The sequence below is a fragment of the Colias eurytheme genome, chromosome 26 (genome assembly GCF_061535395.1).
Source record: "Colias eurytheme isolate Ceu_HAF_F1 chromosome 26, ilColEury1 Martin Lab GWU primary, whole genome shotgun sequence".
Lineage (NCBI taxonomy): Eukaryota > Metazoa > Arthropoda > Insecta > Lepidoptera > Pieridae > Colias > Colias eurytheme.
The window spans coordinates 6491683-6563771 of NC_143005.1; the positions used below are offsets into that span (position 1 = coordinate 6491683).

General features: G+C 32.3%; 3 protein-coding genes across 3 annotated transcripts; 2 read left to right on the top strand and 1 right to left on the bottom strand.

The window, feature by feature from the left end:
* Positions 1-2748: 2748 nt before the first annotated feature.
* On the bottom strand, positions 2749-50748 carry LOC149897238 (carbonic anhydrase-related protein 10-like). The gene is made up of 11 exons (XM_090116759.1): positions 50583-50748; positions 17101-17193; positions 16404-16451; positions 12596-12732; positions 9887-10078; positions 8659-8754; positions 7791-7857; positions 6820-6974; positions 6159-6296; positions 4718-4763; positions 2749-3512 (listed from the first exon to the last, which is right to left on the bottom strand). Exons 2-11 carry the CDS (start codon positions 17147-17149, stop codon positions 3439-3441), a joined length of 1002 nt encoding a protein of 333 aa, XP_089972885.1. The 5' UTR covers positions 17150-17193; positions 50583-50748; the 3' UTR covers positions 2749-3438.
* LOC149897239 (uncharacterized) lies at positions 31785-34706 on the top strand. The gene is made up of 6 exons (XM_090116604.1): positions 31785-31982; positions 32489-32551; positions 33043-33253; positions 33599-33738; positions 34126-34254; positions 34534-34706. Exons 1-6 carry the CDS (start codon positions 31904-31906, stop codon positions 34674-34676), a joined length of 765 nt encoding a protein of 254 aa, XP_089972730.1. The 5' UTR covers positions 31785-31903; the 3' UTR covers positions 34677-34706.
* On the top strand, positions 38264-46895 carry LOC149897240 (uncharacterized). Its single transcript, XM_090116715.1, has 7 exons — positions 38264-38359; positions 38685-38720; positions 39043-39153; positions 39994-40213; positions 43596-43735; positions 45590-45718; positions 46547-46895. The coding sequence occupies exons 1-7, from the start codon at positions 38287-38289 to the stop codon at positions 46687-46689; spliced, it is 852 nt and encodes a 283-aa protein (XP_089972841.1). The 5' UTR covers positions 38264-38286; the 3' UTR covers positions 46690-46895.
* Positions 50749-72089: the final 21341 nt, after the last annotated feature.

Below are 72089 nucleotides of genomic sequence, written 5' to 3' on the forward strand. Positions count from 1 at the left end.
TCGTTACAGTAAATAACTGAGTTACCTCTATTGATAGCGTAATGCAGCGCACACCACTTATAGCTCAAACTTGTTACAATCTGTTTATATTGTTTCTGTTCGTAATAATAAAACATCAGTTGTTGACCTTACAAAATAAAGAGATTAAATAAATGTTTGACCTCAGGAAAAAATAGGAAATACCTACAACAAACTGTCTCTTAAGCACAATATCAGAAATTGGTGACGATGTTTTTGAGTTTATCGCAAACTCATTTATGTGAAATCATTTATGTGGTTTGTGAACTAACTCGAGTACTTGGGTCATAATACTCATTCCAAAGCGGTGTAATTTTTCGTATGTGTTTTTTTTTCTGCCACTTCAAATCGTGATCAGCTACGTCATTGTTTAACAATGCACCTTGAATCCAAACTCATCAATTTTATTATTTGAATCAAACTCATGGTACAAATTTAGAGATATGTATAATAGTTTACCTCTACGACCATCTATTTACGTATACATCAGTATTCTTCCAATAAAATACAAACTACTGAACATAATAAAAAGAAGTTCAACCTTATTGCACAAGATACTATTTTTACTTTACAAAATAGTTTGTCGGCAAAAATAAGGTTGGCCTTTTTAAACTGTCCACAACGGTTTAAAGCCGGAAGCTTGCCGGCGGCCATGTTGTCTGCATGGAACTTCCGCGTCTGAAACTGCATGCGAGTTAGCATGTTTTTAAATATGTTTAGGAATTTTGAGGCGATAAGCCTTCAAAGACTCGAGTTTGAAGACTGTGGACCAAGCTTTTATAATATTACCTAGTATAGACCCAGTAGTATCTGTGATGTTACTTTGAAAATATGTCTATTTTTATGTGCGCATTACTCGTATAGTTTATAAAATAAAACATTTTACTGAATGAAAAATAGCAGTGATGGACAATTAGAATACATTTGGGGCAAACAACGACGTGATTATATGTATTAATTTAGTAGACAATAAATGACTTCAGATACTTTTATGTACGAGAAAGTTAGTAGTCTTCATAATAAAATATTTGTGTAATATTAATATTTAATAACATATCTGTACAGGGCATTTTTTGAAAATCATGCATATATTTTTCAAAAATCTATCATCCCATATAGATAGTCGTATAAAAATACTGTTTGAATCATTCTTTAATTTAATTAGACAATGTAGTAGATCTTTCTTGGAATTACCCTGTTCTCAAATAATAATACGAACAACCAGTTAGAAGTGGCCGTAATAAATCCAAGTGTATCGTACCCGGATCCCGGGAACATGGCCGGACATATCCGGGTTCGCTGCATGTTTGTAATTATACAGCTATCGGCTAACTTGTTTGTTGAGCTTTGAAAGTTCGAGCGTTGTGCGTTTTAATATTGTATTGAACTAAATAGATTAGAGATTATAATTAATACTGTCCTATATTGAAATGTAAATCGACTAATGTTTTTGTCTTAAATTTTAAATATTTATTAGTCTTAGAGCGGAATTATAATTACGAAAAATATGCAAAAAAGCTCCTATTGTTATGAAGGAGCAAAGAAAATGGTGTTATAAGAAGTTCTTTCTCACAATTTCTAGATTTTTTTTCGTTCTACTTATATTTGTAGTCTTGCTCGACAGAGAAAGAAATTCGTAACCACTAAAATATATTCCATTTCTTAATCATTTCAAATATTGTAAATCCTTTGAACCCCTTGTAGTATACTTGTATATACTTACGAGTAACATCGCTACGTTTGCGGGTCCTTGATGCAGTCTGTGGTTCTCTTATTTGCTAAAGGATTGTTTGAACGAAACTCAAAGAGATTGGTCAGTAAGATGAAAGTTGTATATTAATCCTTACTACAATTATTTATTTATTTATATTATAAATGCTAAAGTAACTCTGTACTCTTCACTCGTCAAACACTGAACCGATTTGAATGAAATTTGGTACATAGATAGATTGGGACCTGATAAAGGGTTTAGTTTTATCCTGGAAATACGGCTTGCGGGAACGAAACGGATTTTTGACTACACGGGCGAAACCGTATAATGTATGATTTAATTTTCATTGCAATAATGAATTGGTAGATGACTTAAAACATGGATTAGCTGTTACATAACTAACCAAGTGATATAAAAAATAAAAATCAATGTTTTATTACAATGGAAACAATTTATAATTCACTACATTATATAACTACAGAAAGTATGTATTTCAATTATTTTAGTAGGTAGAAAGAGAACTCTACTATTAGACTACAGGCCCATGTTGAAAAAATTATGGGTCATTTGAACCACCAGGTGACCTATCTAGAACGATATAAGAGCATAAAATGATAAGATTCAGCACTATGCAGTGCAGATGAGAATTCAAAAGTACAGGTAGAGATTTTTTCCCCTTGTCTCTATGATTTTTGTACCTACGGCGTTGCGGAATAATGGATTAAAAGCAGTACAGAAATAGTATGACACATATGCCGTACCTATACTTTCGAATTCTCATCTGCACTCAGGTGGACAGCTTACAAGTGACGGCATAGTGCTGAACCTTATTATTTTATGCTCTTATATCGTTCTAGATAGGTCACCTGGTGGTTCAAATGACCCATAATTTTTTCGACATGGGCCTGTAGTCTAATAGTAGAGTTCTCTTTCTACCTACTAAAATAATTGAAAAACACATAGGTACTTCGTAGAAATATAGTTCAAAAATGAAAGGGTTTTGAAATGAAAATACCATATTCGTCGTAAATATTTATTTTACATAGAGACAACACAGCATCTATAGTCTACCACAATACTAAAAAGTACAGTCAGCACCAAAATGCATTGCAAGAAAAAGCTTCAATATTAATTTAAGTATTTTGCTGCTAACTGTACATCGTTTGTTCAGTTATAAACCAATATTTGGATAAATATAAGTTTTTACAATAATTATTAAACTTGCTTTATAAATAACTTATTATATTTATATTTATACGTTCTATTCATAAGCCTTTGTATACATTTTTTTTACATAATTACGTGTTAGAAAGAGATGCGTTTAAAACAAACTATTAATTGAAAATGAATTTAATAATGCTTATTAAAGCTTCTCCATTTTATTTGTGGACGAATTAAGATGTACGTATGTATATTATGTACAGTAACTATTTACATCTAAATAACACATGGCTAATATCTAGAAAGTTCCAAACAAAGCTATACATTTAATGTATTGCTGCATATTGTCTACTCAATTGACTTCATGAAACAAATAATAATATAATGTTCTATACAGAATAATTGTCTTTCTACGTATTTTTCAAGTCAAAGAAATGCGAAATAAAAACAAATTTATTGTTTGAGTCACTATGGATTTAACAGGTTCATAAAAATATGAAATAAGTACCTACTTATAATAATAATAATATAATTATAGTTAGTTAGTTTTAATTTGGAGATAACATGGCTAAATCTTCTGTGCTTCGGTAACGCATGCTGTGTTCTCGAGGCCATTGAGTAGCTGTGGGAATACATTTTTTATTATTTTAAAAAGTTGCTATTTTCTAGAATAAATAAAAACGGTATAAATTATAAATACTTTATTTTAAAATACTTAAGACAAAATCAAGCCTTTAAAACGGTTATAAAAAACAATTGAAACAAAATGTTGACGAGTTTCATCGTAGTATCCAAAACCTATTATACATAGGTACCTACTATAAATTAAAAAAAATATGAAATAATTCTTCTTTCTCTATATTTTAATGCTCTACATAATTATCTAAATTTACAACTATACCTTTTAAATATTTCTCCCTGAAAACTTATTCTAAAAAACAGTACTGTAATAAAATATTCAGCTAGCACTGACTGCTCTAAAATTAATTCGACATGCATTGTTCTACACAACACATAGGCACACGTTAATTAAAATTCTTTCAAATCTCACGAGCAAAGGTAACAAAAGCCAACGAAAAGAACTTGCAAAAGCAAAACATTATTTTAATCATACAAATTAGCCACGTGCTAATATACCTATTTTTTGTGACATGTTTTCTTTGAAAACATCTTTCGTTTGCATGCAACGCTTTTTTTCGTTCGTGCCTTGCGGGAATATCGTGCTGTAAGGAGTATAGACAATGGTATAGGGTAATTAATTAGGTGTTTGTGTTAAATAAAACCACACTTCAATTACTGTAAGTATGTAATTTCATGTATGTTCTGAATGACTCTGATGCCTATATCAATGCGCAATCCAAACTTCTAACCATTCTTTTTAAAGCATTCGAATCTTGGACAATTGAATACACTACTTTTCAACCAATATCTAGGTGGTTTAATATGTGAAGGAATTTCCTTCCTTGAATACATGCGACCGACAATCAGATAGAAATTTCTTGAAATTTATTTATGTCTAAATTAAGTTCTTTTATTTACAAAATAAATTTCTTATTGTTAAGTGCGTGTGGTTTTATTTAATAAAATTATACAGATGCATCAAGAATATATAGTAATAAGTTGAGTGTAAAACATGCCATTCACAATATATTGAAATATAATAACCAACCAAGTTAATTGTAACAACATTCACATTAAGATAAATAGATCTTTACAATATGAAAATTTAAAGCTTAAAATTGATCAAGACCATCATGCGAGTGTCAAACATTCCCAGTGTTAGTATAAATAGTTATTTAAATGTTATTTAGTATTTAACAGTCTTACCTGTATAATGCATGTTGCGGTACATATCTGGACAGTTGCTTGATGCCTGCAGGGAGAGTATATGTATTTAGATTTTGTAGTAATTTGTCTTTACATAAGAACGTTTGATGACTAAAGGAGTTTGAATTGGTATGAGCTACCGAAGTCGGTTGAAATTGTAATTTTCTTTTTACTCGTATTATTACTTAAACATTTTTTGCCTTTACATAAAAAAATTTGCAGTTTTTACTATGCAACGTTAGGTGAAAACAAATATTATATTGTTCGAAACAAAAAATGGAAAGCTTGCAATTTAAATCACATCTTTATGAATTTACTATTATTATAAAGCTCCAAGATTTTAAATTTATTAAGTACTACTAAATTTGATGTTTGTTTTTTCCATTTTCATATATGCAAAATCATTTCATACATTCGCACCGTAACACTAAATCCAAAATGGCGCCTTCAAAATTCCCTTTCACAATATCATGTCCATTTAGGGCCGCTTTAAGTGACGTGTCTCAGTCCGTAGTTAATTAATTAAGATTTGATCCCGACTGTAATTATATTTTCCGCCGTGGCTTGTCACGGGATCTTGAGAATTTATTGTTCAGCTATGTCTGTTATTTATCAATTGTATTACGTTTATTACCGGCAATTACTTAGTGGAGGTCAATGTGGTATGGGGAGAATTTCTCTGTAGACTTCTTGAGTTAAATATATTTTTATAATTATAGTGGTTGGGTGTTTATGAGGGGGCTTTCATATGGCGGTTTTAAATGGAATAGAAGTGCATTCATATTCAATCTATATAATATATAAAACTCAAAGGTGACTGATATAGTGATCTATCAACGCACAGCCCAAACCACTGGACGTATCGGGCTGAAATTTGGCATGCAGGTTAGGACGTAGGCATCCGCTAAGAAAGGATTTCCCGAAATTCTTGCGGGAACGGGAAAAAACGGGGATGCACGTACAAAGTCGTGGGCGGAAGCTAGTTTTATAATAACATTGTTGCTTTTGAAAATGTATCCATCTATTTATCTTTCCTCTATTTATATTAAAGATAGCATCGAAATGTGAATTTTTAAAAAGCCGTTCAACATAAGAAAGGTAACGTTTTATACTCTCAAGCCGTTTCAAGTTAACATCGTAAGTGATTTTATATCGTAGTATGATATATAATATCAGAGCTATATATAACATAGAGAAGAAGCTACAAACTTTATGAAATTCTAGCTTCTTCCAATTTTTAAAGTGAAACTTTTATTACATCGTCTCAAACTTTTTGGTCTGTGTAGCGCATGTCGCGTGACGGTCGAACCGTCCGTACAAATACGATAATTTTGTGCCTAAGTTTCACTTTTACCGTGGTTTCATAAAACCACACAACATTTTTTGTAATTTAAATTTCGGGTTTTTCTACCATTTACCTATTTTTTCTTTCCATACATACCGGCATCCCCTGCTTATTGAAGTTGATGTTAGTTCTAACAGTGCGATGGTGCAGCGGTTGTACCGGCCGCGCATTGTTCCCGAGCGGGGCTTTTGGGGTCAACTGGGATCCTTGCATGAGACGACGGATTGCGTACATCTGTGTTTTTGTTGAGAAAAAGATAATTATGTGTGTGTTAACACAAAATAAGACTTTATTTATTTATTTATGACATTTCATTGTACCATTAATAACAGATAAATAACTTTGCTGCATGGTAAGTTTAGTTTACCAGATGAGGGTAGTTTTAATAAGATTATAAAATGATTAATGAATAAGAGATAACACTATTTTATTAATAACCATAAACTTTACCAAGATCTTTGATATCTATCGTTAACTTATTTTAATTTCTTGTTTAAATTCTGTAGTGCTACGCGGCTACGGCACCACACTTCTTAAGTTTGTAAGTATCAATCATTCCTAAATTATCCACTTACCTACCTATACAACTTGTTGAATCAAAATTTTTACGACATACAACACTTATTCAGTTACAAAACCCCTTAAACTAAACCTATTAAAATATAAGCACAGTTTTCACAGTTATAAACTTTTTAAGTGTGCTTTTTATATACCTTTTAAAAAATGATGGGAATTTTTTAGGGATTTTTAAACTTACCTCTTGTTTAGAAATATAAATAGGTTTATTGAATATAATCCACACGGCGGTTTCCCAACAGCCAGGGTGTGTGGTGGAGCCTTCATACGTGAGGTATTGCTGCGTGCTGGGCAGCAGAGAGCTTAGGGGGAGGTGCTTGATTGGGTATGAACTGCCTAGAGATAATATTTATATTTAAAAAATTTAACAATATTTTACATATTATATTAGGTTATAATATTTGCCTGGCAGAAATCACTGCGTAGTGATAAGGCCGCCCTTTGTGCTTTTGTTTATTGTAAATTGCTATTTTATGTACCTGGTTTATTGCACAATAAAGTGTTAAATATTTACGTATAGGGAATCTTACATCTGTGTAGATAAAGATTGGCACGACTTTTTTGTTTCTTCTTCCACTCAAGTGAAACTTTTTTATTCAAAAATTTTACAGGTAGTCTAAAGACTTTTTTTTAACCTTAATAATTTTTTCACCAATTAATTTTCGTTCCTCAAAATATCTTGTTTTAATATACCTACAAATAAATTATCTAATTCACATTTTATATGAGTAAATGATAGAGCCAGGCAGAGTTCTACTAGACAGAGACTACGACTACCTTAAAAACATTCAGTATTTAAGGTAGTTGTATTGGTTCGTAAAGCTTTTTTAAATTCCATTTCCATTTACATTTTAATAATTAGTTGTTTGATAATGATGATTAAGTTAGGGCCGATTTTTCAATGCTTGGATAAAACTTACCTACCTATTCGTCGAATAATGTATAAAACTACCACTTTAAAAACGTATTCTAATTGCCCGTATTTGACAGTTTACGTGACATTTTAATACTATCGTGAAATACTTTATTGGAAGGATAAGTTTTATCCAAGCATTGAAAAATCGGCCCTAGTGAAATAAACTTCGTAATGTGAAAGAAAATTTAAACAACAATAATCTTTACTAATATCTTTTAGCAACAAGCAAACCGTACCTCGAAACATAACTTTGTTGAAAGCACTTGTTATGAGTCTCAGCTCCTTGTTGGTCGGTTCTCCAATCTGTAAAGTAACAATTTAACGATAATTAATTAAACGCCGGTTATTTTAGTGAAAGATATATATCTAGTTAAATGCAAACGATGGCTTGGTTATTCTGAGATCGTGTTTACATAACGTATTATATCGTATTTACATAACTTATTTTATTTCGACTGACCGGTTGGCTTGGTTGGTAGTGACCCTGCCTTCCGAGCTACTGGTCGTGGGATCGATTCCCACCCGGGGCAAATATTTGTGTGATGAACATAGATGTTTGCTCTGTATCTGGGTGTTAATTATCTATGTATTTATTTAAAATTACATATGTATTTTTATCAGCCATCTGGTTTACATAACACAAGCGAATGGAAATGCCGTGTGTGAAAATTGTCCCCAAATATTTATTTATTTTATTTATTTATTTATTACTATTAGTTAATAAATAAAATCACAAGGAATATAAAATTATTTCTTCATCTGCTCTTCTTTAATGGCTCTTGAATAAGAGAATTTATTTAATGTGTAGTGGATAAGTAAAACATTCACGTAAACCGTCTTGCATAGTTAATATTTCTGTTTGAGATTAGCAGTTGATATGAACTTGTATAAAAAGCTTTCCTTGTCTTTTTACCCTGAATAAAACTGTAGTGTGAAGTCACAAATTATTATTACATCCACTGTCAACTTAAACACAAGTACTTTTTAAGTATACTTACTGATCTTACTTAAAATGTGTATAATATAAATCATGCATATTTGGAAATCATAAACAATTTCTATAAAACCTAAAATTACTCATTTCAATTAGCATTTTTACTTTACCTGAACCATTAAAGAGATTCCCACGACGCCTTGCGATTTATGCTGAGCTTCCGACATATTGTGATACAGTTCTTTGTTAAAGCCGTATAATTGGATCTGTGAATAAAACAACGAAACAAGCCTGATGAAGTCAAGATTACGAAAATAAATGGATACGGTTTTTCTATTTCCTCTACGTGCTTGGAAAATGAAAGACTTGTACACTGGGAAATTTTATTAGGCTAAATGAGTAACTATTTTTAAGAGCAGAATATAGTAAGATGCGTTAAAATTACATAATAATATAATATTACTCAATTTATTTTTAATACAAAAACGTTAATCTGAAAGGATACCTTAATGAAAATGAAAAACCAACAATAACGTGATTTTCTCAAACATTTTTTCCTTACTGATTGTTTTTATCAAAACTGACTTCAAGAAGTTTAGTCCTATTTGTTACATAATTAAAAAAAACTCAATAACAACTTCAAACATCGTAATAACGTTCATACAATGAATTGTATACAGGCATTGTATCTTAAATTATCTCTAAGCGTTTGTTGAAAGTTTATAAAGGCACCGTGAAAGGGAAGTTTGCACCCCCGGGGGTAATAACCAGCTGATAATGATAACTTTGAGGTGTTAATTTGTGACCGAGATGATTTTAACTTGCCTTATCTAATTGGATGTTACTTGGTTTTTAGTCTTGAAAGAGTATGCGTAAAGGAATTTATTATTTTTGAATAGTATTAATTACTAGCTGTTCCCCGCGGTTTCACCCGCATTGCTCCGTTCCTGTTGGTCTTAGCGTGATGATATTATAGCCTTCCTCGATAAATGGGCTATCTAACAATGAAAAATTTTTTCAAATCGGACCAGTAGTTCCCGAGATTAACGCGTTCAAACAAACAAACAAACTATTCAGCTTTATAATATCAAGTATAGATAATTATTAATATGGTATATTTTAATTTCTTCAATTTTGTGAATTTAGCATACAGCATACTACTCTTTTTTAAAATAGGTAGTATCGTTAAAATAATGGATCATATATTATAATAGACAAGAAACTTTATTTGAGCTTTAATTAAATAAATCGTATGTAATATTAACTATGTAGTTAAAACATTTTGAATGTGCTTGTAAATGCAAATATGAAAGAGCTACGCCGTGAACTATAGCACAAAAAGTCTACATGAATGTAATATAATATAAATTGCATAGTTGCCTTTGAAGCTATTCTTACCTCTCCAGGAAAAGTGTGATGATCGATTTGATGTTCAGACCCTCTGTTATCCTCCAGTCCATAGTGGAAATATATCTCTTCGAACTGGTATCTGTAGGAGAGGGGGCCTCCACTGATGTTCACTTGGTGTTTGGAGTCCTTTTCGACCCGGAAAACTAGGGACTGCCCCGTGTTTTGGAGCACCCCGCTTACCTGGTAAAATAATTATAATTAATTTGATATTATAGTATATTTAAAAATTCATAATAAATCAAAATCTTTAATTGAAGCTCGCAATTTTATTATTTGTTATAAAGGTGTATTTTTTTATCCAATTTTGCTCATACTTCGTCGTGACGATAATATATCCTCTCGCGATAATTACAAAATTCATTTTTAAATGTGAAGCATTAGTTCCTGATATAAGCTCGTTAAAACAAACAAAAAATTATATGAAAGGATTCATATTCATAAGGTATAAAATAATTTATCGTAGGTATCAATAAAACGTTTAGATTTTTAATAGCACATGAACGAAAAAAAACACATACACAACTTGTAAAACAATCTGCAAACCGCCGCAACCAACATTAGCATTTGCGTTCAGAAACAAAAATGTCTACCTTATCTATGCGGAAAGCACAATTCATTGTCAGAAATCGCGTGTTAGCAAGTAATAAGTCATCTTAAGTCAAAGGGAGCTTTAATCAAGGTGCGACCAATTGATTGATACAAGAATCTAAACCACTCATTAGTTGTGATTCATTATGTATAACATGGCCGTTGTTTTGTTTTGCTGATTAGTTTTCCGGGATATTTTTGGTTCGTGTATCATGTATCACATAGATATTGAATGACACCCAATAGTATCTATACTTTAATATTATAACTATACTACTTTTTCGTAGTATAGTTGTGAATTTTGAGCATCGGGTTATCTTATCTGGTAACGAATAGGTATATGAGTAACCTCTAATTTTCATTCAACGCCTCCAATACTTTAGAAAAGAAAACTAACAAATAAACAACCATGTAATGAACACGTAAGCTCATGGAATTATTCATAATATAGTCTGAATTACAGTGGAAATTCTATGCAAATATATGCGGGGGGCGATAGCCTATCGCGCGAGCTATCATGACGCGTTTTTAGTTCTAAACCTGGACTTTGGACTTAGGTCTAAAGTACAGGTATCCTTCACACAACCTTGGACTAAAGTATATATTTTTTAAATCATGCTAACAGTCTAACCATAGGACTAAACAAATATAAAGTATAGGCATCCTTAACACTTCAACCTTGGACTAATATTAGTTTTTCACAATGCAAAGCTTTCTTGGAGGTATATTTGGATAACATCTATAAAGCATAATGGTAGGTATCGTATTATTTACGTAGTTCATGAATATAGGAAAGGGCCATAATTTTTAATACAGTCTCAGAATACTTAATAGTAGTTATCGCTACATACAGTAACAAATGAAGGTTCGGTTAAGGTTTCAGTATAGAGCTAAATTTGTTAAATCTAACTACGATAATTTTATAAAAAATAAACCATCATTTACGTGTATTTCAACGTCTTATTTCAATTCATTTACTTATTACAATATAATTCCCATTAACAAATCCCATATTAATAAATTGATAATATACATAAAGATGATAATTTTAGTACAACTAGAATCGGCCTCTTTAGCTCCCAATTAGCAAACAATACAAAGTTAGCCACATATCTTAATGCACAAAATAATAATCTGTAAACTACTAAATAAACCATTAATATGCAATAGAAGCAGTCATAAAAAAGGAAATTATATTACATTTCCGAAATAATAACTAACTCTCTTTCTAAACTTTAATTATTCAAGAAAATTATTTCACTTAGAAAGTTCCCGTACAAGTACAACGTTAAAACAATAACTATAAAATGTTGGCTTGAGCATTCGTTATTTTCATAAACATGCACTATATTGTGAGATAAGTATTTGAAGCAAGCCATGTAAAAAGCATTGCATAAACCGACAAGCCCGATACCACGAAACTAATGCGATACAACGTGGATACAACGATTTGCATTCGAATGTTCCATTGCGGAGTTTGTAGGAACTTTATAGTGGAATAGTTAGGAATAGTTAGACCATCCAGCAATGTACTGTGATACATTAAAAGTTGACTTGTTAAGCTTTTCGGTTGGGCGGATTACCGCCCATTGCTATGTTAATTCAAACGTTTTGCGATTATCGGGTTTTATACGCCTTTGAGGTTTTTGGATACATAATGAATAATTGTTTGTTGCATACGACAGTAATTTATTAGATGAGCAAATTTTGCAAGAGCAAGAACTGACGTGAGATGTGAAGTATGGAAAATTGTATAGAATATGGGAAAAAGTATTTAGAGTGAAATTTGTTTTTATATGTTAATAAAAACACTTTATTCACGACCAAAAAAACGAACAATACAACTAGACTCAATCACTACGCAATTACGTGCTTATCAATAAACAATTAAAATATGTTCGATAATAATTGAATCTACTTCCTGTAAAGCGAGGGTAGTCCGAAAAATATTCATGAAGAAAAATATAACTTGGTCCTTATCGCACCTAGATACATAAATTATAAGTTATATTTCAATATACGAAGAGGTTACTTTTAAATTAAAACAGGTTTTTTTCTTTCATGCTGCATAGAAAATACAATATTTTAAATATAAATAAAAGTACTTACTTTATGTTTATCAAACTGCACATCACGTAACCACGGGTCAAAGAGTAGTTTATCAGGCTCTATATTGATAGGGCTCTGTCGTCTGCCCTTATTGCACATGTTCCATTGGGGGTTGATTAGACCCCAGAAACCGGGTCCTGTAAAAAATATTATTTTAGAACGGAAGAATATACATTTATTAATACAAGTAAGAAAATAAATTGTGTAATATAAAAAGCACTTAAAAGTTACCTACGTATAAAATGGAATATCCACTAAGGGCCGATTTTTCAACGCTTGGATAAAACGTATTCGTCGAACAATGTATAAAACTACCATTTTAAAAAAGGAATTCTAATTGCCCGTATTTGACAGTTTACGTGACATTTTAATATTATCGTGTAATACTTTATTGGACGGATAAGTTTTATCCAAGCATTGAAAAATCGGCCCTTAAATGAGTATATTATGTAAGCACATTGACGTAACTTAGATTCCACATTATATTAATTGATTTTAAATATTTTTATATTATTTAGTAACCGTCTTGGCGAAGTAAAGATGACGAAACTTAAAAACACATTGAAATTGGAGTAATAATTGATGATTAAAACTAATGAATTTTAATTTTACCTAATCCTTTCTATTTATGTAGACGTCATATTTATGAGACGATAACAACGACGAAAGTTATAAACACATTAAAATTGATATCAAATAATTTTGATTTTAAAATATTTGATTGGAACGATGTTAAAAGGTATGCGCTAATTCCGATTACGGGCCTAATTACGAAATTTGATGCAAATGCATTGAGCCGTTTTTTGTGATTCAAACAGTTTTGGTTTAATACGTGTATTAGATATTAGATATTGAGTTGAGATTTATAAATAAATAAATAAATAAATAAATAAATAAATATTATAGGACATTAATACACAAATCGACCCAGTCCCACAGTAAGCTCAATTAAGGCTTGTGTTGTGGGTACTAGGCGACGATAAATATAATATTTAATAAATACATATATAGATAATAACACCCAGACCCAAGAACAAATAATTGAGTTCATCACACAAATATTTGCCCTGACCGGGGATCGAACCCGGGACCGTCGGCTCAGTAGGCAGTTACATTACCACTGCGCCAACCGCGTCGTCATTTATAGTTATTTATACCTTCATTTATGTATTTTTGTACTATATTATAGCCTAATATGAGCTTTGTTGAATTGGTATTTTTTATTAAGATCACAATACATAATATTCAAGATCAAGATCACGACAAAGTATTTTTTAGCTAACTGTATAAAAATTTCATAGTTAAGTTTTTCGTGTAGCCTGTAGGTTATATTACCTGTGTAATGTGTATATTGTTTATACTAATAATAATATGAACCAACTAGCTTTCCGCCCGCGGCTTCGCTCGCTTTGTCTAAAACATAATAAATTATATAAAACCTTCCTCTTGAATCACTCTATATATTAAAAAAACCGCATCAAAATCCGTTGCGTAGTTTTAAAGATTTAAGCATACATAGGGACATAGGGACAGAGAAAGCGACTTTGTTTTATACTATGTAGTGATTAATTACTATTGTACATGGTTAAAAATAACCGAGGCATTTCTATCCCTATTATTTTTGTTGAAATTCAATCCTCTCATATCCTGTGTGTGATGTCGAAAACTACGTCATTAACGACCATAAATGATCACAATAATTACAAAAACATACTTCAGTATTGATTAGTATTGGTTTCATATCAAAGCTCAAACCTATATTTTATTTATGACAAAAATTATACGCTTCATAGAATATGTGTTCATTATTTATTCAAACATCGATTATCAATATATTTGATTGATCGGCTGGATTTATAAATATTAAAAAATATGAAAGTAAAGAAAAAAGAAATATTGAGCTTTTGACTTTTGACATTCCAAAGCGCCTTTCCCTGAAATAATTTGTGGGATGTGCAATATTTAATAATCCAACTAATACTATAAATGCGAAAGTTTGTGAGGATGTATGTTTGTTGTTCTTTCACGTAAAAACTACTGAAACGATGACAATGAAATTAGGTATGTAGGTAGCTGAAGACCTAGAATAAGACATAGGCTTTTTATCCCGGAAATCCCACAGAAACGGGAACTATGCGGGTTTTTCTTTGAAAACGCGTGCGAAGCCGCGGGCGGAAAAAAGCTCCTCTAGTTAAAAGTTTTTAGGTAGATACCTGAAAATGTCTTCAATTAATGAGTGAATGATATGGTATGGAGATAGGTTAAATACAGTTTAAAGACGAATATGTATACGATTAAATATGAAAACCGTACACAAGATTCACTTAATTAATCAAGCATGCAAAATAGTTGAATAATCTTTTAGAAGCAACGTTATTCAAATAAAAGCTATTGAAAGCTACAGTTCCCCGATAGAGCATTGAATGGGAATTTAGGGTTCCGCAAAATTCGCCTATCATAGTGCAGTGGGCCGTGGCTAATGTAACATTAGGGTATACCACTATCGGATGTCATTACCCGGAGCAGTCATTAGCCAACAGTGTAAGGATTTTTATTAAATACATTTAACTGACTTTTTAAGGTTTGACTTGATGTCATTTGGAAGTATTAACTTATGACTTGGTCGACATTGGGTCATACATTTTCAATTCTAATTAACATTGAAATGTTTGACTTGGACTTAGTTGATAGTTGATACCTATACAATTTATGTTTCGAATAATTCTCGTAAGAAAACAAAGGGAATCATTTCTATAATAAATAGTTTATTACAATTTATAGTATGATCATCATCAGTCCATATACGATCCCACTGCTTGGACACGAACAAATTAAAAGATAAATTAGTTAATTACATTTTTTTATATTGTGGCAAAATAAAAGTAGATACTTAGTAGAGGTTTCTTTCAATAAATAAAGCTCCTAAGTACTTATTTTAACGATTGACATGCATTTAGCATTATTTTATCAACCAAATAAACTAACATAAACACATTTAATTCCTACTTAGTGTATTGTATTTTTTTATTCCTTATAAAAGATCATAAAAAAATCTCGTTCCTATAATTTCTATCTAAATAACGTGCCGTGTCCATCCAATACAGTATCATTAAGATACTATCTGCTATGAAAGTTACAAGGATCATTACGACCGTCCTACATACAGTAACCGTGACCCCACATAATTTTATATTTACTTTTATATAATGTTATCAATAATTTAAATCAATAATTGTTTTTAGTGAATTGGATTAGGAGCGTTCAAGTTTTGAAGTAACGCAATTTTTGAAGATTTTTGACCCTCCACCCACTCTTGTAACGCACCGTAACGTTTTTTCTGAACCCTAGTAACGCAACGTTTAACGAGACCTCCCTCTCCCCCCAAATTGCGTTACGAAATACTTGGACGCCCCCTTAAGATTGGTTAATGTTTCATGTGAAGGGACATAGCTGTGTTTGTAAATTATGGTTAAATACTTCGAATTTATAAAGGATACTTTGTATTTATCCTAAAATGTATGAAAATGTTTATTTATAACTCTTCCACGTAAAAATTACTAAATGGATAAGGCCTTAATTTGGCATTTTAATAATATCCTGGAATTTCAATAAATTTAAACAGAATTTTCAATTGAATAATTAAATACATAACAAAAATAATTATTGTCAATTTGTTGGTAATCATCGGTAAAACATAGCATAAATTTTATGAAGTCAAGGGATGGACTCCTAAATTTATTCCTAGTGTGAGTAAAAATACGAACTTTATGAATGTCAAGAGTTATTTTTACAATTATTATTTGCTTACCTGAAATGCCATCGTAAGTCCACCATTCTTCCCAGCTACCTGATATATCTGTAAAGAAATGTATGATAACCAAAAATTATGATAAAAAGGTATATGATTTTGATTTTCAATATTTAGTATTATTTATAATGTGCGCTTACTAGCGCACGAGGTACACGAGGTGTTTCGTGTTTTAAAATAAGGTTCAAATAATATTTTTATCAAAGTATTTAAGAAACCTTCAAAACAAAGATTAATAAAAAATTATTAAAACTGTAAAATTTTTTAAGAATAGAATGCGATATTCACTTACTCCCCGTAAAATAAAGGTACCTATTTTTAATTACTTACTATTACTTACACACATTTTAATATCAATCTAATATTCATAAATACAAATTATTTAAACGGACCACCTGGCATTGTAAGGTCATTGACGCATTTCCAACGACCATGAAATTCTAGTAAGTAAATGATACAGCAAAATCGGCCATAACTTTAAGGGTATCTAACCTATGGACTATAGTTTGGTTTAATAATAGATTGAAATGTAGAATTTCCTGAAACATATCTAGTGGTATCAGGATACGATTATACCCGTATCTATAGATAACAAAATTACTGCTCATACTATCGATTACATATAATATAAAGGTCCGATCAAAACCGATCCAGTTGTTTCGGCAATTAGTATTATTAATACTTAAATTAAACTTACCTCTGACATTGGCGAAAACAATGGTTAAGATGAGCAACCATTGGCTCATAGTGGAATTGATGGTCACGCTCCCACCTCAAGCATTGGGTATATCTGCAACAAATATAAACCAATTTATATTATAATAAAATATAAAAATCAATTTATTTATATATTTATATCCTCTGAAGTTTAAGTTATTATGGACAATATGCTATACTCACACAGACAAACGCGCTCTCACACACTCGCGCACACAAACCATGAAAATACGCACACACATACAACTCACGCAACCTCACACACACACATACATACCCACATGACCACTCACAGACGCATAGAAAACACACACACAACATACACACTCAATATTACAGGTACTCAGTGCAGTTTAATTTTACAGAACAAGAAACACTTTTCTTTACAGACTATCAAATACCATGAACATACGAATATCCCCTCTGAACAAAATACTAGGCTATATGCACTTCACTTTGACATATTTTGGTATCGTTAATAGGTGATACTAATGACAATCATGAAACATCTATAGATATAAAAATGTAAAGTCGGTCTATGTACGATTCAAAAAGTAAAAAAAACGCGCATCGAGCTTAAATTTTTACCCGCTTTTATCTATTTTCATTTCTCATCCATGCTTCTATTGTTCGCCACCGTGAAGTATGGTAAGGTACAGCTAGTATTATAATAACTAGGTACATCTTTTTGTTCGATTTTATGCTAGAATAATGCATTTAATACTCGTTTACAACAGTTATAACATAAAAACAACTAATAAAGGACAAAGGATCTTAGGAGGATCTTAAAGAAATATTATGGGAGAACCTCCAAACTTGCCTCAAACAAAGCTTCACCTACATTATTGTGATTAAGGGCTGATTTTTCAATTCGTGGTTAAAATTTATTCGTCGAATAACGTATTAAACTGCCATTTCAAATATTTATTCTTATTGCCCGTATTTGATAGTATACAGGTGACATTTTAATATTATCGTGTAATACTTTATTGGACGGGTAAGTTTTATCCAATGATTGAAAAATCGGCCCTAAATAATAAATCGTCAGAATAGGTATATTTAAGAAAAACTGAATTTACACTTTGAATTCGATAAATTTACCCAGTTAAATTTTATTGATGCATTTAAAAATCTTACGCGATATTTTATAATTATCTAAGTACTTAATTATGACAATTGCTTATTATTGTAAAACAAATTTTGACAACCGCAAAAACGCGGCAACGCATGCGGTCACAGATTATAAATAAAATTGGAAACAATTGAAATAACAGATTCAAACACAAATACCACAAATGCCAATTATTTCATTGCATCTAAATTATTTTCCTAATTAATGTAATGTATTTGAATATATTTGGCGTTTCTAAATATATCTAACACTAGAGGTCCGCCCCGGCTTCGCCCGTGGTACATATTTCGCAATAAAAGGTAGCCTATGTCCTTTCTCGGGTATCAAAATATCTCCATACCAAATTTCATGCAAATTGGTTCAGTAGTTTAGGCGTGATTGAGTAACAGACAGACAGACAGAGTTACTTTCGCATTTATAATATTAGTATGGAGTATGGATTTATTATAATTATTTATTTATTTATTTTATATATATATAAAACTCAAAGGTGGCTGATATTATAGTGATCTATCAACGCACAGCCCAGTATCGGGCTGAAATTTGGCATGCAGGTAGATGTTAGGACGTAGGCATCCGCTAAGACAGGATTTCCCGAAATTATTGCGGGAACGGGGAAAAACGGGGATGCACGTACAAAGTCGTGGGCGGAAGCTAGTGTTAACTAAAAGCATACTACAACAAAAATGTGTGCAACAATATCTAAAATATTTCGTTCATAAGAACTCCATTGTCCATCCCAACAGGAAAAAATTGGAAAATTGTTTTAAATTAGTAAAGTTGCAATGGAAGCTTTCAGGTAGATAAATATTAGCGAAGCAAGCACGGATAGACACGCGATCTTTGTTTATGTTACACGATATCTATTAAAACTCTCTGTTTAATGTTATAAGAAGCTTATGAAATGATTGGGAAGTTATTTTGATGTTTTCTTTTGGAATAAATAAATAAATAAAAATCGTTTATTTAGAAACAATACATACAAACAAAAAAAAAATATGTTGTGGAAGATGGCTTAGTATCTGTAAGACATTTTGTGCATATTGTCTCTTCTTTGTAGCGTTATCTGTTTTGTTCCTATTTGTATCTAATGGATTACATTTTCAATTTACAATTACAATTTCGTAATGAGAGATAGATTTAGAAACTTAGTTCTAAAAAAATAAGACTTCGATATAATATACAGCTATACAGTATGTAAGCAAACATTTTTAACCGATTTCGAAAAATAGGAAGGAAGTAAAATATGAATATTTCAGTGTACGTTTAAAACTACTGTTATTTTAGAGTACATAATATTTAAATAAATTCTTCGCTGTTTAAAATGACGACATAGAGGAGTTTGTAAAAGCAGCTCAATTAAGTATATTTCAGTTTGAGTTTGACTGCGTACTTATACACATAAATATTTGGTGTTTATAACCTCAAATATAAAAATACACTACAAACCTGGAGTCTGTACTTAATCTACAAGGAAATCCGATTACCAAACCGAAACTTATCTCAAGTACAAGGAACAGTAATTAGGGATCATTACGGTTATCTTAAGGCGATTGTGGTGGCCCCATCGAGATACGGAACCTCTTTTTCAGACGAATCTTGCTTTATGAGGATCGTTGTTTGGGGAACCTAGCTGGGCTTTGTTGTTTATCTTTCGAAAATTATTTGTAAAAAAATATTGAGAGATTGTAGCAAAAGTTACAGAATTTATAAACATTCCTTGTGTTGCTAGACCACGGTTTTGTCTGTGTGTCAATCAATGCTTATCTATCTTTGTTTTGAATTTTACCGAGATCTGATCAACTATTTTTGCCTTGCATCATTTTCACAAACTCATGCATATAAGAAAAATAAGACTTCGATATAATATACAGTATGTAAGCAAACATTTTTAACCGATTTCGAAAAAGGGCTGTGCGTAAAAAATAAAGGATTTTAGTTGCAAGGAAATAATAACAAGATATATTATATTGTACTTCCAAATTGAAATTTGAATTCAAAACTTTCAACATTGCACAGTATAAATCACAGTGATAAAAATGGTACAAAAACTAGCTATAAAAGGAAAATGGTACAGCAGTTTATCAATAACTTTTGGCTCCCTTGCCGGCAGACTGGCGCCGCTGGGGTTTGTTTTCTTATTGATAATTGAGGGGAGACTGTGTTTATTAGTGTGTAAATAATGCAAAGAGTATAGTATCAAAGACTGCTATATCTTTAGGTTTCTTGCTTGATATAAAAATGCCTAGATAGCCTATAATATTTGATGATGAAGAGCAGATATTCTTAGGATAATTTTTAGGTCTAATTTTAGGCTTACTGTCATTTAGGAAAGGATACCAAAGGTGTATGAATGCAACTCTGTAATTGTTATTTGCAAATAATGACAGTTGGCCAGTCAACATGATAAAAATTTAGATTTATTCTTTTATTTTCTTTCTTTTTTCTATATAATTAATGAATTTTGATTTTACCCCTTAGCCTACAATGAAAAATCGTATTCAGTCTTAGCCAACCGTGGAAAGCTTACTCATCAAACTATTTATAATTTTAACCCAATATCACAGTATTACCATTATTTAGGAAATAATGGTAATACTGTGCCAATATACAGACATCAGATGATGGCAGCCATTTTAGTATCGCTCCGAGACGTTGCGTCTAGCCGAGCCGGCGCCAGGACCCCACGGAAGCACTGACATTCTTACGATGTTACTTTGTCCCCAATAAAATGATATTAGAGCATTTATATACTATAATATATATTACACAATGTATTAGAGACAAGAATTTTATGAATTTCTACGCAGAATTCACTGGCTATGGATTTTTAAATATTCGTTGGGTAGTTTGTAGATTTTTTTTAAGAGTTAAATGGTGGTTGGATTGTATGAAATATATTGTGGTACCTATATTTTAAATGAAGCAGAAATACGTGCAATTAGCTAACCTAAATAAAATATTCTTCGTATGTTACTTAAGTGCCACTTCTTCCCAACATCCTCTCTCAGAATAATAATTGTTAAATAAATGGATTTAACATACCGTACGTAACTACGTACATATATTTAATGTCATATTATCATGGACCAATCCATACTAATATTATAAATGCGAAAGTAACTCTGTCTGTCTGTCTGTTACTCAATCACGCCTAAACTACTGAACCAATTTTCATGAAATTTGGTATGGAGATATTTTGATACCCGAGAAAGGACATAGGCTACTTTTTATCCCGGGAAAATGACGCAATCCCGGAAATCCAACGGGAACGGGAACTATGCGGGTTTTTCTTTGACTGCGCGGGCGAAGCCGAGGGCGGAAACCTAGTTGTTAAATAAATGGATTTAACGTACCGTACGTATATATTTAATATCATGTTATCATGGACCAATATTAAATAAACGAAGCGTTATATTTTAATTTTAACTTTAATACAGTACCTATACTCTAAAATATCATTTGCATTGTGGTGAACAGAAAAACGGTTAAATTTATAAATCACTACATAGTATAAAACAAAGTCGCTTTCTCTGTCCCTATGTCCCTATGTATGCTTAAATCTTTAAAACTACGCAACGGATTTGGATGCGGTTTTTTTTTATAGATAGAGTGATTAAATAGGAAGGTTTTAGTATATAATTTATTATGTTTTAGACAAAGCGGACGAAGCCGCGGGCGGAAAGCTAGTGCTATAAATTACAATCAATTGAATAAAGCTTTGATTCGAGTGGACTTTTAAAATAATTCCGATAATGTGGACAATAGACAATATCGACATTTTCCAAGCGATCCAATACATTTGTCGGTTCATACGGTGGCGTATCGGATTTCCTATACGAATTACAAATAAAATTTACCGGCTGCATTCACACCGATTTTCAAAAATGATAAATGATAAATAACTAAATTGTAGGTACTGTTTAAGTCTATACCCCCTATGCTACAATGATCTACATAATATTATGAAGGTAATGGATGAGATTTACTAAATAAAATGTTTTTCTTATTTTTTTTACTTTGTACTTTGGTGCATCTAATCGTAATCATAAAGTGTTATATTATACAACATTAAAAATAATCAGTAACTTCTTTTATATAGTATTTTATCTTCAACAACTAACTTCAATCTTGTACATGTACTTGAAAGCTAAAAGACATTTTTAACACTTGTAAAATTACATAAGTTCTATTAATTTAAAACCTTTGGCTTTTAAATATACTTCCTATTCAAACGAAATCTAAAGTCTGTTCGAGCACATTCTGAATATTATATGAAATTTATGTTTTTAACATTCTGAATATTATAAAAAAATTACGTTTTTTTCGAAGAATATTTTTTTTAATAGAGCCACGTTACGTTACAGTGTAACAAGCGGCACTGCAGCAAGTAACATGAGTTAATTTAGTTGAGTGGATTTGCCCGTGCATTGTCATCGGTTGTTTATCGCCGACCGGGACCGACTTAATGGTATTAAACTGTACATATTATTGTATTTTATATTCGATTTGTTCGCATTGGAAGTTATGAATGTTCACGCTTTAACTGCCGTAGAGCTGTGAGATTTTTGGTATCGCCGCGAAGCAATTCGCCTATGTAATTGAAGTAAAACATATTACCTATCTATATGTATGATCTAGTCCACGTTTCTTAACATAAAATAACCTATTTTTTTTTCAATATGTAATGAAATAAAAGGGATATAAACAGGATTGCATATTTATTTAGTTAAGTGTAGAATTTTGAGAGCATAGTGGTAATTTCCTTCGTAGAGTTATTAAACAGACAAAAATTATAAATACTATTCGAAATTACAGTAAATTTTGTTTTAAAATAGTTTATTAATTATTATCAACTATGAACATTGCTCAATTCTAAGGTAAGTATATATATTGATAAGCTAAAAATACATTTTGATGGTTAAATTATTGATCAGTTAAAAATAATGAATATACAAAAATACGTAAGTAAATAAAGATGTTTTCGTTAACTAAAAACGTTTTTAATAAATCAGGGACAAAATTGAACAGCCTTGAAGGAAATTAAACTGCGGTGTTCGCCGGATGACACATCGTTAAACGAAAACCTTTAAGCTTTTAATGTGCATAAAAAACGTTCTTGGAAGCCATAAATAAAATTACTTTACGTAATATAGAATAAACAAAATTAGGTTTTATTTTTTATTTGGAAATGTTTCAATGAAGTCTGAAGACATGGTAATCCTGGCATGACTTTTATAAACGTTATAAATGTAGAAACTTTTTCAGCTAATGTAGGCACTATTAAAGTTAAAAAAGTTTTATAAAAATAAACCATCAAGTATCGATTTTAAATATATGCTTGACAACTGACAAAACTTTAATTCTAAATAGGTATATAAAAAGAACAGTTAAATGTAGTCATTCAAAAGGTAAAGTAACCACATTGTATTAAAATATTTTTCTCTTCATCTAGCAAATATAGATTTTAAGCTTGGGAAAGCGTTTCAAAGAAATAACTTTCAATTGTCTCTTAGTATTTTATCATCAAACAATTTTCAATTTGTAATTCTTTCGTTTGAAGATTTACATGATACTAACATAGAAATAGTAAGTAGGTTATAAATACTGCCCAAACTGTTCAACAAAACAGGAAAAATCCGAAGTTCCATCATAGCCAATAAACTTTTTCATTTAATCTTCGAAGTGGCAGCTAATCTCAGTGTAGTTTATGTTAGCGTAGCGCCTTGTAATCTCTTCTAATTAATGTATACAATATTAACAACAACAGTTCTTCTATTATTTAAGGCGACACGAAGTTTGTGAATCTTAGCGACGATGCATGTACTAAGTTGGTAGTTTCTATGAATACGCAAGTCGCAGGACTCTACGGTCAATGTTGATGACGCAATTATTTTTCAATTGATTATTTACACCTTTGAGAAACATGATAGAAGAAGTGTGGAAATCGATTTTCGGGTAAAGCATGGTCAGTTTATTGACAACGACTTTTATATTATTTAACAGTGATAAATGACATTATAATATGATTTGAACACATGTGTCAGAAGTTCTTTGGCAATATTCAAAGATACAAAAATCGTCGTCTCTCCATGACGTCATGATATTGCCTTGAAATTTTACTCTCAACGCTCTTAAAGTATCTAAAGTAAATAAACAAAAAACTACGACAAAATATAAGTTTAAGTCTGTATCTACATATTATATTCTAAGGCTGTGTTTACACATACACACAAATGCACGAGTGTTGGACGTCAACGAGGTCCACAATGCATGAATTTATTCCCACATTTTACATTCTATTTGCATTTAGTGCTCTACCTTAGATCGAAATGTAAGGAAAACGGCTGCGTTAGAAGTGGCTTAGTTCTGCATACAGTTCTAAACTTAATAAAGGTACTTATATGGGAATTTTGGACTTAAAAACATATTTTTATGTATTAACGGGAATGAATGTATAAATCAAAGTTCAGCATCTTGATGAGATAATTCATGTATAACTTTAAAGCCCATTATATAACTTTAGAAAATAAAAAGTTTTCGTCCATTATTTACAAAACTTATTATAATGATTTCAGATGCTTTTATAAAACTATTTATTTGTTCTCTCAACTATCAACTTCGAAAATTCTGAAACAAAAACCCTTCAAACATAGTTGTTCAGAAGTTCAAATATAAAATAAACAATGAAATTCATATCACGTTAGCCGCAATGGGAATGCCCAACATAAAAGTTATGTCTTTGATGTCTAACATTAACTTACTTGACCGATACAGTTTGTTCTGATGCATCGCTATTTTGTTCAGTTTTGTTTTGAGATAGGAAGAATATTATGTGCTTTAGGATTTAGAGAATTGTGGTCTGTGTAATGTTTAAAGTTTCTTTAATATTAAGTATACTCAAACTCAAACATTTATTTATTCAATTAGACTTCTTTTAGAAGCACTTTCGAATCGTCATTACATATTTTTAATAATTACCACCGATTCGGAAAGCAGTATCTATGGAGAAGAATAGACAAGAAACTCCATAGTTGCTCTTTTAAAATCATATCAATATTACAATTTAATTTTACATAATGTGTAACTTATATCTAACTACATAATATATCAGATGCATTATCATTTTCATAAATTAAAGTTCTTATTCTACTTTTACATAGGTACGTAGCTAAGAATCTCCTGTAGCGTGAATGTTACTTGTTTTTTAAACACCAGTCATCAATTAATTTTACGAGTATTTAAGCGACGTGTAAAAGTTATCTCACAGTGTTTATACTACATTCTATTTAGCTTAACTAGTTATCTCACAGTGTTATACTACATTCTATTTAGCTTAACTAGTTTCCCATTGTCTAAAATATCAATAATTCAATTACAAAAACATGCAAAAGTTTGCATCACCTTATTATTATGTAACAAGCTATATTGTTTTATTCAATAACTAGATTTCCGCCCGCGGCTTCGCCCGCGTTTTCAAAGGAAAACCCGCATAGTTCCCGTTCCCGTGGGATTTCCGGGATAAAACCTATCCTATGTGTTAATCCAAGTTACCCTCTATAGGTGTGCTAAATTTCATTGTAATCGGTTCAGTAGTTTTTACGTGAAAGAGTAACAAACATCCATACATCCATACAAACTTTCGCCTTTATAATAGTATTAAGATTAAGATAATTAAGCTTTACCATGAGCTATAACCAGATTTGACCGCCTCCTTGGTACAGTGGTTGACGCGTGAGCGTAACACCGAGGGGTCCTGGGTTTGATTCCCGGTGGAGGCGAAGAAAAAAAAATGTCTCGGTCTGGTAGGACACAGAAGGCTGATCACCTACTTGTCCCTAAAGAAAATCGATCAGTGAAATAGATGTATAATGCATCTGCCCCTTACCCCACTAGGGGACATGGGACTTCACTTTATAACCAGATTAGTTATATCGTAGATATTACTCTTTATATTACACTCTTCATCAAATCTCCCCCACATTGCATGGAATATAATCTTCTGTGAAACCATGATACCCAACTTCCAAACTCTTCCAACTTAATAAACACACTAGTAAAGACAGTCATGAAAACAATTCGCTAAATAAACAACGACTCAATCTAGCAAGCCGGTGCTCTTATTAATATTACATAGTACATTCCGGCTCGGAGCAATCACATCACCTTGCTAATTATTTAGCATGTTGGATGAAGCTTTGATATCTTGTTAAAACAAAACTTAGATGGTTTGTAGCAAGATTACTGGGTCACTTTATGGGTAGAATGTTTTAATGGTCTTTTATGGATTTATGAAGGTTTTTAAGACTAATAATCCCAATTTTGTGCAATGAGATGATGAAAACTTGACTTTTAAATCGACTGTATAAGTAAACAGTTTAGAAATTCGCGTACTTTAAATTGACTATTGCAATTATAAGGTAATCGATAATGGTTTTTGTCAGTTTAAAAGAAATATATTAATCAAATGTTGCAAAAGTCGATCGATTTGTTATTATTTAATTAAATTTGTTGCTTGGACAAACTGTCGAACCTGTAACCTCACGATGTTAATTGTTAACCAGTTAATCACTAAACAATAATCAACGAAGAAAATAAACGCATAGAACAGATATTTTCCTCGTTAAATAAAAATTAATAACAAAACAATGATGCAGCAGACGTCGCTTTGTCTAAAGGCATTAATTAGGCACAGTTATTAATTCTAATTAACATGGACCGCTGAAGTGAATGAGGTAGAGTGACTTGCTTTAATCGTTTTTATATATACTTTCAAAATAGGTACAAAGTAATTATTATATTATAAAGATTCTATATTTTTTTGTGCTTAGAGACATTCATTTTAGTGTTAGTAATTTTTACCAAAATTCTGTCTAATTGTTATTAAAATATAAAAATTACAAATAATAAGGACCATGAATTCAGGTACAATACGTGATGTATCATAAGCAATAGAATCCAATAAAAACTTTGTAAATGTATAAGTAAAATACACCTTATAAAAACATTTGTTTATATTGCGCTCAATAAAGTTTCCGCCGCACGATGAACCGGTGTTAGAAAGAAAATTTAATCCAGAAGCCATAACTTTTGAAAAGAGTACTCTTTTACAAAGAGCCTCTTTGCCGTGACTACGTCAAAAAGTTACCCCTATTGATACAAGGAGCGCGAAAAATGGACGCGCTTTTCATCTTATTTTTGTACTGAAAAGATTTGGAGTTTGTAAGAAATGTGTGTTTGCACAACGAAATCGTTTTTTATCGAGTACAAAAATATAAAAGCAGGAACTGAAACATTTGATATATGTCTACCTCGGACAAACCGTCCAATTAGGCAGGTCCAACTTCGGGAAAGAGGTCAATCGTCGAATCCGACTCGGATGGGCAGCGTTCGGGAAGTTACATAACATCTTTTCGTCCAAAATCCCTCAGTGCCTGAAGACCAAAGTCTTCGAGCAATGTGTGTTGCCGGTGATGACATACGGTACAGAAACGTGGTCTCTAACCCTGGGCCTTGTGCACAAACTCAGCGTCGCTCAACGTGCTATGGAAAGGGCTATGCTCGGAGTTTCCCTACGAGATCGAATCAGAAATGAGGAGATTCGTAGGAGAACCGGTGTCACCGACATAGCTCGCCGGATTAGCACGCTGAAGTGGCAATGGGCTGGGCACATAGCCCGCAGAACCGATGGCCGTTGGGGCAGAAAGGTTCTCGAATGGAGACCACGTACTGGACGACGGAGCGTGGGACGTCCACCCACAAGATGGACAGACGACCTGGTCCGAGTGGCAGGGAGCCGCTGGATGCAGGCCGCCGGTGACCGGTCGTGGTGGAAAACCCTGAGGGAGGCCTTTGTCCAGCAGTGGACGTCCCACGGCTGACACGACGACGACGACGACGACGAAACATTTGATATTTATCCCGTGATTGATTTGAAAATTAAATGAACATTGAACATTTTATGAACAATTATAACATAACATAACACACCCTGAATCTGTGCCCTGAACAATAATAAATCTGAACATGAATAAGAAAACCTATGAACTTTCCTACCGCAATCTTAGTATGTAATAAATAATAATTTCTAACCATGGTTAAAAATTCGGTACCTATTATCACAGATTAGTAAATACATCCCGTCTCACCTTCACAGATCAACCGTTTACACGTTACTGGACAAACATCCACAAACCCTCACGTTTAAACGATTTAACTAGCCTCGCCATATCCATTGTTTCGTACACTATTCAAACAGGCGTTTATAAGTTTTTTCGTGAAATTGAGTGCGGCGCCCCGCGGTTTAATATAACTCCTCATCCGTTCGAACAACGTTCAACTTTCACACGTTAACTTGAAATTTTTCTAACATTACTTTTTATTTTTGCAACGGCTATTTTGAGTATAATTTTGAAATGTTTCATCTTAAATGAAAAACCTCCAATGTTTTTAAAACTTAATACTATGAATATGCTTTGGAGTTGGAAGTTTTATAAAAAAGTTAATAATAGACATTCAGAGATATTTTTCTCAGTATAGTAGATAGTGCAAAAAACGTGTTGTTTTGTTTTATAATAAACTAGCGGTCCGCCCCGGCTTCGCCCGTGGTACATATTTACGTTTTCTCTACATAAAAACCATCCTCGTACTTCAAGGAATATAATAAAAAAAGAATTATCGAAATCGGTTCAGCCGTTCTCGAGTTATGCGCTTACCAACACATTTTGCGATTCATTTTTATATATAAGAAGATTACAGTAATTACTAATTAGTTTACGTCCTAGAAATTTATTGAAGGTATTCGAATATCTACATTAAATCAGATTTTACTAATAAAATAATTATATTTCATTAATTCAGTTTTAAACGAAGTAAGATTTTATTAATAAAACGCTAATTAGCAAGCAGAAGGGCGGGATAATTTCCAAAATTAACACCTCGGGTACAACTCGTTCGGAAGTTTACAAACAGGTGACTTAAAATATGATAATTCAGTTAAATTGTGTTCAGTTTCTGAACTGTTTTTGAAAGTTCATCTTGCAGATTTCTCTTATCTGTTTTATAATATTGTTATTACTAAAAATTATCTCGGTGAAGGAGTTCTTAAAGTCACATGCAAATTTATCTTTAGATATTCGATATTCCTTTAATTATGTCGTATTGCACACAAAATTATATTAATTATTGTAAATCCATACTAATATTATAAATGCGAAAGTAACTCTGTCTGTCTGTCTGTTACTCAATCACGCCTAAACTACTGAACCAATTTTCATGAAATTTGGCAGGGAGATATTTTGATACCCGAGAAAAGACATAGGCTACTTCTTATCCCGGGAAAATGATGTAATCCCGGAAATCCCACGGGAACGGGAACTATGCGGGTTTTTCTTTGACTGCGCGGGCGTAGCCGCGGGCGGAATCCTAGTAATTAATATAGTGATAACAATAATGTGTTTAGTTATAAGTAGTTCTTATATGACCGGTTTAAGACGTAGGTAGATATTTATTAAAAACTAGCGGTCCGCCCCGGCTTCGCCCGTGGTACTTACGTTTTCTCTACATAAAAACCATCCTCGTACTTCAAGGAATATAATAAAAAAAGAATTATCGAAATCGGTTCAGCCGTTCTCGAGTTATGCGCTTACCAACACATTTTGCGATTCATTTTTATATATAAGAAAGAAGATTAGATAGAAAATCAACATATTATAGTGTATTATACCTATTTTGCATGTTTCTTGCACATACTATTAGCTAATCTTTAACGCCAGTAATCACGCAAATGTTATAATCAAACATTTAACTTGCAAATTAAATTTTATGTAAGACAAAAACTGAATTCATAACTTTATAGACTTTCATGCTTTATGTTGTAATAATATATTTCAAATTCATTATTATTATTTTATAATTTATAGGTAACTAGCTTTCCGCCCGCGACTTCGCCCGCTTTGTCTAAAACATAATAAATTATATACTCAAACCTTCCTCTTTAATCACTCTATCTATTAAAAAAAACCGCATCAAAATCCGTTGCGTAGTTTTAAAGATTTAAGCATACATAGGTACATAGGGACAGAGATTTAGTGACTTTGTTTTATACTATGTAGTGAAATTCATCATTATTAAGATTATTTTATAATTTAAAAGTAATATAAAAATGAATCGCCAAATGTGTAAGCGCATAACTCGAGAACGGCTGAACCGATTTCGTTAATTATTTTTTTATTCCATGAAGTTGGTTCTTATTGAGAGAAAACGTAAACATGTACCACGGGCGAAGCAAGGGCGGACGGCTAATAACAGATAAAATTAACAAATAACTGTATTAATTATAAGACATTCCCAATAAATTAAATATTGTGACAGCCCTAAGTTTGCATTCTGACTGAAACTAAATTATTGTTAAATTATAACGAATAATTAGATACTATTGAGTTAACAATTATCTTAGTAGTAATTATTATATTACTATATCTCAATAGTATCTGAATTGTCTATAAATGATTACATTTATAGACAATTCAGATACCACGCTTCTACAGTATGTTAAAAAAATAGGAAATAAATCAGTTTATTTATTAACTTTTGTAATATCTTCTTCCTCACAGCATTGAGTGGATGACCATTTCTTAGCCTCCATTTTTTTCGAATATAATTTATATTTTTGATAACAGATTTTTAACGATCGGTTTACAAGCATGTATGAAATATATTTTAAAGAATGCAAAAAAATCATTCAGTCATTTAAAAAATAGGAAGTTACGATTAGAATTGAATACAACATATCTTATCGTTAACTCAACTCAACAAGCTTAGGGGTTTTCTATTTAGGTTTCTATTTTATTGACTAGACTAGACTGACATAAAATTGTAGGAGACACATAAAATACTTTGTTGTGTAAGGCCATTCTCCCATTACGATACGCACAGGCGATTCAAGTATCCTGCAAATCTCGGAGACTAGTCGCCGCTGAGTATCTCACACACATTTGTATGTAGGCTCGCACACTACGCTACCGGTACCTATATACAAAATGTATGTGAGATATTGGAGAATGGAGTAATAAAAGTCTATCTAATTAACACAGATTACAGATAATCTAAAATCGAAAAATACGAATCTAATCATTAGTTTTCTTTTCAAAATGGAAACTATTCAGTGAGATGTGATTTTTATACGTTGCGTTTTTCAATATATATACCTAACCTATAAATAAAATCGTAGGAAAGTCAAAACTGTACATTGAATAATTTTTAAAAAGAATACTCGGGGCGTGATCTTCAATAGATACCGAAAACAAAAATATAGTTTTTAGAATATTAGTCTGTTGTCTGTATGTTAAGGCTAATCTCAGAAATTACTGCATGAATTTATTTTAAATCCGGTACAGAGATAGCTTGAGACCTAAGGAAGGACATAGGATAGGTTTTATCCAGGAAATCTCACGGAAACGGGAACTATGCGGGTTTTTCTTTGACTACGCGGGTGAAGCCGCTGGCAGAAAGCTAGTCAATTATACATATGCATGCGTTATTATTAATCACCCTCTATTAATTTTGCGTGATGTTTTAAATCATGCGCGAGTTCATATAAATACTAAAATATAGTGTTAATTAGAAGATTATTTGTGAGCGAGCGTCGGAAATGAAGCTCTTCATCTTTATTGGTTATATGTTTGTCAGTGTGATTGCACAAGACTCTGGGAAAAATGAAGCTGGACCAGGTATATATAATAGGCATATAAAATATATAATAAAGTTTGCCACTAACAGAAAAACCAATTGAAATTTCAGTTTTTTTTAATTATTAATTTAATGTTATCGTAAATATTAAATGCGTAATATGAACAATAATTCCCCTGCCTCTTACTATGCCTGGCAGAGATCACTGCTTAGTGATAAGGCCGCCGATTGTACTACATCTTTCTTGTACCATATTTTCTTTTTGTTGTTTCTTATTATTAAGTGATTGTATTACAATAAAGTGTAATAAATCATAAAATATACATAATATACTGTTTCAAAAAATATTACAACATATTGTATACCTGGCTTTCAGTTAAAATTATTTGTGAAAATTGTCACAAATAATAAACGAAAATACATATTATATTATTATTATATACCTATTCTACAATGTAGATTACACCATGTTGAGAGTGACTATTTCAGTTAGACCATGACCATTCTTTGTAATCATTTGAAAGTAACATTTTTTTATTTATTGCAGAGTTACCGAAGCCTCTTGAGGATTTTAAAGATAAATTAAACGAAATTACAGATGAAATTCAAGGTAAACCTAATTCTATTATTTTGATATTGATATACAAGGGCCGATTTTTCAATGCTTGGATAAAACTTATTCATCGAATAACGTATTAAACTACCATTTCAAAAATGTATTCTAATTGTCCGTATATGACAGTTTATAGGTGTTTGACAGTTTACACGTGACATTTTAATATTAATTTAAGGATAAATTTTAACCAAGGATTGAAAAATCGGCCCTTAATGAAATTTGATTGTGATTGTACTAACAAAGCAAAGGCAACTTAGACATTGGAAACATTTCCAAACCTAGGTAACTTAATTTTTATATGCATAGGAATATTCGTTCATTAATTTGTATACACGTCATTATTATGAGAGGATTTTTTTATGAGAGGATTAAACATTACTTTTATTTTTTGTAAACTTAAAAATTTACGTATCTCGATTGTGTTTATTCTGAACACCATCTATAAAGCTAAAGATAGTCAGCACTATATGTTATGTCCCTTTCAGAGAAAGGTATAGAAAGGCCATGTGAAACATCAGACTTGCAATGCATACGGCGTTACTTGGCTGAACATTCGTACTGCAAAATGACGTATGGCCGGGTCCCCGATCCCCTACACAGGGTGCAGGCTACCCAGCATCTGACGAGAGTAAATCTTACTATAACGTCGACTAATGTAACTTATAAAGGACTGAATGGAAAGATTGAGCAGTTTTTGTAAGTTGGTTTATAGATTTAAATAGGTTTTACAAATATATTCGAAACTTTATGTAAAAACAGTTAATTTGTGATTCAAATAAAGGAACAACAATTACAACAACTAAGCTACTTTTAAATTTAAAAATGAGTTGATCACTGTAAAAGTCTATTTACTATTTTCAGTTTATACGATATATTTATTATTTACTAAAGAAATACAAAATATTAAAAATGTCTTTGGCATCAATTTCAGTTTTTTCTATTATAGCAATTATCTTGTATCGATACAAGCTTACTCTACAATTTATTCCTTCAACACATATTGTAAAATCGAGGATCATAATATAATTATTTTATTTACAGTATTAACAGAGTATCCGATCAAGTTCTTTTGGCTGTGGAGTTCAGAGATGTAGAATTCTTCACCAAGAATGCATACTTCTTCTTCTACCGTCGAGCGAAAGAGCCTGTTATTACTAAAGATTTCTTAAAAATTAAGTTTAGTAAGTCATTACTTTATATTTGTACAAGCTGAGCCGCGCGGTTTCACCTGAAAAATCAAGCTGATGTGTTATTCTGATGTTCCTACATTCCTGTAAAGTTTCATGCAAATCCTTCCAGTAGTTTTTACTTGAAAGAGCGACAAAAATCCATACGTATCCATATATCCACAACTTTCGCGTTTATAATATCATATTGAGTTTGTTTGGATGCTGGTCTGATTTGAAAAATTATTTTGGTGTTAGATAGCCCATTTATAGAGGAATGGTATATGCTAATATCACGCTAAGACCAACAAGAGAGGAGCAATGCGGGTAAAAAACCGCGGGGCACAGCTAGTGAAGTATATAGTTGTAAAAGTCTTGAGTTTAATGTTTATTATTTTTTAGATTCCGTGGTTGTAACGTCTACCATACCAGGGGTACATCATGTTCGGTTTGACAGAAGTGAAAACTTTGGCTTTTCAAATGATATCACTTATCAATTTATTGTTGGGCCGAATGCGTTGAAAAGTAGAGGTAATGTTGTTAATAATTATTGTTGTTGAGATCTTAAGACATTTTTGGTTATTGTGCAAAATATAGTTCATAACATACATAAAAGTGCAAAACATTACCCATATTAAAATCACAAAGTCACTTTAATAATTGTGTAACTATGGCAATTTCACATCTTATGTTACACGCTTTTTTTCTTCGAAACATTTATTTTACAATTCAACAGATCGTCAAACGTTTTAAAGAATGTATTCAGCCTTTAAATAAATTAATAGCTTTTTTTTACTTCTATTATTACAGATCCTGTGGTGTTAAACACCTTCCTGCAAATAGCAGCAAATTTACCAGTAAACGCAAGAGAACTGCTCCACACAGAGGCTCAGTTCTACATGGCCAACTTCGTGCAGTATACCTTATGCGATTTCGGCCTCAATGTTATATGAGGATGAACTTTCAATTAATAAAAACTTATTTATAAAGTTTGTTTTCTTTGTGTATATTTATTATGGGATGGGAATTGGGATAGAGATTCGGTAATAGATAGAGACTTTAATTACTTTAGTATACAGGGTGCAATCATAAATAAATTATATACTAAAACCTTCCTCTTGAATCACTCTATCTATTAAAAAAACCACATCAAAATCCGTTGCGTAGTTTTCAAGATTTAAGCATACATAGGGACAAAGGGACAGAGAAAGCAACTTTATTTTATACTATGTAGTGATCAGAGGCACGTGTAGAAATTGGAAATTATAACAGACTAGCTTTCCGCCTGCGGCTTCGCCCGCTTTGTCTAAAACATAATAAATTATTTAATAAAACCTTCCTGTTCAATCACTCTATATTAAAAAAAAACCGCATCAAAATCCGTTGCGTAGTTTTAAAGATTTAAGCATATAGGGACATAGGGACAGAGAAAGCGACTTTGTTTTATACTATGTAGCGATGATAACTACATATTTATAATAATAATCACTCCTTGCAGATTTCGATTTATAAGTAAAAATTAAATCTACTAACACATAATTCATAATAAGATTTTTAAATAGTGCTAATGGGTTATGTTAAAATATTCTAGGAAAATTACACTATTATAATAACACGCTTCATTGATTATAAAGATTGCGGCCAATATAAAAAGGATGTATTGCTTAGCAAAATTAAGTATAATTATTAATTACTAATAAGCACTCATTATGAAATAACAAGAATTTTTAAATCAAATGATTAAGGATCGGTAGATATTATATTATATGCCAACTAGCTGCTGCTGTGTGATGATATAATATAAAATGGATAAATTAAAAATACTTATCTTTATTGAGCACAAAAATTAATACAGTACAAACAGTGTGGCTCTGTCTTCCTAGCTAGGAAAATCCTGTGTTAAGGAAGACTATATACATATATAGCCTATAGCCTTCCTCGATATCTAACGCCGAAATAATCGGACCAGTAAGTCCTGAGATCAGCGCGTTCAAACAAACAAAAAAATGCTTTTTTTCTTCAATAACAAAGTACATAAAAATAAAAGTATATGTAAATGCTTCTAACCAAGTAATAAGTACGTCGTAGACCCAAATATATTGTACCTACCCTCTATCTCATAATTATTTTAGGTATATTTATTCGCTTTCTTTAAAAAAAATATAGCATACTGTTACTTCTTGACGATGTAGCATTCTATTATGGTAAAAATCGTTGAAAGGAGTTCGGTGACTTAAATCATCACCGACAAATAAACAAATATTTTTTATTAGTATATACTAACATTTTAAAGAGAAAATATAAATAATATAATAATATAAAATGCATATATGTATATATGCATAAAATCTATTGCTATATTTAATATATACGTAGTTTCCTAACAAAACCAATCAGATTTTTAATCGGCAGTTCTGTCTTTATCTAGTAGCATCTACAAAAAAACTCAGACAAGATATTTATTAGCAATATGATAAACATGCATTTATTATAGAGATAATATGTACTACGTATAGTACATAATGTTATCTCTATGGCATTTATCGTGTTCTTTAAACCATTTAACATTATAAAAATAAAACCATTACAAAAACACGAATAATGCAATATTAAAAATATTTAGAACTATTAATAGTATAATTAAGATTTGTGTTAATAACATTTCGATACATGATCCATACTAATATTATAAATGCGAAAGTAACTCTGTCTGTCTGTCTGTTACTCAATCACGCCTTAACTACTTAACCAATTTGCAAGAAATTTGGTAAAGAGATATTTTGATACCCGAGAAAGGACATAGGCTACTTTTTACCCCGGGACATAGGATAGGTTTTATCCCGGAAGTTCCACGGGAACGGGAACTATGCGGGTTTTTCTTTGATTGCGCGGGCGAAGCCGCGGGCGGAAAGCTAGTTAAGTTTATAAATAATTGTTTATTTATTACAATAAGTATAAAGGGTGTTATAAGACATAAAGAGTGTAAATAAAATAAAATTTATATCATTAATTTAATTAATGGTTTTTTTTAACTAGATATCCGTCCCCGCCTTAACCTGCGTACCAGCCACAGGGGCAATATTGGAACAATCTCGGTTGCACGGCGGTTGGAGCAATTTCCGTTGTTCTCTAAATTGCCTCTGCATGCCTAAACACATCACAATAATTAAGGGTTAATATTGCCCCTGCTGCAGGTACGTGAGAAGCCGGCTTAAGAAATATACTCTCTAGCTGTCCATATCCGGTTACGTCAATAAAACATCAGTCAGTCACCTTTGAGTTTTATATATATTTAGATACATTTGTAGTCATCGTAAAACACCCTGTATCAAATAAACATATATCTTTTTACATATATCCTTCAGAGTTTATAAACATGCAAGTTGATTAACGATGATTTATTGATTTATGTTAAATATTACTCATATTAAATTATTATCTAGGTAAAAATTATAATAATGAAATTTGAATAATTATTAATAATGCATAAATAATTATATTACTATTGAATCAATAATGAGTTCTTTTAATGTTGTTTGTTTTTGTTAAAATATGTATTTTGCACGATTTGCTTCTATGAAAGTAAATTGTTTCCAATAAAACAATTTTCTCTACGCAACATACATTCTCTCTTTATAACATGTGATTAAAACCTTGTTAAGTGTTTCTATTTACTTGCCGTGTTACGTAATAGTTAATACAAATACATACCTATATATAATTAAACAATGACATATCAATGATCAAAAATTAATAAAGAAAAGAAAAAAATCGATCACGTGGTGGGATTCGTACCCGCATCGTTTCACGCCAATCCAGGGCGGACGCCTGACCAACTCAGCCAGCCGTGATCGAATTTTTTGCCATAAAACAAAATAAAACAATTTCATATCAATTAGCGCTATAAATTCAGACTCAAATATTGGCAAAAAGGTTTATGGGAACCTTTTTTACATCATACAGAAATACATATTTTTTCTAAAGTACTAAAATCGTGTATTTGAATATTATCCAAACGCTAAAATATCACGCAATATTTTGACTAATATAACGTTTAATAACAATTAAGCAGAACATAATAATTATTTATCAATAATCATATTATAATAGCTTATACAGCTGTTCATTTTATATTCCTTAATTTTTTTTAATCAAATCTGCTACCTACTTAGCTCTGCTATACTTTTCTCTGACAAGACGACGTTTTTAGTATTCAAAAAAGAGAAAGGAGAGATGTTTTTCATTTTTGAAGAAACATTTTTTAAAAGAATAACAGGAATAAAAAGGGAATTCAGATTTTTTGAAAATATACTTTCTAAAACAAAACAAACAATTTTGAAATAAAACAATTGCCACCTTTGCCAAAGTTGGTTTTAATTTTCCCTGTAAAACACCTACACAAAACGTAATGAATTACCTATAATATCTCAAGCTTACAAAAACTCCAACTCAAGCGAAAAAAGAACACCTATACATATGATAATACGTCACAAATTGTATATAAGTAGGTATGTAAACAATTACGCGCGCTATTCAACTGTAGAACCTTTCTGTGCTTCTAAAATGAAAATAATATTATGTCTGTGGCTCACACTAGAATGTATTTTGGGCCAGGGTTTGGCGCCTCTTCAGCTTAGTAAGTGGACATTTTCTTTAAAAAAATGTTGTATAAATACTTATAACATCGTATTGTTTCGATCTACTCGAGATACATACTATATTTATTTTCTGGTTATTTTATAATTTGAGTTTTTCTCAATTTTATTTCATTGTTTTAATATTAAAGCATCAGGTACATGTTTTATTGTGTACCGACTTATATTATTATTTTTTAAATAGAAGTTTTATTTAGATATAATTTAGAAAAATTTTAAACAGTACTTTGTCTTCTTAATTTTGAAATGAATGATATAGAAAAATAAACTTATCTTTATTACTTATGCATTTCCTTTTTATTTTAGATCTTCCTTCAAGTCCGGGTATCGTCAATAATCCTTGTAAGTAGCATCAATTATTTGATATTACAAAATAATATTTACAATCCAATTTTAAGTTGAAAATTATTTTTAAATTTACATGCTGTCATACCACAAAAACCTTTAGACAGGGTTTATCTTTAAGCGCGGGTTCTCTTTCATCTGGTTTTGTCGTATTTCACATAGACAACTAATATTAAAGTGACAGAAGCCGGGTTTAAAGTTAGACTGTGTTTAAATTGTTTTGTGGTAATACCAATGATGTTTAAGACTGATGATTGTATCATTTATGTGTCGTATTTTCTTTTGTGATATTTGGTGATAAAACAATTTTTAATTCCAGCTTTACCTATACCAGACTTACCATCAGGAGTGACATTGGATCGGAATATAATTCCAGGGAACTTAGTTGATCTCGTCAGAGGTGGTACTGGTTCTGAAGATGGTGCTGCTGGTAAGCGTTAACTTGCAATAATTATATGATACTAGTTGCGCTCCGCTCTCACCCGCATTGCTCCGCTCCTGTTGGTCTTAGCGTGATGATATAATATAGCTTATAGCCTTCCTCGATAAATGGGCTACCTAACACCGAAATAATTTTTCAAATCCGACCAGTAGCTCCTGAGATTAGCGCGTTCAAACAAACAAACTCTTCAGCTTTATAATATTAGTATAGACATATTTTGTCTCGAACGGTGAAGGAAAACATTGTGAGGAAACCGACATATCTTAGAATCAAAAGTTCGACGACATGTGACATCCGCCGACCCACACTTGGCCAGCGTGGTGGATTTTAGCCTGTACCCTCATAGGAGGCCCGTGTCCCAGCAGTGGGAACGTAAAGGGGCTGATGATGATGATGATATATTTCGTTTTACTTAAACCATAATTTTTTTATATTGGTGTGGAAATTTTACAAAATATTCGATGTGACGCTATAATGTATTAATTTAAAATGAAAGTGTAATAAAAAATGAAGGTTGTTGAGCGAGTAGCAATAACAAAAATTATTCAATAAATAAATTCGAGTAATAATTACAAATAACTTGATTGAGTTAACGCGTTAGCTCTACAATTTTCAGTTCTCGAATTTTATCCTATTATAATAATATTATTTTATTTTCTATTAATTAATAATTCACTTATCTGTATTAATAATTCACTTATACGTACCTATATATTTTTTAATGCCAATAAAGTTATAAAGTTATAAAGTTACTTATCTGTATAACGCAAGATTACTTCTTGTAAAACCTGCATTCACATGATAATATACATATAATAATAATTATAGACGAATACGAAGAAGGCATAGAAAGACCGTGCAGAGTGTTCGATCGGAATTGCATCAGACGATATTTCTCAACTCATGGGAAGTGCAAAGAGGTCTATGGGCCGGTCCCAGATCCACTGTACAGGGCACAATCTACAGATCATCTTCCTAGATTGAATATTACTTACACTGGCTATGATATTACATATAGAGGAGAAAATGGCCTGATTGAGGAGTTTTAGTAAGTATATGCCTTTCACATATTAATTAGTAAAGTATCTTACTTGGTATTTAGTTTGTATTTGTTTTTTTAAGCTTTTGATTTGAAAACGTGACGCAAGTAATGCATTTTGATAATTAAATATACTCTTAGTAAAATACATAAGAACGGTTAATTGTAGTGTTCATATTATTTAAGCCTACATTAAAAAGCAATAGTAATAATATATAGGTAGAGTGTAAACTCTATATAACGACACCGAAGGGACTGTGCATTTTATGGCGTTATATTATAGAGTTGTCGTTAAATGGAGAGAAGAAAAATCTGAATTAGAAAGAGAGAAAATTTATTTCAGACTAGTGTTAGTAGTTATGTACATAAAAAATAATGTTATTTGAACGCTATTGTGTTATTTTTGTTTGACGTCTTTTGCTGCACCAGTAATTTTGTTGTATTTTTTTACATATTTTATTTATATCTTGCGATATTGTAACATCTTGGTGATAAAGAAAATAATTTTCCAATAATTTAGCTGCTTTCAGAGCTTCTTTAATGCTCGGCGGAGGCTCAGGCTCATCTGCCTCATCTTCTTCATCTCCTTGCTCTTGATCCTCAGTTTTTCGTACTGAATCCAAAATTTCTTTGTCTGTGAGTGAAGCCGTTGTAAGCAGGCAGTCGTCTACTTCAATGTAGGTTTGAAGATTTACCGTATTTCCTGCCATGTTAAACTGTTGATTCCACTCAGTTAATGGAAGTTCGTCGTCACTATCAGGTTCTGTTTCCACTTCATCACTCGTAAAATAGCTACAAAGTCCAGCATGTCGAAAAGAGTGCTGTATAGTTGTAGGTGTCACTTCTTTCCAGGCTTTAGATAAAAATTTTACTGCATGCAACATATTAATAGAAGTTTTACCCTCAGATTCAACAAGCTCCATCAATAATTGTCTTCTGTAGTGACCCTTGAGGCTTTTAATCACACTCTGGCCCATTGGCTGTAAGACACTTGTCGTATTTGGAGGAATAAATGCCAACTCTATGTTTTGAAGATTTGATATAAACGGGTGGGCAGGGCAGTTGTCAACAAGAAGTAAAATTTTTCGTCCCTTTAAATCTGCATCCCACTTTCGCACTTCTTCTTCAAAAAGCTGACTGGTCATCCAAGCTGATTTATTAGCTTTATATGTCACTGGCAAATTTTTAATGTTCTTAAAACAGCGCGGATTTTTTGATTTGCCTATTACCATTAGCTTTTTTTTTTCTGTGCCATCCATATTAGCAGCCACAAGCACCGTAATACGTTCCTTGGAAAGCTTTCCTCCCAAACACTTTTTACCTTTAAATTTTAGAGTTTTATCTGGAGTCAAATTATAGAAAATTCCTGCTTCATCAGCATTGAAAATGTCATTTGGCGCGTATTTTTCTGTGAATTTTGACCACACTCTATTAATCCAATCATGAGTCACATTCGTATCGACACTTCGTGCTTCCCTATTTATTTTTCCAAGGTTGATATGATGACGTTGCTTGAATTTTCCTAGCCAACCTTCTGATGCTTTGAAAGAAGTTAAACCAAGTTCTTCAGCAAAATTCTTCGCCTTAGCTTTCACGAGAGGCCCCGAAATAGGCATATTATTCTGGCGCTGTCGGTGTAACCAAGATAGTATAGCTTCATCCAAATCTTCGTTTTTAGGTCTCTTTAATTTTTTGGAAGATTTTCCCTCGCCCTCAGCTTGGAGGATTTTTTCCTTGTTTTTCCATATTGTGTACACGGTAGAGCGACTAAATCCAAAGCGTTTGCCAACATCACTTATCTTCTCTCCCGTTTCTATTGCGCGTATCAATAAAACTTTTTCGTCAATACACAATGATTTTCTTTTACTAGCCATGTTTACAGTTTGAAAGTTTGTGAGCAACTAAGAATATGATACCGTATAGATAATCCATGACTCATACTTATTAGTCATGGTCAAAAACAGTCTACACGTGCAAGCAATCCCAATTTGTAAACAAAAGAACGAATTTCTTAGAAAGTTCGGTATGCATGACGTCGAGTTTATTACTTAATTGTTGTCGTTATTGAGAGTGGGTGTGATGCTATGTATTATTCGACCAAGCCAACTAGACGCTCGGGTGGAATGCGGCCTCCCCGCCCGCTTACCGCCTCAGGTACCGCGTTCGCCTTGGTTCGCAGCATCGACGCATTCGTACGTTTCGCATCGCTAGTTATTTCTGTACTTTTTATTATTAATCGTTAAAGCTTGTTGTTGACTGTTAAGTTTTTTTTTGTTATTTGTTTAAGTTTTTACTGTGTTGTTATTTATAGACAGCCCTCGAAATGGGGTAAAATAAGACTATTCATAGCAGAGAGCGAACAGTGATATTATTAATTTTTTTTTTTTGCTATCTGTACCCGTTGAAAAGGGTCTAGTTGGTTTGGTCACGTAGTAGAGTGTATCATTGTATGGTAGATAAGCTAAACCAACCAAAGGCGCGGATTTTGACGCTTTAGGCGCGGGTCAAACACAAGCGGCGCGGGCGCGGGCGTGCCATAAGCGCACCTCTTGAATCTGTTTTGCACCACGTCCTTCTTATACATTTTGTATGAAAGAATTTTGGAAAGGCGTCGAGACGGCACGCCACGGTTGTGCCACGGTTGCGCCGCCTTTCCAAAGTTATTTCATACAAAATGCCAATAGCGCACCCGATGCACGCCAGCAGTGCGCCCGATGCGCGCCGCGCCGCTTGTATATGTCCCGCGCCTTAGAGAGTTTGTCGTTAAATAGAGTGTCGTTATATGTATAGAGTGTAGTAACATATAGAATTATTAAGTCTCACTATTTTTTGGTATTTCTTATTATTCAACTATTTATTATTTTTCAATATTAAAGGCTCTCGTGCAATATTCATTCGGTTAATCATCGGTGAATTATGATGATCGTGATGCATTCTTGCGTTATAAATAATAATTATTGTTAATAATGAATAACTTGTTTAATAATTAATGTTCAATTTAATACTTCAGTCGGATATAATTAGGAGTACTATTATCATAACATTACTAGTTAATCAAAGTGGGTTATGATTTTATTGTTCAATTAGAGTCATTATCATATGATTGTAATATAATGACAAGTTAAGTATGTTTTAAATTTTAATATTTATATTTCATAATTTTGAATTATCAAGGTATTACTAGCAATAGACATACTGTTATAGTTTAATCGTTAAATTAGGTTGTTGTTTTAGTTCATTTTCAACATTTCAGTAGGTAATCTATAGTTAATAGTAGTGTACGGTATAGACAATTGTAACCGAGATACCTAAAACACCTGAATTTTCTTTTCCTAGCTATTTTTTAGTGATTTCTCAACATACTGACATAATTTTGTATTCTTTTTTTCAGTATTAACAAAAAGACGGATAGACTTTTACTAGCTCTTCAGCTGCGTAATTTCAATGTTTTGATTGATAAGTTCTACTTAAGGTTTCAACGACGCGGTAGAGAGCCGGTGGTAAGATCGACCGCCCTGAACATTACATATTGTAAGTCCTTTTAACCTACTATTATTTCAATTCGAAAGATTATGAGGATGGATGTTTGTCTTACCTAACATTTACATCAAACGAACATAAAGCTAGAGCAATATCAAGAGCATTATTTCGTGATCTTTTAGTGTAAACGAAAAGTCGTATTGTTCAGTATTGTTCAGTTCAGTTGTTCAGAATTAGAACATTGCATAGAATCTTTTCGAACGCACTAAGAACAACGAAAGAATACTCTACGCTTGTACACTAAACGAATGTGACATAGTGGGGGAATGAGCATTCGCTCGTTTTTCGTGTTTTTAATTTTATATATAACTAGCGACCCGCCCCGGCTTCGCACGGGTGCAATGCTGATACTAAATACACTACAGAAAAACTGTGAACGTTGTATATAAAAACATAGCGGCCCGCTCCGGCTTCGCACGGTAGGTACAAAATATATAGCCGGGCGGCCGGTCGGTACCGCCGCAAACGCTACGTCCCACAATTTTTAAATCTGTAATATCTTCGAAAATATTCACTTAAATCATACGGTGTAAAGGGCCATATAGATCTATATTTAATGCACAATGTATTTAAGGTATTTAATTGGTTAAGGATTAATGCTTTATTGGTTAAAATCGCTTCGAAAATTAGCCATTATTTGTCGTAAAAAGTAAATGACAAAAAAAGTTATTGTGGGTTATCCATAAAAGATAGACATATACCATCGCGGACTTTTCTGTAGACCTTTTCAATGTGTATAATACTTAGTACATTATTTTGATAAAACTCGTAGGGTTCAGCCTGCGTTTGCAATGTAAGCGGAAAAAATGTAATTTTTTACGACATCACATTAGACACCTCGAAAATAACAGTACTTCTCCACTATTTGATGGATGTTATTATACATATAAACCTTTTTCTTGAATCACTCTATCTATTAAAAAAAAACCGCATCAAAATCCGTTGCGTAGTTTCAATGATTTAAGCGTACAAAGGGACATAGGGACATAGGGACAGAGAAAGCGACTTTGTTTTATACTATGTAGTGATAGTGATAGTGACTAGCTGCGCCCCGCGGTTTCACCCGCACGGCTCCGCTCCTGTTGGTCTTAGCGTGATGATATATAGCCTGCCTTCCTTGATAAATGGGCTATCTAACACTGAAATAATTTTTCAAATCGGACCAGTAGTTCCAGAGATTAGCGCATTCAAACAAACAAACAACAAAAGTAAATAACTACTACATTTCCAGGAAGTGGCATATACAGGTGTAATTGTTAAGTGTGCACAGGCGATTATTCCGTAACTATTACAGATAATATCTGTAATCTTTCTGTAATACTTTAAACTGATATCGAAAGCCTAATGAGTAAAATGACAATAATAACTTTTTAAAAATAAAACAGGAAATATCCAAAAAAGTTACATTAAACACTCGAACATCTAAGGACCTCTCTACCGAATACAGTTTTTCCACCTTCTTACAATCTATCCAAATTTATAGCATATGTGAATAGGCACCTTCTAGGTAAACATGTACCAACTTATGACGCGTTGTCACTTACCATCAGGTGAAACAGCGGCCAAATGTTTACCTATTCATAATTAAAAAAAAGACGGGTTGCACTCCGGGAGTGCCGGCAGAAGTGAAAACTTGATTATTAACGTTGAGCATGTTTGATATTTTGGAATGGTATCCGTCTTACGATTTTTCGATCAGGTCACGTGTCCTGACGCGAGTTTAAGATTTTATACCCATTACAGAAAAAGTGCTCAACGCCGCTAAAGAAGTTTTCACATCAAAAAACAAGATACACTGAAATCCAAATTGTATAACGAAAAAATATTATTCCTTTTTTGTTGCAGCGGCATTGACATTGACCATAATAATACCCAACTTGAAGGATCTACAATTTGACAAAAGTGAAGTATTTACATTCACAGAAGACGCAAGTCCGCCGTATACAATTGATCCAACTATATTTTTAACTACAGGTACTAGTATGGTATTATATTATCTGTGCTTTAGGTAAACAATTTCGTTAAATACAATAAGATTTTTATATGCACCTCATATGGACTATACAATATTAACTACGATAAATTCATGAAATACAGCAAATATATTTTTTTTATATACACCCTGCAAGATGCTATTAATATTTAACAGTGCTTAGTTATAGTTGACGCGTGAGCGTAGAACCGATGAGTTCGATTCCCGGTGGAGACGAAGAAAAAAAATTGCTAGGTCTGGCAGGACACAGAAGGCTGATCTCCTACTTATCCCTCACATCCCTTAAGAAAATCGAGCAGTGAAACAGATGTATCTGTCCCTTACCCCACTAGGGGACATGGGACTTCACTTCACTTTTTTTAATTATTCTTTTCACAATGTAACGAACCGATCAATTACACAGATATCTAAACAGTTTTTGAAAGCTATTTTGAATGGCCTGATATCAGGCAAATAAATCTATTTTAATACTAGCGGTCCGCCCCGGCTTCGCCCGTGGTACATGTTTACGTTTTCTCTACATAAGAACCATCCTCGTACTTCAAGGAATATAATAAAAAAAGAATTATCGAAATCGGTTCAGCCGTTCTCGAGTTATGCGCTTACCAACACATTTTGCGATTCATTTTTATATATAAGATTATTGCATCAAGCAAACAAACAAAAATGTTTTACATCTTTAGAACATTAGTATACTGTGTACATAGATAAAAAAATTGTACGAGTTTTATATATATATATATATATATATATATATATATATATATATATATATATATATATAGTTATATTTTTTTTTCTTTTTTCAGATCCTACAGTTCTACAAGCTTTAACCGAGTTTGTTTTGGCGGTCCCCATCAACTTACAGGAAGGCTTCTTCAAAGAATCCATTTACTATGTAACGAATTATATTCAGTACGCAATTTGTGACTTTGGATATAAGCTCTTTTAGCAATATTAAATCATATTTGCTTTCCTTTTTAACACACTTTTATTAGTTTCACCTGTTTGTTTGTAACCGACTCTTTTAGACTCGATTTTGATTCATTTTAAACAGACAGATTTATTTCAAATTGAACACTTATCAAGGATCGGTGACAAGACAATAATTACATGCGTTGAGAAGTTTCTTTGTTTTTTTTTACTATTAATTATTTGTCTAGGTAGCATCTTGATGACATGAAGTTTAAATAAATGGTAACATTTTTTTTCTGATTTTGATTCATCGTCTGCCCTTTTTCTCATTTAAAGACCATAATTTTTTATTTATTCTTGAGTTTTATTATAATTGCGCTGTTCGAGTGCGGATTTGCGGATTGACAGATAAAAAAATTCTGCTTTCATAATACTTTCCATATTTAAATCGTGAAATATTTAAATATAATAAATGTTTAATAAACAGATGTTTCCATTATATTGCTAAAATCAACAACATGGAATCAATTTATTAACGCTAAAGGTTATCAACTTCGTATGTCTTAAGTTCAAAGTTATTATCTCTTACTGCATTGATATTTGTTTTTGTACATTGCAAATAATTCCACAATATGGGACTAAAACAACTTTATTATGTTTATAATAAAGAATATAATGAAAGTTACACTTTAAAGGGTTAAAGTTATAGTCAAATGTAGCAATGAATAAAATATTTTTATGCGAAATCGTCGCAGTTTTGTAACGTTTTTCCTTAATGAAGAATTTTTTATTTATTAAACTATTTATATTCTTAATAAATATTTTAAAAGTGATGAATGCTAATTAGATTATTATTGTTATTGTACAAACGAATTTTTACTTGGCATATCTAAAAATCGTATGTTAAAATAATATTGAACTGTCTAAAAATATTTTCATGCAAATAAGAAATAGGTAAACTTCACTCAACACGCAAGCCAAAAAAAAGCTTGCTTCAATAAAATATTATGTACGATGTAATTAACGTTATTAAAACCCATAGAAGTATATTCTTCCTAGATACCAACTTAAAAAAAACTTAACTTTCATTCTTAACTTAACTAAATAAAAAAAATATATATTAGGAACAGGAAACTTAAAATTTAAATTTAATTCGAAATTAAAATCAACTTCAAAGTGCGTCGTTTAAAATATTATATTTTTCCATAAAATATAAACTATTTAGGTATATTAAGAAGAGCTGGAACGTCAACACATTTACACATTGCACATGTTAGGCCGGGAGATACTGACACAAAATTTCGGGTCATTTGTAACAGGATGGCGGTCTAGAGGGGTCTTAGTACGCAATGACAAAAAGAAAAATGATGGTCAGAACGCTGGTACCCGTGGAATAGTCGCGTGGGCGTTAGTCACCCTCGTCGGATAAATAGCGAAAGTCCAACGATTTGTAACACAAAAATTTTAGAATTTACCGATAGCCCTTAAAAAAGATGTAGGCGGTAGTGTCATGCCATACAGTTACGATGTGACTTACAGTCCGCCATACCGACGTGAATGCGTTGATTTAAAAAAAACAATTCAACCATTTGTACCGGGCTCACTTTTGCACAGGTAACCATCGTCATGCAGCCATTTACTAAAATCGCCATGCCATACTTTTCGGACGATTCCAAATGGTCGCCATACCGCGGAAAAAGACCTCTGTAGAACCGCCATTCTGTTACAAATGACCCGAAATTTTGTGTCAGTATCTCCCGGCCTATGTATGTGTCATATTTTGCAATTGTTTATAAATACAGGGTGATGTAATTGGTGTAGTACGAATATCTAAAAATCTATGAAGAATTTTGTGATACAGTAAATGGAAGAATTATAGACTATTTTACAGTATTTAATAAAATCATTTAATTTTTTGTTCATTTTCATTAGAAATGTCAATTTTTCTCACCAAGGTGGAAATTTGGATGATAAGGATCTTTTTAGAAAAATATAAATTTTGACTTTTTGCATGCTGTTAATAACGGCTGAACATGCTGGAACTCAATTGTTAACATCTATTGTATACCATGTTTTTTGGCAAATAAATTAATTTGAATTTGAATTTGAATTTGACTAAAATCGGCATTTTTTTTTTCAAAAATGAAATTACTAATTAATAATCAGAGTTATCACATTATTAAAAAAAAATAAGCCTAACTATAGGTACACAATTTTTACCTACTTGATGCAATCCTCAAAGATCATGGACATAGTGTATTGCGCCTTCCACCATACCATCCAGAACTCAACCCAATAGAGTTACTTTTGGGCATAATAAAGGGAAAGTAGCATTTTTTTTTTTTTTTTTTTTTTATAATAGAGCGGGTAACGGAGCAGGTGGGTCACCTAGTGAGGTGATCACCACCGCCCATGAGCACTCACAAAGTTACCTTTGTGAGACTGTTACCGACTTTCGAAGGTGGGTGTAGGCTCTCTTTTTAAATAAGTCCATGTCATATAAGTGCGGGAATACCGAACTTGGTAGACTGTTCCACAGGGTGGTGGTACGTGGAAAAAAGTGACGCGAGAAGCGTACGGTACTCGTTCGCCAGCGGTCCAAATGATGTGCATGGAACTTGGCTTTGTGGCGGGCGGTGCGGTGATGGAATTCCGCAGCAGGTATGAGCTCGAATAGCTCATTTGAACACTCCCCATGGTATATGCGATAGAAGACACACAGCGAGGCAATGTCCCTACGCAAAGCAAGAGGGTCAAGCCGATCGCTAAGTCTTGGATCGCCAATCATTCTAATTGCTCTACGTTGTACGCGATCAAGTGGAAGGAGTTGGTAAAACGGGGCACCAGCCCAGAGATGTGAGCAGTACTCCATGTGTGGCCGTATCTGAGCTTTATAAAGTAAAAGAAGATGATCAGGCTTGAAGTACCGCTTCGCTCTATTAAGGACGCCCAGTTTTTTAGAAGCTAGAGAAGCTTTACCTTCCAAATGATCGCGAAACTGAACATCATTAGAAACATTGACGCCAAGAATTGCGATGCTAGGCTTGACGCTGAGGGGAGTGTTCAAAAAGAGGGGAGCTGATTCAAATGGCTTTTTTTGGCCGTAAAAGCATCACAAAATGTGAACTTTAACTTGAAAACTGTGGAAGAATTATTTAGAAAGGAAGCAAATGCTATTAGTCTGGATATGTTTAGTGACGTTTGGAGAAAGACGCGAGAACATGAGGAAAAATATATTCAATTAGAACCAAAAGTAGATAATTACACTGACTCATTTATAATAACATTAAGAAATTCCGACAACGAAACATCGAGTTCTTCGAGCGATGAAAGATACAGTGAAGTAGAAGATTACGATTATGATTAAATAGATTCTTCTTCTTCTCTATAGATACTGCTTTCTGAATTGGTGGTAAATGTTAAAACTGTTAAACTGTTATGACGATTCAAAAGTGCTTCTAGAAGAAGTCTAATTGTATAAATGTTTGAGTTTGAGTTTAAAACCAATAGTGTGAAAATTATACAATAAACATGTAACACATATTTGTTAGCGCGTATTGGTAGGTATTACGTACTTACTACAAATAAAATATTTCTTAGATATCTTTACTCGACCAAAGTCAGGAATTTAATTATCTATTATTTGATAATTGAATGATTATTAATACTTTTATCCAATTGATTATTATTAGAATAAATAATTAACTTCATCAATTGATTTACTTTTAAATTATAATTTTACAGGTAAATTATGAGAGCTTTCATAAGTAATTATATTTGCATATATATATCTACAACGCACCCATTTTACAATTCAAGTCTAAAATGAAACTAGAGTTGCATTTATTTTTGAACATACTGTAAGTGAAATTGCATAAGTGTGAGTACTGTGAACATGCCAGCTTTCCCTAATTGACCGATACCACTTACCAGCAATAACTAATTGAGCAATTTATGTAATAACAAACCACAATGCTTAACACAAAAGACTACTGCGGAATTACGTCAACGAAAAGTTTTCAGGAAGTCGTAAGAAAATTCGCGCGCAACCCTGGGCACATCCGTACTCGCGAAGGATCGCGGTCAACTGAACCTATTCCTCAGCTTGTCTCCGCTTTCATGGAATGAACTGAAAGCTTTGTCACACCAAAATAACGACGTATGTCTCACACACAACACAAGCCACTTCCTACCTTATCACGTGATTGTAGGGTTCAATATCGACTTACCCAAAAATTGTTTTTAAAGTATTCCGCTGTTTGTTTGGGAGGGTCGCAGAGGCGGGAATGAGTGTGTTGAAAAAAAAATAAGCCAACCACGTCTCAGTGAGTTAAGGCTCCATGGGCGGGTTTTCAGTGAATATCTTTAATTAAAACAGGAACTTCCTGGAGTAACAGTGTAATGAATTGAAGTTGCCAGGAAAAAGTGGAAAACTGTTCGCCAGGACATGAAAAGCGTAATGAAAAAGATACTCTTATTAATTAATATAGAGTGGCTTGCGTTGCTCTCCAAAATGCATCTTGTATTAGCTAAATTATATTTAAGTGACCAAACACGTTTGCGTTGCTTTTGACGTCCTCAGACTGCATAAACTAAATTGATAGAAATGTGATTAAAACTGTACGAATGTCTCGAGTTTTACTTGTAAAAGGAAGTAGTTATATTAATTAATTAGTTTGTACTGACGAAAATGTAAACTTTTCGATTAAAACTTTCATTAGTGTAAGGCTTCAATAGCTATTTCGTTTGACGGTGCTGTTAAAAATATCTGAATAATCACTGATTTCAACGATTAAAATGTTACGATATTATAAATTATATTATAAATGATTCACACATGCTTGAAAATGCCTGCCTGCCTGTTATTTTAAAAGAGCCGTTTATCTATGTTTATTGGAATGTTTAGTCAATAATATTTTTTTATGAATCTTGAAGATTACATTAAAACGTGTCGCATTGGAATCATAACAAAAACAATTTTATTGGTAAAAAATTTACCCAACATATCAATAACAGTACAAATTGTCTAATCACATTAAAGCTAAAATGATACAAAGGATGCTTTTAAATTAATTAAATGTTGCCGAAGTAATGTCATCACTTAATAATTTATTTTACCAAAAATGTAAGTAAAAATATATTCTGATAAAAATGTAATGTTATTTTTCAAGGGCTATTGACTACAAAACCTCTTATTCCGATTGTCATATCCATCTGAAATCAATCTCATATAATAAATCAGTAGACAATTGAAATATGAAATCACGTTACATCTCGCTCTATGAAGGCGTGGCTTGTCAAAGCGCATGCGTCGTTCACAATCTTAAGAAAAGCTTGAGATTCTTCTTAAACTCTATTGCACTGAACTTTGTTCGAGTATGAAGTGTTGTGTAGAACTTTATATCAAATGCACTATGATTATGTACTTTAAGAAGTTGTATTTGGGTTACTTTTTAAAAAACTGTTTGTATTACTTGTTGACTTGTTTTAATGGTAGGAAAAAGCGCGTCTGTAAATTTTGCATCAAGTTTGTTGTGTTCGACGATATCTTTTATAATTACAGCACTCCAGTTATAAATCGTGGGATATGGGGTTTAGAATAATTTTATGAATCCTGTTTTGCCATATTCTAATAGTATAATGAGTTAAAAAAAACGTAAAGTAAAGTTAGTTTTAGTTTCTAAAACAAACTTTTTATTAAAAAGCACACCTAATTAATACTTTCAGAAAGCATTAACGTTTTATGAAATTATTCATTTCTTTTCTAAAGACTATCGCAAGTAATATTATTTTCTAACTTTAAACGCTATTGAAAGCCTGAACTTAACGTTATATTACTTATTAAAACTAAGTTTCAACATCTTCAAATCCATTAACAATTTATACGTAGATACCGTGAAAAGACTACTCTATCTTGCAAATTGTATTTAGTTCCCTAAAAGAGAAAGCACCTAGACGTGCATTCGATGTATTCAAAGGCAGTTTCGAGAATATTCAATATATTTCGTTAGATGTGCATGCACGTCCGCTCATCGCGGAGTTCAGTCACGCACTGCCGCTTCGTTGCATGCAGTTCGGCGCGAGGTGGCGCTGTCAATTTGCGCGGTAACACTTTTTGGCGCCCAACGTGGGACCAAGTTTCTTCACGTAAATATATACGTGAGCTGTGAAAAATTTATCGTCCCGCCTTTCAATCGGAAGTGTGTTAGCTTTAGTTGCATTTCAATATTCAGTTCAGGGTAGTTAACTAGATAAATTTAAAGTCTTTATTCAGCTATGGTAGATCTTAAATCAAAATTGCAAGGAAAAGAAAGTTCAACAATACGTATGTGATATAATGCTTACCCGCGATTGGATTATAAAAAACTGAACTAACTAAAAAGTAAAAACATAACAAAACCACCTTGGAAACAATCAACTGATATTGTACGAGGACTTATCCATATACAAATATGATCTTTCATACAAAAATATTATTATAAACTTAGGTATGAGAAATTATCGCTCTTCATACAAACAAAATATAATATAATTTAAATGCTATATCCGCCAATACCGACCATTTTCAACAGCGTGTTCAAGATCTGCTTAGAGAGAAAAGTGTAGACGAAGACATTGACAACATAAATGATCATCTCTCAAATGCACTCAAAACGGCTGCAATGGAGTTTAGCAAACCAAAAGCCGGCAAGAAATTACATATATTAACAATGACCACCCAAAACCTGATCGATCAAAGACGCACCCTACTCTCTAATCACTCAAGCGACATATCAGGATTTAACAAAACAGTCAAAAGAGCTATACGGCGGGACTGCAGGAATCATATCCACGACACTATAATGGATACTATTACTAAGAACCGAGGCCCCAAAGTATTCAGAAAAAAGTTGTCAATTGGTAGCCAGCATATTTGTAGACTGAAGTCAGAAAATGGGAAAGAGACCAACGATCTAGAAAAGATTATGGAGATTGTTGAAAAATTCTATTCCGACCTATACACCTCATCATCACAACCTACTTCTATACCGGGAGACTGCAGAGCTAAATTAACTAGACACTACACGGAAGACTTACCTGACTTCAGTCTCTACGAAATAAAAACTGCCTTAAAGCAAATGAAATGTGATAAAGTGCCCGGTGAAGACAATATTCCAGTTGAACTGCTCAAAAAATCAGGCCCAGTATTTCTTAAAGAACTCCAACAACTTTACAATAGTGTGCTAATACAAGGGCGAGCTCCTGAAAAATGGAAAAAGGCCATAGTCACATTATTGTACAAGAAAGGTGACAAGGCCAATCTTGCCAACTATAGGCCTATATCGATCCTTCTTCACATCTATAAAGTTTTTACCAGACTACTGACAAATAGACTTGCTAGTAAACTTGACGCTGAACAACCAGTGGAGCAAGCGGGATTTAGACGCAATTTCTCAACAATTGATCACATATTTACCGTACGCCAGGTCATAGAAAAATGCGCAGAATACTGTCAGTCATTATGTGTAGCTTTTATTGATTATGAAAAGGCTTTCGACACCTTGGAACACTGGGCAGTATTCCATGCTCTACAACGCTGTCAAATTGACACGAGATATGTGGAAATTTTGAAAGAAATCTACCGCGGTGCTACTCTCCAGGTCAAACTTCATCAACTTACCCAACCTATCCCTATTCAGCGAGGCGTTCGACAAGGAGATACAATATCGCCAAAATTATTCACAGCGGCCTTAGAGGACGTATTTAGAACATTGGATTGGTCATCAACAGGTGTGAATATCAACGGAGAATTTTTATCCCACCTACGCTTTGCTGATGATATCATCCTATTCGCACACACACCCGATGCCTTACAAATGATGATCGAGCAATTGTATAGCGCTTCGCTTGCTGTTGGATTAAAAATGAATACACAAAAAACCCAATTCATGTGCAGAGAATACCCTAACTTGAACAGATTAGCCGTTAGGGAACACACAATACAAAGAGTAACAACATACATATACCTAGGCCAAACCATACAACTGGAAGGGGATGGGCAGACAGATGAAATAGACAGAAGAATACAACTAGGTTGGGCGGCTTTCAGTAAACTTGCCGATATCCTTAAAAACCAGAAGATCCCACTATTTCTCAGGCGGCGAATGTTCGATCAATGCGTCACACCTTCTATCACATACGGTGCAGAAACGTGGACATTGACTAAAAAAGTTACTCACAAACTGCAAGTAGCTCAACGGTCAATGGAACGTGCCATGCTCGGAATCTCCCTTTTAGACCACATACCAAATAGAACTATCAGAAAACGTACAAAGGTTACTGATATTGTTCTCAAAGTATGCCAACTCAAGTGGAGATGGGCAGGCCACATGTGCCGAAGGAGCGACGGACGATGGGCGTTGAAAGTGGCGGAATGGAGACCATGGAGTGGTAGACGTAAGCCAGGCAAACCGAAAGCACGGTGGTCAGACGATATTTCTAAAGCAGCGGGTAAATCTTGGATGCGTCTGGCCAAAGACCGAAAAGAATGGAAAAACCATGAGGAGGCCTATACCCGACTATGGGTGAATTAAGGCTTGAAAGAAAGAAAGAAAGAAAGAATACAAACAAAAAATTATAAAATTATAATCTTCCTCTAAACCATTTGAAATTTCGTTGTCAATTTTTAGCGATGTGATTTAGCTAAAATCACATCGCTAAAAATTGTGAGCGATGTGATTATCCACATTTTCCACATCCAAGGAAAATGTGGATACTTGAAATACCACATTTTCCTTTAAAACACTCATTCCACGATGACCGTCAAAACTACACTGGCTTTACCAGTAATTCTCTCCGCCAGTCGATTCATATTTCCCGGGCTGTAAAACCACAAACGTTTGAGTATCAAAGGTTCTCCCCGGGGAGACGGTTTGCGCCGATTAACATCCAGTCCGTTTGATGTATTCATACCTCAGGAAGTTATACAGTAAAAGTGCTCTTATTTTATAGCCAGTTAAGCATTAGGGAGGTATTTTTATATTTCAAAGGAGATAAGACGATGTTTAGCTGTGTATCCGTGCTTCGATATGCAAGCTTCGATATTGAAACAATGTTTTAATCAATGTATGCGTAAAAAATATGTGTAATAAAACTATTTTATTAACAGATTTACTTTTAAAGTGCAGCTACAAGCATCTATCTTATTTATCTCACTATTCTTATTCTCAAAACAAAAATGTGGCTCCTCTTGCCTGGGGTATATCCCCTTAATAAATTAAGAAACCGCGCTCCCCGCTACAAGAGAAATAGAAAACATTTACATGCCTAACTTAAAAAACGATAAAAAGTGTGATAAAATATATTGGAACCTTGTATTTTAATGTAATGTGAATTATTACTTCGAAAATTACATACAATATATTCTCAATCAAAAATATTTTTGTCTAATTAAAATTCGCTTCCTTAAAACACCTATTTCGCTCTACCAACAATCTAACAACCCCCCGATCTCTAATTACACTGTCACAAAAACAATTTCTACAATTCGCAATATATTTACTGAGATAAGAGCAAGTTCATTGGCTAATTGAATTGAAACTTCTCGTTAAGGTACGTCGCGTCGCCCTCAGGCATCTTTGAAAAATTCCCCACTAGTTTGTTTTACTGTAACTTAATAAAACCTTTAGGATAAGTTAGGAATCAACTTTGAAAACATCGGTCCACGTCGCGTCTGAAAATGTTTGTCTTATTTGTTCTGAGGAAATTATTCTTTGTCGTATTTTTTATGATTTGGTCATTTCAATGTTATTATAGAATAATAAGAGTTTTGTAGAATACTCAGATTATTATGTTATTTCAGAGGTGTACATGTTCATAATAATTTAATTGAATAGTTAAACCATTCGCATGTTTTAATAAATCATGTCACAAGATGATATGTTGCTACGTCAAGGTATAGCGCCCGGGAAACTTCTTGGCCTAAAAGTAGCGTAGTGGGGGAAGCTTGCGCATCAAGTTTTAGTACATTTTTATATGCGCAAGCTTCACCCACCACGCTACTTTTTGTGCCAAGAAGTTTGCCGGGGTTATTATAATCCAAAAGAACATAAACAGTATCTTCGTATAACCAAAACCAACATAACCATAATGTTTATTTCGTCTCCACTTCATTAATTCGACATCACATTATAAATACTATTCTGATTCGGAAAAGCAAATCCCCAAAGCTGATTAAAACCGCGTTCAAAGCCTCTCGATGGAAGAGAAAAACAAAATTCGAGATGCACCATTAATTCCTGACTTCTTTCGAGTCATGTCCTCTTGAATAAATGAAATTGAACCTTATACAAAGGTCATATAGTTGAAATTTGCATGATAGAGTAGTGAAATGTTTTTTTTTTAATTTGATAAATCCACAGTCACCGCATTAGCGTTCTCAGTTAATCTACTTACCATTTCTACACAAACAAACAAAGTTGGCGGAGTTTTATTTTGTTCCGTTTATTTACACTTTTGCTCTCGTCTAATGGTACTTTTTAATTCCCTACTTGTTGAACTTTAATAGAGCGTAGATAATATAAAATTAACAACGCCTCTAGCATCTGATTGTTTCTTTGGCTATCGATTGTTATTGATTTTAAACCTAATATCACAATAATAACAGGATTGATTTAACTTCCTATTAGTTTTTCATCGTATCATAAATCTATAAAATTAAATAGAAACGTTTTAATAAATAACTTTTGTTTTTTGCTGGTTAGACTATGATAATAATTATAAACTTGTGTAACTTAAAATTTGCGCTCCAGCTTCGTAGCTGTTCGTAGGATCGTAGGATCGTTCCTATCCAATCAAAGAAATAAGTATTTCATATTTTATTTCCACAAAACAAGGCGCTGCAATCTCCACGTAAATTACTTTTCAATACTGTAAGTATGTATTTTTGATTCCCTTTTATTTTTATACTATTTGAAACAACAGTTTATTTTGCTTTTTATATCAAGTGTTTATAATATAAAGTGTTGTATATTTTATTACTTACAAATCTTTTAAAATATATAAAGGCTTTACAGAAAAGAGAGTAAAACCTAGTTTGTAGTGAATTAAATAAAAAAAAAAACAAGCAAGCAGCCGAGCGTGAAAATTCCAAATTCAAATCAGAACGTGAGCGGAGTGCGAAGCGCGTAGACGTGCTACAAGCATTTATTCCGTTACGAGTCTATTCCAAATGCTAAATACATTTACGAAAACGAGACTATTGCGAATGGTTAGTATAATTTGCTCTTGGAGCGAATTTTGATTAGTTCTAAGTATGGTGAAAACTTCAGGTGGTTAAATAAAATCGCCAACGGATTCGCGCACTAATGAACTAAGATATTATAATTTATAATTTTTAAAAAGAATTGGTCACATATTAAATTGTTATAAAATATAGTAGTTGGCACTGCATGGAAAACTGTAAACTTAATGATAAACAAACGGCAAATTTTTCATAGAAACCTCATAGTATGTCTTTACCTGTAAAACGTTTATGATGTTATTCTTTCTGCTTATCGAAATCCAGCGTATTTCTGTTGTTGAAACAACCGTCGAGCCAGAAAATCAATCATAATCCACGTACCCTTAGGTATTTGAGAATAAGCTCCCAGGTCCAGTCTCAACCACTAAACCTACGGGTATTCATAACTAAACAGAAAGTTTCCGGCATAACATGGACAGTTGGCAAATGGAGGACATCCTAGTCTACAGAAACTTCTGTCACATGTCTCGCGAGTTCGTCGCAACCGTATTGAACTGGTCCTAACTGTTTTGTGTACAGAGGATTAGATTACTGGATGTGTTAAAGAAAGTTAAAATCTGATCGTTGTTAGTGTATTTAAATACTTTACTTGTTAGTTTGCACTGCATATCAAACGGCATCAGCATCAAAGGATTTAAGTTCTAATTTGGATTGTATAAAAAATCGTAGGATTTTGCTTCACTAAAATATTATTAACAACATAAATTCGAGTAACTTTAAATGAATGTGTATTGGAATGCTTGCAAATATAGGTATCTTCTGGTCATTCTTTCGGTCGTTAACAAACCAAATTATAAGTCAGGCTTAAATAATCTATTTGTGGGTAACATTTTTAAATCCTTATATTTAATACAATAAACACACTGTACGAATTACTTACTGTATGAATGAAGAATAGCTTCGTGCCTCGTGGTAAATTTACTTTTTATCATTTATCCTGTGTGAATAGTAAAATAAAGGTACATACCATAAATAAATGGCACCAAATTTAATAAACATACTATTTTGTCACTTCTAGTACCTCTATATACTTGTAACCGATTACAATCGCAACACATAGCAGCTGAGGCGTCCAATGAGTTGGTCCAGCGAGTTTGGGAATGTGACGTTATATTGGACGTTGAATTGCAATAATTAGGGACTCACTGTGATAAGATAGGAAGAAAAATATGACTTGACAAAGATTATTCTTTGCTTGGATCAGAAAGTGTTAATTTTCATATTATTTGTCAGGAAGTACAAATAAGTTATGCATTCAAACGTATAAGTAAAAATTTCGTATGAATTTTCTACTTTAAATTGAGATAACATTGGTAGGTATAATACGATACGTCAGTAAAAGTTACTGTGGTCATCTTTAATTTTAAATAAAGTATGTAGTTGCTAAACTCTATGCTCTACGCCCTATGGAAATTCGTGTAAGATAGAGGATTTAAGGACGAATTTTATTGTATGTGATTCATTAAAACCATATTAAACCACATACATTCATTTTATAATATAGTTTTAACGAACTAACTAATTAATTAGTTTAGAGTTCAAATAATATTCTTATATATAAAATTCTCGTGTTACAATGTTAGTCTGCATACTCCTCCGAAACGGGTGGACCGATTCTCATGAAATTTTCTGTGCATATCGGGTAAGTCTGAGAATCGGCCAACATCTATTTTTCATATGTACCACGGGCGAAGCCGGGGCGGACCGCTAGTTTCTTATAATTTTTAGATTTTTTTTTCATCTTGCAATAACATTAACTTACCTATTATCAATTCAGAAAAAATATTTCATTAAAATAAAAACACCACAATAAATAAAGTAACATTGTTACTACCATACACCTAATGAGCAAAACGTTTAGAATATGAAAAATAGTCGAGCATTTCTCTGGATCATTATTCATCCAGCGACCATTTTCAGTTGACCCCTGCTCTTGGTAGTTTGTACTTAACATTTGTTAGTTGCAGAGGTCTTGTTACATTGTTGGTCTGTAAAGAATCGTGGTACATCTTAAAAGCAAATTATACGTTTCAACATATCTTAATAACGACTTGGATGAATGTTCTGAACATAATGGGAACAGAAATGTAATATGTACATTTAGATCTTCGTATATTTTTACGTACGTTAGATACCTTGGTATATTTTTATGTGGCTGCCGGAAGGAGGGTGTACTAGGCTTTGAGTACATGTTTTAGTTGGTTTGAAAGCAATTGGGTAACATCGTTCTTGTAATAGCAATGTTAGATGTATCGTAATAAAAATAAATGAATTTCTAACAATGGCGATTTTGAATAACAATTTTAAAATAATAATAGATAATAATAGCTATGATATTATAGCCCCTATTTGATGAGATAACTTTTAATGTTAAACTAAGATGTTTTTTTAAGTGCTTATCATAAAACGTGTTTAAAATTATGTATGTTTATAAAAATATATTTTTCTGTCTAATTTGATAAATGATATATATCATCGATTCAACAAAAAATAAGTACTTCATAAAATATTCATAAAATGAACACCTAAGTTGTTAAAAAAACGCAAGCTTTTAATATCAAGACAGACTTTTAAACAAAATTCAATCTCAAAAGTATTATTGAATCCTTATTGCTCCTGTAAATTCAAAACTTCGCATCAGAAATTTAAGAAGGCTTTATCGCTTCGAGCATTGAACAAGAAACATTAGAGCGATACTCTGCAATATCTGTATTATATTCCACGTCTTTGTCTCAAAGGAGATCTGGAATATCTAATTTAATTATGCATTTCAAACTTGTCTGAAGCGCGATCTGTTTCGATATTGCTGGAGTAACCTTAGGGCGTCGGAAACCTAAGTTAGAACGAGCTTTTTGAAACTATTTTGCGTGATAAGATTGTTTTTTGTTAGATTATTCAAATTGGCAAAACTTTTTTGTTTAATATAAAACCGGCCAAGTGCGAGTCGGACTCGCGCACCGAGGGAACCACCACGGAAGTGGTAGTAAGTTTAAAATTATTAAAAAAAATACATTATGTGATGTAACTAAAAATTTATGGTTTTCGTAATTTTCCCTTTATCTATGCTATAAGACGTTGCTTCGTACCAAATTTCAAGATTCTGAGTTCACGGGAAGCACCCTGTAGGTTTTGATTCCCTTGCAAGTGTCGAAAATTTGCGGCATAAACGGCTGTATCTTTTGATTGCGTTGGCTTAGAAGTTTGATTTTTTCACAGCTTCAAGGGACAGTAGACCTGAGTAATTGATATAAATTTCAGCTTCATACCTTCACGCGTTCCTGAGAAAAAGGGTCTTGACAGACGGACGGACGGACGGACGGACGGACGGACGGACGGACGGACAGACGGACAACAAAGTGATCCTATAAGGGTTTCGTTTTTTCCTTTTGAGGTACGGAACCCTAAAAACGATATTTTTTAAGCATCTACGTAAATTTTTAGTATTTGGCTTTATTACAATTGTAACTAGCTTACGTAGCTGTACTTTTATTGATATAAATTAATATTTTCCAACGACTTAATGATTACACCACAAAGTCCATTAACGATGAAGACTATATATATACGTATGTAATGATATTCTTGATAATATGCCTGAGTTAAAGAGGTTGATAACCTGTCTACGTGAAAACGACCGCCAAACGTTGCAAGGTGCATTTGCCTCGTAAAGAAAATAGGTCACTTTTATTTTGGTTAATATAAATATACATTTGATAAGTACATATTATTATATACGTATGTATAATGTTCATTTTTTCGACAGGAAAATTTCGATGGCATCTATAAAAAAAATGATCCCAAAAATATTGAATAATAAAACTTGAATTGTAACTGAAAACACATACCATAACCATAAATCCTCAAAATACCAACATTTATCAGCGGAAAGACAGTGTCCTGTTTTTCACAGGAACGGGTATGGCCTGTCGTGACTTTTATACCAAAATGTCTTACAAATTCGAGGTTCGTTTGAATGGATGGCGAGCACTTTATGCCCTGACTCAGCTATACGTCATGTCTGAATTTTTCATTCCACTTTCGCTGTTAAGATTTTCCGCCAGATGGTGGGATGATTTTTAATATTGTACCTTTGGTGCTAATGTTTCATAATATGTTAGAAATTAAAGTTATTTTCACATGATAGAGAGGTACACTACATGTTTTCGTTTGCGTATTGCAACGATTAAACTAGATTTCTGTTGTTATCGCCTACTAAAATAACATTTTATGCCTCGTAAGACCTTTCGTAATATTATTCAAAAAAAGATTTTGGATATATTCTCTACAAGTTCTCTACATTCAAAATTTTTAGTTCAAAATGAGATAAGTAATCATGATTATAAGATAAAGGACTGTCTACGCGGGCGACATAAGCGTTGCATCGCTACTACCTCTCGTAGCATATCTCTTACCCTATAATACAGTATTTTCATTGATTTCAACAAGATTCTAATTCGATACCACGCTTCAGTTCACTCATTTCAATCACTTCATTTACACATCCTTTTTTTTGTATTGGAAAACGAACAAATTTGTACAGCTTAAACCTTCAACATGTATAGGTTATCGCTTTTAAATAAAACACATCCTTATTAAACCATCCGACAATCACACGACATATCGTGTCTTACCCGTATCGTGGTCGTATCGCAATCGTATCGTAACATAAACCTATCACCGGTTCGCGTGAACCGCTCACATTGTTGATGCGATGATGCTATCTCCTTCGCGTGTGTACGCTAACGAGGCTGTTGAAACTTACCCCACTGATTTGCATTATGATTTCTGTAACTTATTGATGGGTTGATAATTTAACTTTTTTTAAACGTATTTCGAATTGGATGTGGCGATGGGCGATGTAGATGACGTCATTTATGGGGGAGACACATGAAGTGGGTTCGAAAATATTTTCTAACTACTTTTATATTTTCAACTCATGAAATAGTATAACAATATTGTAAAATATATCCTTGATCATTGCATTAAACAAGACACATAATTACCTTTCTTATTTAGTAATTAGTTAAGTATTTAAGAATTTATTAAAGAAAAAAGAAAAATAATTGAGTTAGGGCCGATTTTTCAATCCCTGGTTAAAACTTATCCGTCCAATAAAGTATTACACGATAATGTTTTAATGTCACCTGTAAACTGTCAATTGCGGGCAATAAATTCTTATTTACATTTTGAAATGGTAGTTTTATACGTTATTCGACGAATAAGTTTTAACCAAGGATTGAAAAATTTGCCCTTAGTTTCAAAATTTCATTGTTTATTTTATAGTTTAACTCTAACGAGTTTTTGTATCTTACTTGTAACCGTAACAAGGTTGCGGGGCATTCTGTTATCCTCTTTCTGAATACAGGCATTATTTAAAAATCACTCTGTATAAAGATTAAAATTAGCCTATATAGTATTGGATTATCTGCTGATCCGACTCTAAATCAGTAACACACAGTCAGAAAAGACTATTGGAATTTGGAATTGAAATGCAAAATCAATACTCGTTGCGACAGACAGACGTCACTCTCGCCTGAATGCTTCTTAGTTTAGGAGTCTAGGAATAAATAAATAAAACAATAATTGAATGCAAACATTACAGAGCAATACAGGGGAAATTTTATAATTTGGTTTCATGAAAATAAATTATGTTTAAAATATTATACATTAAATTGGTCGCAATTTAAATTTTGTATCTTCGATATACCTACTTAATACAAATATGTTTATTTAGAAAGAGGCCTATTACAGTTTACACTTTGCAAAATAACCTTGCATGAGGAATAAATATGAATTAATGGTGAAATCAAGGTTGTCGGTGACTCTCAAAATCTAGAATTAAATTGAATAGATTGTATAGACTAAAATCGTCGCTAGCAGCTGATTTTGATGGAGCGTGACTGCATTATATTCTGTCTAAGCACCTAAAATATTAATTCGAATTATTCAAAGCAGCAACTCTCAAACTATTGGAACCAGCTTGGTATTTTAGGGCTATATAAAATTCGTACACAATAAAGTCAATCGTTAAACTGTGGAGAATAGGGAAATAAATTTTTTATCAGCCTACCCTCATGGCGAACTATCAATGTTTTGTTGTTGCTTATTTTTATGTGAACTATGAATACGTAAACATTTTAGACTGGCAATATTGTGCGATATTGCGTTATGACATTTTTGACATCCATGTTTTTAGGGTGCTGTAACTGGGCAGGTGTTAATGGGTGTTTGTCTGTTTGTCTGTCCTGGTGTTAAAGCTACTCTACAATAAGAAAAGGAAGAAGACAATAATATTTTAATTTATCGATAAACGTATTTTGTTGGTAAATATATGAATATAGTATAATTAAGCTTTTTAGGATAGATTTTGAGATTAAATAATTTTCCACCTTGATTAAGTTATGAATTTAAAACACAAGAAATAATGTATCTATTCTATATTCTATTCAATATAAAAATATTATATAATAATATACTTGTAAAGCAAGTTACTAAATGTCAAAAAGGCCACAGAGATTCTGTAAGATTGTCAAAACTAAATCCGAACTAGGATCTATTAGCCGGAGTGGCCGAGCCGTCGCTACAGCCCGGCGGACCGGAAGTGACGTCACGGATGCACTCCCCACCGGAACCAGTCTAAAAGCCTTTGCCTGCATTTATCTACCAGCTAAAATCGATACCGCTAACTTGCTTTATAAACATGTGGCGAAAATAAACAGCCTTTTGGAATTAGGGTGCTCGCTGTTGAAAAGGATTGCATTTTAAGTAAAGTTTTAATTAAACAAGTTGTAAGGAAAAAAAGTCTTTATATAAGGGTTTTATGTGTAAGATTATTTTCGTCCGTAGCTTGGTTTATCTTTTTATAAAGTAACTAGTGGTCCGCCCCGGCTTCGCCCGTGGTACCTACATGTTTAAACAATCCTATCTCTCAAGTTAGATCGAACTGCACATGGTGTGCGAATTTTATTATCGGTTTAGTGGTTTAGGAGTCCATTGAGGACAAACATTGTGACACGAGATTTATATATTATTAAGATGTTATTGTTTTCCTTGGTTTGGTTACCTGGAAGAGATGGCTCTGTAGCCATAAGGTCGCCTATTGTGCAATTAATGTGTATTTAATTTTATATTTTCTATTTAATTTGGTGTGTACAATAAAGCATTCATTCATTCATTCGTTATCTACGTCTTATTTCATTTTCTTGTAGCTACATATATTTATGTAAAAGCAATAATACAATAAATAAAAAAGACGTGTGGCACTCGGGGACTGCCGCGGTAAAGCTATGCCTTCAAGCCACACCTCCGCGCCCGTCGGAGTGGGGAGCGTGAGGTTTTTCGTTACTAAATTTCTGGATTCGGTCCCCGCGCTCAAGGCCCGCGATAGAAGCTATGCAATAGCTTAAAAACACGCTACGAATTAACAACTTCCGTCATTGTTGGAATCAATCCTGTTAAAAATTGTTTTTTAACATGATAGAGTACCAATTACCTAAAATATTTTCAAATTTTAGTTAATTAGACTCATAAGCCTTAATCAAAAGCTATTAAAGTTCAATTTGCAGTAACACGAACAAAGTTTAGATCGACTCAATTCCATTGCGCTTTAGATTGTTGCCACAAACTTTACAACTGTTTAATATTATTAGTGACAATAATTGTTGATAGGTATTGTTATTGATAAATTATGCTAAGAAATTTAACTTATTCTTGTATCACAAATTCGCAAATAGATTAAAATAGATTGGAATATTAAGAAAAGACGATTAAATTGTTAGTATAGGTATGCTTAAGGGCCGATTTTTCAATGCTTGGATAAAACTTATCCGTCCAATAAAGTATTACACGACAATATTAAAATGTCACGTAAACTGTCAAATACGGGCAATTAGAACACGTTTTTAAAATGGTAGTTTTATATACATTATTCGATGAATAAGTTTTATCCAAGCATTGAAAAATCGGCCCTAAACATAATTATTATATCTTATGGAGTCTTTTTTCAGTTTTTAAACACGCAGTTGTATATTATCATATCCTACTAATATTGTAAATGCGAAAGTTTGTGAGGATGAATGTATGTGTAGGTGCGTGTATACTTGTTACTCTTTCACGAAAAAACTACTGAACCGATTACAATGAAATTTAGCACACATATCCCGGAAATCCCAGGGATACGAGAACTATGCGGATTTTTCTAAGTTCTCCATAAATTTAAAATCAACGTTGCTTAATATTAAAACATGGAAATATTGGCCAGTAAAAATTTAATTACTTACAAAATAAAATATGCCTATTTAAATCATATCTGTTTATAACGCATCACTGTATCTTTTTAGTTTTATTGAAAAAAGCCAAAATATACCACGAGTACAAGGTTAGGCAAGATATTTATGAGCTCCATTGACCTAATTGTTTTAATGATACCATCATTAACTCTGTTATAACTTACAGACAACAACTGACAATAGTTATCTATTTTTTTCTAAATAATATCTACGTTTTTCCATAATATAGTCAGAAGGTGTTGAAAAGATGTAGGTATGTGATTTGTTGCTATTACATTTAAGTTATTAAATTCGTATCTATACGATAAAACCATGTAAAAAATAATTAATTATTTGGTTTATAAATTACAAACAACGACACCTATATTATAGCTACCTTTTATATTATATCGTTGATTACAACAATGTTTATTTATTTATTTTTTTAACTGTTTCTGCCTTGTTTCCCTAACCCTTTCGCTGTTAGTAAAAATAAAATCAGAACATTATTCTCCCAAACGAATTGAACAGTGGTTAAAACCCCTCCGATATCGGAGAGCATCGTTATCGTGTCGGATTCGGGTCGGGGCATTAGTAAATCGAGACTTATTTTTCTTCGTCATTTTTATTTAGGTAACCCTTAGGAAAACTATAATGAGTCTCAGATGTTCAGACAGATAGGTTGTGTGCTTGTGATTAAATTTACGAAAACTTGTAATAATTTAAACGAAATTTAAACACAGTTTATTGTAATCTTGTGTACAGTAAAGAAAAAGTCTTATCTCACGTGTTTCGTGATATTATGAGCAAAGAGTATGCAAATTTACAGAAAAAATATCTTTAGTTTGCCTGTAATTAAATAAAAAAAATATTTTTAGTTAAAACCTGAAATTCAAAGAAATTGTAACTACTACTACTACTACTACAGACTATATTATAGAGAAAACCCTAAAAATGGTATCTACTCTATATTTGTAAATGATTGTGGTTTGACATATTATATTCGCCCTATAGGCATGCTTTGTGATTAATATTGGTAAATATATTAATTGATTTGTGAATGAATATATTATAACATTTTTTTTAAATTTCTTCAACCAAAACGGACTTTTATCAGTCCATAGCTGATACTATCAGAGAGTAGGATCGCAACTTATATAATAAAAAATTAAAAAGAAAATCATCTAGGTACCTACTATACCTACAAGTGAAAACAAATCAATAATAACCAAATACAATCGATGACGCAAATAATTATATAAACCACGAAACAGCCACTCGTTATTCCAATCCTTTCTAAATTAAGATAAAACAAGCGAAGGACCAATTAGTAACTGAGATGCCTCTACTCGGCTTCTAGAACAAAAGAGAACAAATAACGAAAAACGTCTAAGTATAAGTACAGCTTACAGTTCCGATGCTCTGTAATTGCTGAGCCCCGGGCGATGCGGTCAAAGATAAAGACGTAGACGTGATAGGCATAAACAACATGTTTGGTTTCAATTGTGTTTGCTATAAAAATACTTAACTGCAAATAGCGCGATGTTTATGAAGTGTAAGTTTATCCATTGAAAACCGAATGTTGAAGGAGTATATAATTAACGTATAAACCATTTATTTGATATGTGGTATGGTTCAAATGATAATAAAGAAAAGTGATTTCACAACAATCGTTTAATTTCCAAATCTATAATAACGAAAAATAAAAAAGAGGTATCATAAGTAAGGAGGCAACCTTGAATAAAATTTAGATAACCTATCAATAATTGCAAATGAATTTATGGTAAAATATTCTAAATTTTCACAACTCGCATATCATAGTTTGCAATTTAGAATTTTGTAGTTATGTTGTTAATAGATAGGCCGTAATATAATACAAAATGTAATGTAATTTATTGTCGCCTCGCTTTTATACAGGGTGGCCCGTTTATAGTGGTCCAAAAATTTTTTTCAGCTTGAGAGCATCATGAGTAATCATTTAAAACAAACTTTAGTTAAGCGAAAACTTATGGTTTAGAAATTATGAATTTTTTTATAAATAATCCGGAGTTTCAATATTTTTGACACAAAACCACTCTGTTATGAAAACTACTGGACCGAATTGAATGAAATTTGGTATAGGTATAGCGCAATAACCTACCTATCGCACTATAGGCTCATCTTGTGTAAATAATTAGACTGCATTTTTTTATTTTAACTTTTTCTGTAGTTTTTTGAATTTCTCGGCAAAATATGGATTTTTCGAAAAAATCCTGTGAAAAAAAAATGTACCACCAAGGTTTTGCTGGTACTGCTAAAAACTACCTTAACATAGGGTTATTCTTTATACAAAAAATCATAGTTGTCCTTCGATTGTAACATCTTCAAAAACAACATCATGTACATTAACACATGAAAATCGAAAAATTACGAAATTTACCATAATTTAATTTTAATCATTTGGAACGGCCAATTTTTGATTAAAGAACCATTTATTGCCATAAAAGTCATTACAAATCAGTATTCACATGGCTACAAAACTTAAAATGAATGAAATAAAATTTTAACCCGCCAGACAAAATAACTTAACTTTATTCTAATGTCAATTTATTGAGTTTTTTTTTTGTTATTTAGTTTTTATGTTTAAATCTTAATAAAAGGTTTGGAGAATTAATAAAACAAAATAAATATTAATTAACATATTGTTTATTTTTTACAAAATATCATAATCTGCATCTGCGTAAGAAATTTCTTCGCAGCCTATTAAATGGCTGCCGAAATTCTTTAATGGCTGTTATATCCACTTGAATTTTTAGGTATGAACCTATGGTAATAAATGGTATAATACCATAAATTGGTACACAAATGTAAATATGTATAATGAATTTATGGTTATTTATAGGCATAAATTCAAATGGCTATAACAGCTATTAAAGAAAGCCGGCAGCCATTTAATAGGCTGCGAAGAAATTTCTTACGCAGATGCATATTATGTTTAGCGAAAGGCGGACGGCATTTCGAAAACCTTTTGTAAAAAATAAACAATATGTTAATAATATGTTAATTATTATTTATGTTGTTTTATTGATTCTCCAAACTTTTTATTAAGATTTAAACATAAAAACTAAATAAGTAACAAAAAAAACTCAATAAATTGACATTAGAATAAAGTTAAGTTATTTTGTCTGGCGGGTTAAAATTTTATTTCATTCATTTTAAGTTTTATAGCCATGTGAATACTGATTTGTAATGACTTTTATGGCAATAAATGGTTCTTTAATCAAAAATTGGCCGTTCCAAATGATTAAAATTAAATTATGGTAAATTTCGTAATTTTTCGATTTTCATGTGTTAATGTACATGATGTTGTTTTTGAAGATGTTACAATCGAAGGACAACTATGATTTTTTGTATAAAGAATAACCCTATGTTAAGGTAGTTTTTAGCAGTACCAGCAAAACCTTGGTGGTACATTTTTTTTTCACAGGATTTTTTCGAAAAATCCATATTTTGCCGAGAAATTCAAAAAACTACAGAAAAAGTTAAAATAAAAAAATGCAGTCTAATTATTTACACAAGATGAGCCTATAGTGCGATAGGTAGGTTATTGCGCTATACCTATACCAAATTTCATTCAATTCGGTCCAGTAGTTTTCATAACAGAGTGGTTTTGTGTCAAAAATATTGAAACTCCGGATTATTTATAAAAAAATTCATAATTTCTAAACCATAAGTTTTCGCTTAACTAAAGTTTGTTTTAAATGATTACTCATGATGCTCTCAAGCTGAAAAAAATTTTTGGACCACTATAAACGGGCCACCCTGTATAAAAGCGAGCATATAAATCCTTGAATATGCTTGAATATTTTCAAGCATATTCAAGGATTTTTTAATTCCATTTTGCATTGAACATCTGTTCGATTATTATTGTTAATCTTTGCCACATTGAAAGTTGGTAAGTCGCTATTGGAGATGGCTCTCCTTAACAATCAATCAAAGGAACCTCAATGGAATTCTTCAAGAAATAAGCGCCTACTATTACTGCTACCACTTTATACAAAATTGTTTTCAATATTAAATTGGTTTTTAAAATATGTACCTATATTAAGAGTAACAGAAAATACATTGTATAATGTATATTGAGAGTGAAACCCAGTTAAGTCTTTAATATGGTCAACATTTTGACGACTTTATAGTATATACAATTTGGTATATTTTCTTTATGAAATATATTTAATTTATCTGATATATTTAGCTTGCTCTACCTAGAGCTTTCTAACACTAGGTATATTAAAAATAAACAGTTTACTTTTATAGCTTACTATATATTTGTACATTATGATGCACTTTTAATCAAAAAAAATGTTCTTCTTTCTTTTTTTCTTTCTTTATCTACTTCTCACTACGAGAACTAAAATTTCATAACAACAGTCTTAAAATCAAAGCTCAAAGCAACAGTTAAATTTACGCTTTGATCAAACATATGGCTTAGTGCTTCAGTCAATTTATCGATCCGTAAATAACTAAGTACCTAGAACTGCTTTAATTTACTTCGAATAGTTGGCTTTCATTTACAGTAACAGTACTTAATATATGTATGCAAGTGATTATATTAAATTTCTAATTATATTGTATGTGATTTGTTTTTTGACTATTAATTTACTTGTTTTTTTCATCTCTATAACATTTAGTTGTATTCCCTTGTTATTATATAACCTTTTCTTAAATGTTATATATAACTTTTAATTTTAAAAAGTTGTTTGATGAATGATTGAATGATTTAACATTTTTCAATATTTTTCTCATGGAAAAGGAAAAATTACACCAAATACATACCTACGTCTAACTTTGATTAATCAGTATCTATCGTAACTATTTAACCAAACACTAACAAAATTAAAAACTAAAGAGCTTCTAGAAACAAATGCAAAACCAGTATAACGAATATTCAAACTAGGTATTAACTAGTTTTAGAAAATAGTTAACACACGAGAAGCATCCTCATTCAAAACCAAAAGGATCGATTAATTTCGCCGCGATTAAATCTCGTTCATTGCAATATCAGTAATTTTGGCTTAGCGAAATCATTACACGGACATTAACACTTTTGATAGGAATAGCTTTTATCGGTAATGCATTTGACCAATAAATTTGGGAACCTTTTATAGCAATACGACTGAATTTCGGTCATTAGTTTCTATCGTGTATTTAGAAATGCGTGTGTATCGTCAAAAGAGATTAATTTGGGGGCGTATATTATGCAATTCGGATGTCGGAATTTGAAAATGTGCAATCGTATAATGCGCTAAATAGTCAATAGTAGTATTAATATTAAATGAAGTGAAGTCTCATGTCCCCAAGTGGGGTAAGGGGCAGATGCATTATACATCTGTTTCAGTGATCGATTTTCTTTAGGGACAAGTAGGTGATCAGCCTTCTGTGTCCTACCAGACCAAGACATTTTTTTTCTTCGTCTCCACCGGGAATCGAACCCAGGACCCCTCGGTGCTACGCTCACGCGTCAACCAAGGAGGCGGTCAATAATTATAATATTAAAATAATGACGTGATACAATATAATCAAGAAAATGTATAGATCAATGAAAAATTACCATACTAGCCAAGAATATATAATAGTACGATCAGTACAAGATTTTCTGAAAATATTATGTCATATTGTTAATTTTAATCACAAGTAGAGTCGTAGGACTGGTAGGACAATTTCAATGTTTTGTAGCGCAATATTAATCTACTAGAAACCATATAACAATTATTTTACGAAATAATCTTTCTCTATTACATGACTAACATTAAGTTTATTATTAGTCACATATTACTTATATAAGTTGACAAGGTCCATTAGAAGTACATAACAAAGTTTGTGTACTCCGTCTTACACAGTTAACCAGAC

Excerpts from the sequence above, each read along its gene's own strand:
- LOC149897238 (XM_090116759.1), bottom strand. The coding sequence starts at position 17,149 with ATGAGCCAATGGTTGCTCATCTTAACCATTGTTTTCGCCAATGTCAGA. Across the intron at positions 4,764-6,158 it reads TCAATAAGCAGGGGATGCCG|GCATCAAGCAACTGTCCAGA; the intron begins GTATGTATGGAA and ends CTCTCCCTGCAG. Across the intron at positions 3,513-4,717 it reads CCGCAACATGCATTATACAG|CTACTCAATGGCCTCGAGAA; the intron begins GTAAGACTGTTA and ends GTATTCCCACAG.
- LOC149897239 (XM_090116604.1), top strand. The coding sequence starts at position 31,904 with ATGAAGCTCTTCATCTTTATTGGTTATATGTTTGTCAGTGTGATTGCA. Across the intron at positions 33,254-33,598 it reads GGAAAGATTGAGCAGTTTTT|TATTAACAGAGTATCCGATC; the intron begins GTAAGTTGGTTT and ends TTTTATTTACAG. Across the intron at positions 34,255-34,533 it reads GAATGCGTTGAAAAGTAGAG|ATCCTGTGGTGTTAAACACC; the intron begins GTAATGTTGTTA and ends CTATTATTACAG.
- LOC149897240 (XM_090116715.1), top strand. The coding sequence starts at position 38,287 with ATGAAAATAATATTATGTCTGTGGCTCACACTAGAATGTATTTTGGGC. Across the intron at positions 43,736-45,589 it reads CGCCCTGAACATTACATATT|CGGCATTGACATTGACCATA; the intron begins GTAAGTCCTTTT and ends TTTTTGTTGCAG. Across the intron at positions 45,719-46,546 it reads AACTATATTTTTAACTACAG|ATCCTACAGTTCTACAAGCT; the intron begins GTACTAGTATGG and ends TTCTTTTTTCAG.